Here is a 55,112-nt window from a genome sequence, read left to right as displayed (position 1 = left end):
CAGCCCCCCTCTATATACACAGCCCCCCTCTATATACACAGCCCCCCCCTCTATATACACAGCCCCCCTCTATATACACAGCCCCCCCCTCTATATACACAGCCCCCCTCTATATACAGAGCTGTTATTACCATCCTCTATATCATTGATAAATAAATTATACAGCAGCGGGCCCAGTACAGAACCTTGGGGTCACCACTAATAACCGGGGACCAATCAGAGTACGAATCATTGACCCCCACTCTCTGGGTACGATCCATGATCAGTGTTCAATCCAGTTACAACTAAAGATTCCAAACCCAAAGACCTTAACTTACCTGTCAGACGTCTGTGAGGGACAGTATCAAATGCTTTAGGGAGATCCAGAGACACTATATACACAGCCCCCCCTCTATATACACAGCCCCCCTCTATATACACAGCCCCCCTCTATATACACAGCCCCCCCTCTATATACAGAGCCCCCCTCTATATACACAGCGCCCCCTCTATATACAGAGCCCCCCTCTATATACACAGCCCCCTCTATATACACAGCCCCCCCTCTATATACAGAGCCCCCCCCTCTATATACACAGCCCCCTCTATATACAGAGCCCCCCTCTATATACACAGCCCCCTCTATATACACAGCCCCCCTCTATATACACAGCCCCCCCTCTATATACAAAGCCCCCCTCTATATACACAGCCCCCCTCTATATACACAGCCCCCCCTCTATATACACAGCCCCCCTCTATATACACAGCCCCCCTCTATATACACAGCCCCCCCTCTATATACACAGCCCCCCTCTATATACACAGCCCCCCCTCTATATACACAGCCCCCCCTCTATATACACAGCCCCCCTCTATATACACAGCCCCCCTCTATATACACAGCCCCCCTCTATATACACAGCCCCCCTCTATATACACAGCCCCCCTCTATATACACAGCCCCCCCCTCTATATACACAGCCCCCCTCTATATACAGAGCTGTTATTACCATCCTCTATATCATTGATAAATAAATTATACAGCAGCGGGCCCAGTACTGAACCTTGGGGTCACCACTAATAACCGGGGACCAATCAGAGTACGAATCATTGACCCCCACTCTCTGGGTACGATCCATGATCAGTGTTCAATCCAGTTACAACTAAAGATTCCAAACCCAAAGACCTTAACTTACCTGTCAGACGTCTATGAGGGACAGTATCAAATGCTTTAGGGAAATCCAGAAACACTATCCACAGCCCCCCCCCCTCTATATACAGAGCTCCCCTCTATATACACAGCCCCCCCTCTATATACACAGCCCCCTCCTCTATATACACAGCCCCCCCTCTATATACACAGCCCCCCCCCTCTATATACAGAGCCCCCCCCTCTATATACACAGCCCCCCCTCTATATATACACAGCCCCCCCTCTATATACACAGCCCCCCTCTATATACACAGCCCACCTCTATATACAGAGCCCCCATCTATATACACAGCCCCCCTCTATATACACAGCCCCCCTCTATATACACAGCCCACCTCTATATACACAGCCCCCCTCTATATACACAGCCCCCCTCTATATACACAGCCCCCCCTCTATATACACAGCCCCCCCTCTATATACACAGCCCCCCTCTATATACACAGCCCCCCCTCTATATACACAGCCCCCCCTCTATATACACAGCCCCCCTCTATATACACAGCCCCCCTCTATATATACAGCCCCCCTCTATATACACAGCGCCCCTCTATATACACAGCCCCCCCCTCTATATACACAGCCCCCCTCTATATACACAGCCCCCCTCTATATACACAGCCCCCCCTCTATATACACAGCCCCCCTCTATATACACAGCCCCCTTTATATACAGAGCCCCCCTCTATATACACAGCCCCCCCTCTATATACACAGCCCCCCTCTATATACACAGCCCCCCCTCTATATACACAGCCCCCCCTCTATATACACAGCCCCCCCTCTATATACACAGCCCCCCTCTATATACACAGCCCCCCCTCTATATACACAGCCCCCCCTCTATATACAGAGCCCCCCCCCCTCTATATACACAGCCCCCCCTCTATATACACAGCCCCCCTCTATATACACAGCCCCCCTCTATATACACAGCCCCCCTCTATATACACAGCCCCCCCCCCTCTATATACACAGCCCCCCTCTATATACAGAGCCCCCTCTATATACACAGCCCCCTCTATATACACAGCCCCCCTCTATATACACAGCCCCCCTCTATATACACAGCCCCCCTCTATATACACAGCCCCCCCTCTATATACACAGCCCCCCTCTATATACACAGCCCCCCCTCTATATACAGAGCTGTTATTACCATCCTCTATATCATTGATAAATAAATTAAACAGCAGCGGACCCAGTACAGAACCTTGGGGTCACCACTAATAACCGGGGACCAATCAGAGTACGAATCATTGACCCCCACTCTCTGGGTACGATCCATGATCAGTGTTCAATCCAGTTACAAACTAAAATTTCCAAACCCAAAGACCTTAACTTACCTGTCAGACGTCTATGAGGGACAGTATCAAATGCTTTAGGGAAATCCAGAAACACTATATACACAGCCCCCCTCTCTATATACACAGCCCCCCCTCTATATACACAGCCCCCCTCTATATACACAGCCCCCCTCTATATACACAGCCCCCCTCTATATATACACAGCCCCCCTCTATATACACAGCCCCCCTCTATATATACACAGCCCCCCTCTATATATACACAGCCCCCCCCTCTATATATACACAGCCCCCTCTATATATACACAGCCCCCCTCTATATACACAGCCCCCCTCTATATACACAGCCCCCCCTCTATATACACAGCCCCCCTCTATATACACAGCCCCCCTCTATATATACACAGCCCCCTCTATATACACAGCCCCCCTCTATATACACAGCCCCCCTCTATATACACAGCCCCCCTCTATATACACAGCCCCCCCTCTATATACACAGCCCCCCCCTCTATATACAGAGCCCCCCCCTCTATATACACAGCCCCCCTCTATATACACAGCCCCCCTCTATATACACAGCCCCCCTCTATATACACAGCCCCCCTCTATATACACAGCCCCCCCCTCTATATACACAGCCCCCCTCTATATACAGAGCTGTTATTACCATCCTCTATATCATTGATAAATAAATTATACAGCAGCGGGCCCAGTACTGAACCTTGGGGTCACCACTAATAACCGGGGACCAATCAGAGTACGAATCATTGACCCCCACTCTCTGGGTACGATCCATGATCAGTGTTCAATCCAGTTCAACTAAAGATTCCAAACCCAAAGACCTTAACTTACCTGTCAGACGTCTATGAGGGACAGTATCAAATGCTTTAGGGAAATCCAGAGACACTATATACACAGCCCCCCCCTCTATATACAGAGCCCCCCCTCTATATACACAGCCCCCCTCTATATACACAGCCCCCCTCTATATACACAGCCCCCCTCTATATATACACAGCCCCCTCTATATACACAGCCCCCCTCTATATACACAGCCCCCCTCTATATACACAGCCCCCCTCTATATACACAGCCCCCCCTCTATATACACAGCCCCCCCTCTATATACACAGCCCCCCTCTATATACACAGCCCCCCCCTCTATATACACAGCCCCCCCTCTATATACACAGCCCCCCTCTATATACACAGCCCCCCTCTATATACACAGCCCCCCCTCTATATACACAGCCCCCCCCTCTATATACACAGCCCCCCTCTATATACACAGCCCCCCTCTATATACACAGCCCCCCTCTATATATACACAGCCCCCTCTATATACACAGCCCCCCTCTATATACACAGCCCCCCTCTATATACACAGCCCCCCTCTATATACACAGCCCCCCCTCTATATACACAGCCCCCCCTCTATATACACAGCCCCCCTCTATATACACAGCCCCCCTCTATATACACAGCCCCCCCTCTATATACACAGCCCCCCTCTATATACACAGCCCCCCCTCTATATACACAGCCCCCCCTCTATATACACAGCCCCCCTCTATATACACAGCCCCCCTCTATATATACAGCCCCCCTCTATATACACAGCGCCCCTCTATATACACAGCCCCCCCTCTATATACACAGCCCCCCTCTATATACACAGCCCCCCTCTATATACACAGCCCCCCCTCTATATACACAGCCCCCCTCTATATACACAGCCCCCTTTATATACAGAGCCCCCCTCTATATACACAGCCCCCCCTCTATATACACAGCCCCCCTCTATATACACAGCCCCCCCTCTATATACACAGCCCCCCCTCTATATACACAGCCCCCCCTCTATATACACAGCCCCCCTCTATATACACAGCCCCCCCTCTATATACACAGCCCCCCCCTCTATATACACAGCCCCCCCCTCTATATACACAGCCCCCCCTCTATATACACAGCCCCCCTCTATATACACAGCCCCCCCTCTATATACACAGCCCCCCCCTCTATATACAGAGCCCCCCCCCTCTATATACAGAGCTGTTATTACCATCCTCTATATCATTGATAAATAAATTATACAGCAGCGGGCCCAGTACTGAACCTTGGGGTCACCACTAATAACCGGGGACCAATCAGAGTACGAATCATTGACCCCCACTCTCTGGGTACGATCCATGATCAGTGTTCAATCCAGTTACAACTAAAGATTCCAAACCCAAAGACCTTAACTTACCTGTCAGACGTCTATGAGGGACAGTATCAAATGCTTTAGGGAAATCCAGAGACACTATATACACAGCCATTCCTCTGTATACAGAGCCCCCCCTCTATATACACAGCCAACCTCTATATACACAGCCCCCCTCTATATACAGAGCCCCCCCCTCTATATACACAGCCCCCCCTCTATATACACAGCCCCCCCCTCTATATACACAGCCCCCCCTCTATATACACAGCCCCCCTCTATATACAGCCCCCCTCTATATACACAGCCCCCCTCTATATACACAGCCCCCCTCTATATACACAGCCCCCCTCTATATACACAGCCCCCCCCTCTATATACAGAGCCCCCCCCCTCTATATACACAGCCCCCCTCTATATACACAGCCCCCCTCTATATACACAGCCCCCCTCTATATACACAGCCCCCCCTCTATATACACAGCCCCCCTCTATATACACAGCCCCCCTCTATATACACAGCCCCCCTCTATATACACAGCCCCCCCTCTATATACACAGCCCCCCTCTATATACACAGCCCCCCCCTCTATATACACAGCCCCCCTCTATATACAGAGCTGTTATTACCATCCTCTATATCATTGATAAATAAATTATACAGCAGCGGGCCCAGTACAGAACCTTGGGGTCACCACTAATAACCGGGGACCAATCAGAGTACGAATCATTGACCCCCACTCTCTGGGTACGATCCATGATCAGTGTTCAATCCAGTTACAACTAAAGATTCCAAACCCAAAGACCTTAACTTACCTGTCAGACGTCTATGAGGGACAGTATCAAATGCTTTAGGGAAATCCAGAAACACTATATACACAGCCATTCCTCTGTATACACAGCCCCCCTCTATATACAGCCCCCCTCTATATACACAGCCCCCCTCTATATACACAGCCCCCCTCTATATACACAGCCCCCCTCTATATACACAGCCCCCCCTCTATATACACAGCCCCCCCTCTATATACAAAGCCCCCCTCTATATACACAGCCCCCCCTCTATATACACAGCCCCCCCTCTATATACACAGCCCCCCTCTATATACACAGCCCCCCTCTATATACACAGCCCCCCTCTATATACACAGCCCCCCTCTATATACACAGCCCCCCTCTATATACACAGCCCCCCTCTATATACACAGCCCCCCCCTCTATATACACAGCCCCCCTCTATATACAGAGCTGTTATTACCATCCTCTATATCATTGATAAATAAATTATACAGCAGCGGGCCCAGTACTGAACCTTGGGGTCACCACTAATAACCGGGGACCAATCAGAGTACGAATCATTGACCCCCACTCTCTGGGTACGATCCATGATCAGTGTTCAATCCAGTTACAACTAAAGATTCCAAACCCAAAGACCTTAACTTACCTGTCAGACGTCTATGAGGGACAGTATCAAATGCTTTAGGGAAATCCAGAGACACTATATACACAGCCATTCCTCTGTATACAGAGCCCCCCTCTATATACAGAGCCCCCTCTATATACAGAGCCCCCCTCTATATACACAGCCCCCCCTCTATATACACAGCCCCCTCCTCTATATACACAGCCCCCCCTCTATATACACAGCCCCCCTCTATATACACAGCCCCCCCTCTATATACACAGCCCCCCCTCTATATACACAGCCCCCCCCTCTATATACAGAGCTCCCCTCTATATACACAGCCCCCCCTCTATATACACAGCCCCCTCCTCTATATACACAGCCCCCCCTCTATATACACAGCCCCCCCCCTCTATATACAGAGCCCCCCCCCTCTATATACACAGCCCCCCCTCTATATATACACAGCCCCCCCTCTATATACACAGCCATTCCTCTATATACACAGCCCCCCTCTATATACACAGCCCACCTCTATATACAGAGCCCCCATCTATATACACAGCCCCCCTCTATATACACAGCCCCCCTCTATATACACAGCCCACCTCTATATACACAGCCCCCCTCTATATACACAGCCCCCCTCTATATACACAGCCCCCCCTCTATATACACAGCCCCCCCTCTATATACACAGCCCCCCTCTATATACACAGCCCCCCCTCTATATACACAGCCCCCCCTCTATATACACAGCCCCCCTCTATATACACAGCCCCCCTCTATATATACAGCCCCCCTCTATATACACAGCGCCCCTCTATATACACAGCCCCCCCCTCTATATACACAGCCCCCCTCTATATACACAGCCCCCCTCTATATACACAGCCCCCCCTCTATATACACAGCCCCCCTCTATATACACAGCCCCCTTTATATACAGAGCCCCCCTCTATATACACAGCCCCCCCTCTATATACACAGCCCCCCTCTATATACACAGCCCCCCCTCTATATACACAGCCCCCCCTCTATATACACAGCCCCCCTCTATATACACAGCCCCCCCTCTATATACACAGCCCCCCCTCTATATACAGAGCCCCCCCCCTCTATATACACAGCCCCCCCTCTATATACACAGCCCCCCTCTATATACACAGCCCCCCTCTATATACACAGCCCCCCTCTATATACACAGCCCCCCCCCTCTATATACACAGCCCCCCTCTATATACAGAGCTGTTATTACCATCCTCTATATCATTGATAAATAAATTAAACAGCAGCGGGCCCAGTACAGAACCTTGGGGTCACCACTAATAACCGGGGACCAATCAGAGTACGAATCATTGACCCCCACTCTCTGGGTACGATCCATGATCAGTGTTCAATCCAGTTACAACTAAAGATTCCAAACACAAAGACCTTAACTTACCTGTCAGACGTCTGTGAGGGACAGTATCAAATGCTTTAGGGAAATCCAGAAACACTATATACACAGCCATTCCTCTGTATACAGAGCCCCCCCTCTATATACACAGCCCCCCCTCTATATACACAGCCCCCCCTCTATATACACAGCCCCCCTCTATATATACACAGCCCCCCTCTATATACACAGCCCCCCTCTATATACACAGCCCCCCTCTATATACACAGCCCCCCTCTATATATACACAGCCCCCCTCTATATACACAGCCCCCCTCTATATATACACAGCCCCCCTCTATATATACACAGCCCCCCTCTATATATACACAGCCCCCTCTATATATACACAGCCCCCCTCTATATACACAGCCCCCCTCTATATACACAGCCCCCCCTCTATATACACAGCCCCCCTCTATATACACAGCCCCCCTCTATATATACACAGCCCCCTCTATATACACAGCCCCCCTCTATATACACAGCCCCCCTCTATATACACAGCCCCCCTCTATATACACAGCCCCCCCTCTATATACACAGCCCCCCCCTCTATATACAGAGCCCCCCCCCCTCTATATACACAGCCCCCCTCTATATACACAGCCCCCCTCTATATACACAGCCCCCCTCTATATACACAGCCCCCCTCTATATACACAGCCCCCCCCTCTATATACACAGCCCCCCTCTATATACAGAGCTGTTATTACCATCCTCTATATCATTGATAAATAAATTATACAGCAGCGGGCCCAGTACAGAACCTTGGGGTCACCACTAATAACCGGGGACCAATCAGAGTACGAATCATTGACCCCCACTCTCTGGGTACGATCCATGATCAGTGTTCAATCCAGTTACAACTAAAGATTCCAAACACAAAGACCTTAACTTACCTGTCAGACGTCTATGAGGGACAGTATCAAATGCTTTAGGGAGATCCAGAAACACTATATACACAGCCCCCCTCTCTATATACACAGCCCCCCCTCTATATACACAGCCCCCCTCTATATACACAGCCCCCCTCTATATACACAGCCCCCCTCTATATATACACAGCCCCCCTCTATATACACAGCCCCCCTCTATATATACACAGCCCCCCTCTATATATACACAGCCCCCCTCTATATATACACAGCCCCCTCTATATATACACAGCCCCCCTCTATATACACAGCCCCCCTCTATATACACAGCCCCCCCTCTATATACACAGCCCCCCTCTATATACACAGCCCCCCTCTATATATACACAGCCCCCTCTATATACACAGCCCCCCTCTATATACACAGCCCCCCTCTATATACACAGCCCCCCTCTATATACACAGCCCCCCCTCTATATACACAGCCCCCCCCTCTATATACAGAGCCCCCCCCCCTCTATATACACAGCCCCCCTCTATATACACAGCCCCCCTCTATATACACAGCCCCCCTCTATATACACAGCCCCCCTCTATATACACAGCCCCCCCCTCTATATACACAGCCCCCCTCTATATACAGAGCTGTTATTACCATCCTCTATATCATTGATAAATAAATTATACAGCAGCGGGCCCAGTACAGAACCTTGGGGTCACCACTAATAACCGGGGACCAATCAGAGTACGAATCATTGACCCCCACTCTCTGGGTACGATCCATGATCAGTGTTCAATCCAGTTACAACTAAAGATTCCAAACCCAAAGACCTTAACTTACCTGTCAGACGTCTATGAGGGACAGTATCAAATGCTTTAGGGGAATCCAGAGACACTATATACACAGCCCCCCCCTCTATATACAGAGCCCCCCCCTCTATATACACAGCCCCCCTCTATATACACAGCCCCCCTCTATATACACAGCCCCCCTCTATATATACACAGCCCCCTCTATATACACAGCCCCCCTCTATATACACAGCCCCCCTCTATATACACAGCCCCCCTCTATATACACAGCCCCCCCTCTATATACACAGCCCCCCCTCTATATACACAGCCCCCCTCTATATACACAGCCCCCCCTCTATATACACAGCCCCCCCTCTATATACACAGCCCCCCTCTATATACACAGCCCCCCCTCTATATACACAGCCCCCCCTCTATATACACAGCCCCCCTCTATATACACAGCCCCCCTCTATATATACAGCCCCCCTCTATATACACAGCGCCCCTCTATATACACAGCCCCCCCTCTATATACACAGCCCCCCTCTATATACACAGCCCCCCTCTATATACACAGCCCCCCCTCTATATACACAGCCCCCCTCTATATACACAGCCCCCTTTATATACAGAGCCCCCCTCTATATACACAGCCCCCCCTCTATATACACAGCCCCCCTCTATATACACAGCCCCCCCTCTATATACACAGCCCCCCCTCTATATACACAGCCCCCCCTCTATATACACAGCCCCCCTCTATATACACAGCCCCCCCTCTATATACACAGCCCCCCCCTCTATATACACAGCCCCCCCTCTATATACACAGCCCCCCCTCTATATACACAGCCCCCCTCTATATACACAGCCCCCCCTCTATATACACAGCCCCCCCCTCTATATACAGAGCCCCCCCCCTCTATATACAGAGCTGTTATTACCATCCTCTATATCATTGATAAATAAATTATACAGCAGCGGGCCCAGTACTGAACCTTGGGGTCACCACTAATAACCGGGGACCAATCAGAGTACGAATCATTGACCCCCACTCTCTGGGTACGATCCATGATCAGTGTTCAATCCAGTTACAACTAAAGATTCCAAACCCAAAGACCTTAACTTACCTGTCAGACGTCTATGAGGGACAGTATCAAATGCTTTAGGGAGATCCAGAAACACTATATCCACAGCCATTCCTCTATATACAAAGCCCCCCCTCTATATACACAGCCCCCCTCTATATACACAGCCCCCCCTCTATATACACAGCCCCCCTCTATATACACAGCCCCCCTCTATATACACAGCCCCCCTCTATATACACAGCCCCCCTCTATATACACAGCCCCCCTCTATATACACAGCCCCCCTCTATATACACAGCCCCCCTCTATATACACAGCCCCCCTCTATATACACAGCCCCCCCTCTATATATACACAGCCCCCCTCTATATACACAGCCCCCCTCTATATACACAGCCCCCCTCTATATACACAGCCCCCCTCCTCTATATACACAGCCCCCCCTCTATATACACAGCCCCCCCTCTATATACAGAGCTGTTATTACCATCCTCTATATCATTGATAAATAAATTAAACAGCAGCGGGCCCAGTACTGAACCTTGGGGTCACCACTAATAACCGGGGACCAATCAGAGTACGAATCATTGACCCCCACTCTCTGGGTACGATCCATGATCAGTGTTCAATCCAGTTACAACTAAAGATTCCAAACCCAAAGACCTTAACTTACCTGTCAGACGTCTATGAGGGACAGTATCAAATGCTTTAGGGAAATCCAGAAACACTATATACACAGCCCCCCCTCTATATACAGAGCCCCCCCCTCTATATACAGAGCCCCCTCTATATACACAGCCCCCCCTCTATATACACAGCCCCCCCTCTATATACACAGCTCCCCTCTATATACACAGCCCCCTCTATATACACAGCCCCCCTCTATATATACAGCCCCCTCTATATACACAGCCCCCCCCCTCTATATACACAGCCACCCTCTATATACACAGCCCCCCCTCTATATACACAGCCCCCCCTCTATATACACAGCTCCCCTCTATATACACAGCCCCCTCTATATACACAGCCATTCCTCTATATATACACAGCCCCCCTCTATATACACAGCCCCCCCTCTATATACACAGCCCCCCCTCTATATACACAGCTCCCCTCTATATACACAGCCCCCTCTATATACACAGCCATTCCTCTATATATACACAGCCCCCCTCTATATACACAGCCCCCCCTCTATATACACAGCCCCCCCCCTCTATATACAGAGCCCCCCCCCCTCTATATACACAGCCCCCCTCTATATACACAGCCCCCCTCTATATACACAGCCCCCCTCTATATACACAGCCCCCCTCTATATACACAGCCCCCCCTCTATATATACACAGCCCCCCTCTATATACAGAGCTGTTATTACCATCCTCTATATCATTGATAAATAAATTATACAGCAGCGGGCCCAGTACTGAACCTTGGGGTCACCACTAATAACCGGGGACCAATCAGAGTACGAATCATTGACCCCCACTCTCTGGGTACGATCCATGATCAGTGTTCAATCCAGTTACAACTAAAGATTCCAAACCCAAAGACCTTAACTTACCTGTCAGACGTCTGTGAGGGACAGTATCAAATGCTTTAGGGAAATCCAGAAACACTATATCCACAGCCATTCCTCTGTATACAGAGCCCCCCTCTATATACACAGCCCCCCTCTATATACACAGCCCCCCTCTATATACAGAGCCCCCCCCTCTATATACACTGCCCCTCCTCTATATACACAGCCCCCCCTCTATATACACAGCCCCCCCCCTCTATATACACAGCCCCCCTCTATATACACAGCCCCCCTCTATATATACACAGCCCCCTCTATATACACAGCCCCCCTCTATATACACAGCCCCCCTCTATATACACAGCCCCCCTCTATATACACAGCCCCCCCCTCTATATACAGCCCCCCTCTATATACACAGCCCCCCTCTATATACACAGCCCCCCCTCTATATACAGCCCCCCTCTATATACACAGCCCCCCCTCTATATACACAGCCCCCCCTCTATATACACAGCCCCCCTCTATATACACAGCCCCCCCCCTCTATATACAGAGCCCCCCCCCTCTATATACACAGCCACCCTCTATATACACAGCCCCCCCTCTATATACACAGCCCCCCCTCTATATACACAGCCCCCCTCTATATACACAGCCCCCCTCTATATACACAGCCCCCCTCTATATACACAGCCCCCCCTCTATATACACAGCCCCCTCTATATACACAGCCCCCCCTCTATATACACAGCCCCCCTCTATATACACAGCCCCCCCCCTCTATATACACAGCTCCCCTCTATATACACAGCTCCCCTCTATATACACAGCCCCCCTCTATATACACAGCCCCCCTCTATATACACAGCCCCCCTCTATATACACAGCCCCCCTCTATATACACAGCCCCCCTCTATATACACAGCCCTCCCTCTATATACACAGCCCCCCTCTATATACACAGCCCCCCTCTATATACACAGCTCCCCTCTATATACACAGCCCCCCTCTATATACACAGCCCTCCTCTATATACACAGCCCCCCCCTCTATATACACAGCCCCCCTCTATATACACAGCCCCCCTCTATATATACACAGCCCCCCCTCTATATACACAGCCCCCTCTATATACACAGCCCCCCTCTATATACACAGCCCCCCCCTCTATATACACAGCCCCCCCTCTATATACACAGCCCCCCCTCTATATACACAGCCCCCCCTTCTGTATACACAGCCCCCCTCTATATACACAGCCCTCCCTCTATATACACAGCCCCCCTCTATATACACAGCCCCCCTCTATATACACAGCCCCCCTCTATATACACAGCCCCCCTCTATATACACAGCCCCCTCTATATACACAGCCCCCCTCTATATATACACAGCCTCCCTCTATATACACAGCCCCCTCTATATACACAGCCCCCCTCTATATATACACAGCCCCCTCTATATACACAGCCCCCCTCTATATATACACAGCCCCCTCTATATACAGAGCCCCCCCTCTATATACACAGCCCCCCTCTATATACACAGCCCCCCCTCTATATACACAGCCCTCCCTCTATATACACAGCCCCCCTCTATATACACAGCCCCCCTCTATATACAGAGCTCCCCTCTATATACACAGCCCCCCCCCTCTATATACACAGCCCTCCCTCTATATACACAGCCCCCCCTCTATATACACAGCCCCCCCTCTATATACACAGCCCCCCCTCTATATACACAGCCCCCCCTCTATATACACAGCCCCTCCTCTATATACACAGCCCCCCCCCCTCTATATACACAGCCATTCCTCTGTCAAGGCTTCTACTCACCTCTTCATAAAAGCAGATTAGATTGGTTTGACAACTTCTATCCTTAGTAAACCCCTGCTGGCTCTCACTTATAATACAATTATCCCCTATGTATTCCTGTATGTAATCCCTTATAAGTCCTTCAAACAATTTACCCACAATGCACGTTAGACTTACCGGTCTATAGTTTCCTTGGGAAGACCTAGAGCACCACATTCGCCTTGCGCCAGTCCCTTGGCACAATACCAGACACCAGAGAATCTCTAAATATCATGAACAGGGGTACAGATATTACTGAACTTACCTCTCTAAGAACTCTTGGGTGTAGTCCATCCGGACCTGGGGATTTGCTTACATTTATATCACTTAACTTACCTTGTACCATCTCTACATTAAGCCAGTTCAGTACATTATATGATGTGTTACCAGCACTGACCTGTACATGATGTGTTACCAGCACTGACCTGTACATGATGTGTTACCAGCACTGACCTGTACATGATGTGTTACCAGCACTGACCTGTACATGATGTGTTACCAGCACTGACCTGTACATGATGTGTTACCAGCACTGACCTGTACATGATCTGTTACCAGCACTGACCTGTACATGATGTGTTACCAGCACTGACCTGTACATAATGTGTTACCAGCACTGACCTGTACATGATGTGTTACCAGCACTGACCTGTACATGATGTGTTACCAGCGCTGACCTGTACATGATGTGTTACCAGCGCTGACCTGTACATGCTGTGTTACCAGCGCTGACCTGTACATGATGTGTTACCAGCGCTAACCTGTACATGATGTGTTACCAGCACTGACCTGTACATGATGTGTTACCAGCACTGACCTGTACATGATGTGTTACCAGCACTGACCTGGCCAATGTCAGCTCCTTTTTCCATAGTGTATACAGAACTAAAGAACCCATTCATTAGCTCCGCCTTCTCTTTATCGCCCGTGACAACCTCCCCATTATCATTATTAAGGGGTCCTACATGCTCTGTCCTTGGTTTTTTTGTATTCATATATGTAAAAAAATATTTAGGATTAGTTTTGCTTTCTTTGGCCACCTGTCTCTCGTTTTGAATTTTTGCTGTTTTTATTACATTTTTACAGATTTTATTAAGCTCTTTGTACTGTATAAATGTTATCGCTGACCCATCAGATTTGTATTTTTTGAAGGCTATTTTTTTGTTGTTTATTGCTCTTTTAACCTCATGTGTCAGCCATGTAGGATTTAGTTTTAATGGTTTATATTTGTTTCCCTTTGGTATATATTTAGCTGTATAGTTATTTAGAGTTGATATAAAGATGTCCCATTTACCTTCTGTATCAGTATTTGAGAACCCCTCCCCCAGTCTATGTCCTGTAGTGCAGATCTCAGCCCAGGGAAATTTGCCTTTTTAAAGTTATATGTTTTTGCCTTCCCCGCCTGTCTTTGTTTTCTACATTTTAAGTGAAAAGTAACTATATTGTGGTCGCTATTCCCAAGGTTTTCCCGCACAGTTACATTACCAACCAGCTCTGCGTTGTTGGAAATGATCAGATCCCACAAGGCATCACTTCTTGTTGGGTCCTCCACAAACTGGCCCATAAAATTATCCTGCAATAAATTTAGGAATTGTCGCCCCTTTGTAGTTTTAGCCAACCCCGGACCCCAATCTATATCTGGATAGTTATAATCTCCCATTATTACCACTGTACCTGCCCGGGCGGCCTCTCTATTTGTTTATACAGCCGACCTTCTATCTCTTCAGTGATATTAGGGGGTCTGTAGATTACACCAAATATTATTTTTTCAGTATTTCCCTCCTTTTGTAATTCTACCCACAGTGATTCCACCTCCTCAGAATCATCACACACTATGGCATCGTTCACACTGACTTTCATACCACTTCTTACATACAGACAGACTCCACCACCTTTTCTGTTCATTCTATCCTTGCGAAACAATGTAAACCCCTGCAGATTGACAGCCCAGTCATGTGAGGAGTCCAGCCATGTCTCAGTGACCCCAACTATATCACCAGCCATGTCTCAGTGACCCCAACTATATCACCAGCCTTGTCTCAGTGACCCCAACTATATCACCAGCCATGTCTCAGTGACCCCAACTATATCACCAGCCATGTCTCAGTGACCCCAACTATATCCCCAGCCATGTCTCAGTGACCCCAACTATATCACCAGCCATGTCTCAGTGACCCCAACTATATCACCAGCCATGTCACAGTGACCCCAACTATATCACCAGCCATGTCTCAGTGACCCCAACTATATCACCAGCCATGTCTCAGTGACCCCAACTATATCACCAGCCATGTCTCAGTGACCCCAACTATATCACCAGCCATGTCTCAGTGACCCCAACTATATCACCAGCCATGTCTCAGTGACCCCAACTATATCACCAGCCATGTCTCAGTGACCCAACTATATCACCAGCCATGTCTCAGTGACCCCAACTATATCACCAGCCATGTCTCAGTGACCCCAACTATATCACCAGCCATGTCTCAGTGACCCCAACTATATCACCAGCCATGTCTCAGTGACCCCAACTATATCACCAGCCATGTCTCAGTGACCCCAACTATATCCCCAGCCATGTCTCAGTGACCCCAACTATATCAATATGTTCCTCCAGTATCAAGGCCTCAAGCTCCCCCATTTTATTTGCTAGGCTTCTGGCATTTGTGAACATACACTTTACATTTCCATCCTTTATGTTATTGGGGTTAATGGGATTCAAGGGTGTAAGTTTTATTTTCCTATGAAGCCTATTCCTATTAACTATTCTAACCCCTCCCTCCGCTCCACCCCCAGGTACATTTATAATTCCCCCCTCTCTATCTACACTATCTTCCCCCTCTTTGCTGTAGGTTCCCTCCCCCCAAGTCCCTAGTTTAAACACTCCTCCACCCTTCTAGCCATCTTCTCCCCAAGCAAAGCTGCACCCTCCCCATTGAGGTGCAGCCCGTCCCTACGGTAGAGCCGGTAACCGACAGCGAAGTCAGCCCAGTTCTCCATGAACCCAAACCCGTCCTTCCTACACCAGCTTCTGAGCCACTTGTTTACCTCCCTGATCTCCCGCTGCCTCTCTGGTGCGGCTCGTGTTACAGGGAATATTTCAGAAAAGACTACCTTGGAGGTCCTTGCCTTAAGCTTGCGGCCTAAGTCCCTGAAATCATTTTTAAGGACACTCCACCTACCTCTTACTTTGTCATTGGTGCCAATATGTACCATGACTGCTGGGTCCTCTCCAGCCCCACCCAACAACCAGTCAACCCGATCCGCGATGTGCCGAACTCGTGCGCCAGACAGACAACACACTGTTCGGCGATCCCGGTCTTTGTGACAGATTGCCCTGTCTGTCCCCCTAATAATTGAGTCCCCCACCACTAGTACCTGTCTGGCCTGCCCTGTACTCCTCCCTCCCTCCTTACTGGAGCAGACACCCCCCTGGTGGTCAGAGGCGGTATCCTGCTGCAGTTCTGCTAGCTCTGTAATGGCATCCCCCTCATCTGCCAAGCGGGCAAACTTGTTGGGGTGTCCAGATCAGGACTAGCCTCCCTGACACTTTTTCCCCTACCCCTCTTTCTAACTGTAACCCAGCTAACTGCCTGACTGTCCTGCAACTCCGTCCCACTGTCCTCCCCCACCTCTACTCCCGAGAGTGCCTGCTCAGTGAGCACGAGACTCCTCTCCATGTTGTTAATGCTTCTCATTGTTGCCAGTCGCCCCTCTAGATGCAGGATCTGGACTTCCAAACGGACAACTAGCGCACATCTCGCACAACAATCTGCACCTCACACTGCTGGTCAAGGACTGTATACATTGTGCAGGATGTACATTGGACTGCACTTTCCAACATGGAGGCCATCTAGTAATGGGGATTTCACAAATGTATAGGAAAAAACAGACAGTCAAAATGACACTTAAAATTTTTTGTAGACCTTGTGGGTTCAGAAATTAACACTCACAGCGATCTCAACCTCCTGCTTTCAAACTCCAGTTTTTGAAACTCCTCTTTCACGCCCCCTCTTACACAGCAACACTCAGAAGAGCCATTATCCCCCCTCCATATTAATCCCCTTGTGCCATTATCCCCCCTCCATATTAATCCCCTTGTGCCATTATTCCCTCTCCATATTAATCCCCTTGTGCCATTACCCCCCCCCTCCATATTAATCCCCTTGTGCTATTATCCCCCCCTCCATATTTATCCTCTTGCGCCATTATCCCCCCCATATTAATCCCCTTGTGCCATTACCCCGCCTCCATATTAATCCCCTTGTGCCATTATTCCCCCCTCCATATTAATCCCCTTGTGCCATTATCCCCCCTCCTCCATATTAATTCCCTTCTGCCATTATTCCCCCTCCATATCAATCCCCTTGTGCCATTATCATCCCCCTCCATATTAATACCCTTGTGCCATTATCATCCCCCTCCATATTAATCCCCTTGTGCCATTATCATCCCCTTCTTGTTAATCCCCTTGTGCCATTACCCCCCCCCCCTCCATATTTATCCTCTTGTGCCATTACCCCCCCCTCTAATTATGTTTACCAGGCCTGTGTCTTTCCCGTTCGGCAGGAGTCGGAGGGCCGCACTGATGGGTGACGTCCTTCTGCGCAGTGCCAGCACCTCCTCGCAACATCAGGGACGTCACACGTCAGGCCCGGCAGCCACTGCAGCTCCGGCCGCGGTACAATTTACCGCGTCTAATCCCCGCTCTGCGCTGACAAATACTGGCCAATGCATAGCTGGTATTTGTAAGCAAATTGGTATACCCCCGCATAACCCTTGGCGTACCCCCGCATAACCCTTGGCGTACCCCCGCCATAACCCTTGGCGTACCCCCGCCATAACCCTTGGCGTACCCCCGCCATAACCCTTGGCGTACCCCCGCCATAACCCTTGGCGTACCCCCGCCATAACCCTTGGCGTACCCCCGCCATAACCCTTGGCGTACCCCCGCCATAACCCTTGGCGTAGCCCCCGCCATAACCCTTGGCGTACCCCCGCCATAACCCTTGGCGTACCCCCGCCATAACCCTTGGCGTACCCCCGCCATAACCCTTGGCGTACCCCCCGCATAACCCTTGGCGTACCCCCGCCATAACCCTTGGCGTAGCCCCCGCCATAACCCTTGGCGTACCCCCGCCATAACCCTTAGCGTACCCCCGCATAGCCCTTGGCGTACCCCCGCCATAACCCTTGGCGTACCCCCCGCATAACCCTTGGCGTACCCCCCGCATAACCCTTGGCGTACCCACCGCATAACCCTTGGCATATCCCCCGCATAGCCCTTGGCGTACCCCTAGGGGTTGATCCTCAGCAGATCGGTCTGTGTGGTGACTCCTCCTCTTTCTACAGACACTGGACACAGAACACGCGTGTCGGGAGCAGGAGGAGGATGAGGAGCTTGGCCTCCTGTATGACAGTCTGGACGAGTACAACAACAGCGAGAGCGGATTCGACATCGAGGACAATGACAGCGTCATCAGCACCCCAAAACCAACACTACGGTGAGGAGCCAACCCTGGGGGGTGTGGGGTCCCATCAGGGGTCCCTAGACTGTCTACAACCTATCCAAAACTCCCCCATATGCCCATAACATACCCGTAAACCTGATATATCCTAATACTCCCCCATATGTATACTCATAACCCTGATATATCCTAATACTCCCCCATATGTATACCCATAACCCTGATATATCCTAATACTCCCCATATGTATACTCATAACCCTGATATATCCTAATACTCCTCATATGTATACTCATAACCCTGATATATCCTAATACTCCTCATATGTATACTCATAACCCTGATATATCCTAATACTCCTCATATGTATACTCATAACCCTGATATATCCTAATACTCCTCATATGTATACTCATAACCCTGATATATCCTAATACTCCCCCATATGTATACCCATAACCCTGATATATCCTAATACTCCCCATATGTATACCCAAAACCCTGAGATATCCTAATACTCCTCATATGTATACCCATAACCCTGATATATCCTAATACTCCTCATATGTATACTCATAACCCTGATATATCCTGATACTCCTCATATGTATACTCATAACCCTGATATATCCTAATACTCCTCATATGTATACTCATAACCCTGATATATCCTAATACTCCTCATATGTATACCCATAACCCTGATATATCCTAATACTCCCCATATGTATACCCAAAACCCTGAGATATCCTAATACTCCCCATATGTATACCCATAACCCTGATATATCCTAATACTCCTCATATGTATACCCATAACCCTGATATATCCTAATACTCCTCATATGTATACTCATAACCCTGATATATCCTGATACTCCTCATATGTATACCCATAACCCTGATATATCCTAATACTCCCCCATATGTATACTCATAACCCTGATATATCCTAATACTCCCCCATATGTATACTCATAACCCTGATATATCCTAATACTCCTCATATGTATACTCATAACCCTGATATATCCTAATACTCCTCATATGTATACCCATAACCCTGATATATCCTAATACTCTCCATATGTATACTCATAACCCTGATATATCCTAATACTCCCCATATGTATACCCATAACCCTGATATATCCTAATACTCCCCCATATGTATACTCATAACCCTGATATATCCTAATACTCCTCATATGTATACCCAAAACCCTGAGATATCCTAATACTCCCCATATGTATACCCATAACCCTGATATATCCTAATACTCCTCATATGTATACCCATAACCCTGATATATCCTAATACTCCTCATATGTATACTCATAACCCTGATATATCCTGATACTCCTCATATGTATACTCATAACCCTGATATATCCTAATACTCCCCATATGTATACCCATAACCCTGATATATCCTAATACTCCTCATATGTATACCCATAACCCTGATATATCCTAATACTCCTCATATGTATACTCATAACCCTGATATATCCTGATACTCCTCATATGTATACCCATAACCCTGATATATCCTAATACTCTCCATATGTATACTCATAACCCTGATATATCCTAATACTCCCCCATATGTATACCCATAACCCTGATATATCCTAATACTCCCCCATATGTATACCCATAACCCTGATATATCCTAATACTCCTCATATGTATACCCATAACCCTGATATATCCTAATACTCCCCCATATGTATACCCATAACCCTGATATATCCTAATACTCCCCATATGTATACCCAAAACCCTGAGATATCCTAATACTCCTCATATGTATACTCATAACCCTGATATATCCTAATACTCCCCATATGTATACTCGTAACCCTGATATATCCTAATACTCCTCATATGTATACTCATAACCCTGATATATCCTAATACTCCTCATATGTATACTCATAACCCTGATATATCCTGATACTCCTCATATGTATACCCATAACCCTGATATATCCTAATACTATCCATATGTATACTCATAACCCTGATATATCCTGATACTCCTCATATGTATACCCATAACCCTGATATATCCTAATACTCTCCATATGTATACTCATAACCCTGATATATCCTAATACTCCCCATATGTATACCCATAACCCTGATATATCCTAATACTCCTCATATGTATACTCATAACCCTGATATATCCTAATACTCCTCATATGTATACTCATAACCCTGATATATCCTAATACTCCCCCATATGTATACTCATAACCCTGATATATCCTAATACTCCCCATATGTATACCCATAACCCTGATATATCCTAATACTCCTCATATGTATACCCATAACCCTGATATATCCTAATACTCCCTCATATGTATACTCATAACCCTGATATATCCTAATACTCCCCCATATGTATACTCATAACCCTGATATATCCTAATACTCCCCCATATGTATACCCATAACCCTGATATATCCTAATACTCCCCATATGTATACCCATAACCCTGATATATCCTAATACTCCTCATATGTATACTCATAACCCTGATATATCCTAATACTCCCCATATGTATACCCATAACCCTGATATATCCTAATACTCCCCATATGTATACTCATAACCCTGATATATCCTAATACTCCTCATATGTATACTCATAACCCTGATATATCCTAATACTCCCCATATGTATACTCATAACCCTGATATATCCTAATACTCCTCATATGTATACTCATAACCCTGATATATCCTAATACTCCTCATATGTATACCCATAACCCTGATATATCCTAATACTCTCCATATGTATACCCATAACCCTGATATATCCTAATACTCCCCCATATGTATACCCATAACCCTGATATATCCTAATACTCCTCATATGTATACCCATAACCCTGATATATCCTAATACTCCCCCATATGTATACTCATAACCCTGATATATCCTAATACTCCTCATATGTATACCCATAACCCTGATATATCCTAATACTCCCCATATGTATACTCATAACCCTGATATATCCTAATACTCCCCATATGTATACCCATAACCCTGATATATCCTAATACTCCCCATATGTATACTCATAACCCTGATATATCCTAATACTCCTCATATGTATACTCATAACCCTGATATATCCTAATACTCCCCATATGTATACTCATAACCCTGATATATCCTAATACTCCTCATATGTATACTCATAACCCTGATATATCCTAATACTCCCCATATGTATACTCATAACCCTGATATATCCTAATACTCCTCATATGTATACCCATAACCCTGATATATCCTAATACTCTCCATATGTATACCCATAACCCTGATATATCCTAATACTCCCCCATATGTATACCCATAACCCTGATATATCCTAATACTCCTCATATGTATACCCATAACCCTGATATATCCTAATACTCCCCCATATGTATACTCATAACCCTGATATATCCTAATACTCCTCATATGTATACCCATAACCCTGATATATCCTAATACTCCCCATATGTATACTCATAACCCTGATATATCCTAATACTCCCCATATGTATACCCATAACCCTGATATATCCTAATACTCCTCATATGTATACCCATAACCCTGATATATCCTAATACTCCCCATATGTATACTCATAACCCTGATATATCCTAATACTCCCCATATGTATACTCATAACCCTGATATATCCTAATACTCCTCATATGTATACCCATAACCCTGATATATCCTAATACTCCCCATATGTATACTCATAACCCTGATATATCCTAATACTCCCCATATGTATACCCATAACCCTGATATATCCTAATACTCCCCCATATGTATACTCATAACCCTGATATATCCTAATACTCCTCATATGTATACTCATAACCCTGATATATCCTAATACTCCTCATATGTATACCCATAACCCTGATATATCCTAATACTCCTCATATGTATACTCATAACCCTGATATATCCTAATACTCCTCATATGTATACTCATAACCCTGATATATCCTAATACTCCTCATATGTATACTCATAACCCTGATATATCCTAATACTCCTCATATGTATACCCATAACCCTGATATATCCTAATACTCCCCCATATGTATACCCATAACCCTGATATATCCTAATACTCCCCATATGTATACCCATAACCCTGATATATCCTAATACTCCCCCATATGTATACCCATAACCCTGATATATCCTAATACTCCCCATATGTATACCCATAACCCTGATATATCCTAATACTCCTCATATGTATACCCATAACCCTGATATATCCTAATACTTCCCCATATGTATACCCATAACCCTGATATATCCTAATACTCCCCATATGTATACCCATAACCCTGATATATCCTAATACTTCCCCATATGTATACCCATAACCCTGATATATCCTAATACTCCCCCATATGTATACTCATAACCCTGATATATCCTAATACTCCTCATATGTATACTCATAACCCTGATATATCCTAATACTCCCCATATGTATACCCATAACCCTGATATATCCTAATACTCCCCCATATGTATACTCATAACCCTGATATATCCTAATACTCCTCATATGTATACCCATAACCCTGATATATCCTAATACTCCCCATATGTATACTCATAACCCTGATATATCCTAATACTCCTCATATGTATACCCATAACCCTGATATATCCTAATACTCCTCATATGTATACTCATAACCCTGATATATCCTAATACTCCTCATATGTATACTCATAACCCTGATATATCCTAATACTCCTCATATGTATACTCATAACCCTGATATATCCTAATACTCCCCATATGTATACTCATAACCCTGATATATCCTAATACTCCTCATATGTATACTCATAACCCTGATATATCCTAATACTCCCCCATATGTATACCCATAACCCTGATATATCCTAATACTCCCCATATGTATACCCATAACCCTGATATATCCTAATACTCCTCATATGTATACTCATAACCCTGATATATCCTAATACTCCTCATATGTATACTCATAACCCTGATATATCCTAATACTCCTCATATGTATACTCATAACCCTGATATATCCTAATACTCCCCATATGTATACTCATAACCCTGATATATCCTAATACTCCTCATATGTATACTCATAACCCTGATATATCCTAATACTCCTCATATGTATACTCATAACCCTGATATATCCTAATACTCCTCATATGTATACTCATAACCCTGATATATCCTAATACTCCTCATATGTATACTCATAACCCTGATATATCCTAATACTCTCCATATGTATACTCATAACCCTGATATATCCTAATACTCCTCATATGTATACCCATAACCCTGATATATCCTAATACTCCCCCATATGTATACCCATAACCCTGATATATCCTAATACTCCCCATATGTATACCCATAACCCTGATATATCCTAATACTCCCCCATATGTATACCCATAACCCTGATATATCCTAATACTCCCCCATATGTATACCCATAACCCTGATATATCCTAATACTCCCCATATGTATACTCATAACCCTGATATATCCTAATACTCCTCATATGTATACTCATAACCCTGATATATCCTAATACTCCTCATATGTATACCCATAACCCTGATATATCCTAATACTCCCCATATGTATACCCATAACCCTGATATATCCTAATACTCCTCATATGTATACTCATAACCCTGATATATCCTAATACTCCTCATATGTATACCCATAACCCTGATATATCCTAATACTCCCCATATGTATACTAATAACCCTGATATATCCTAATACTCCCCATATGTATACCCATAACCCTGATATATCCTAATACTCCTCATATGTATACTCATAACCCTGATATATCCTAATACTCCCCCATATGTATACTCATAACCCTGATATATCCTAATACTCCTCATATGTATACTCATAACCCTGATATATCCTAATACTCCTCATATGTATACTCATAACCCTGATATATCCTAATACTCCTCATATGTATACCCGTAACCCTGATATATCCTATCCTCAGTGTATATATTTATATCCTGATCCTTATATATCTTCTGTATCCTCCTCACTGTATATATATATCCTGATCCTTATATATCTTCTGTATCCTCCTCACTGTATATATATGTCCTGATCCTTATATATCTTCTGTATCCTCCTCACTGTATATATATATCCTGATCCTTCTATATCTTCTGTATCCTCCTCACTGTGTATATATATATATATATATATATATATATATCCTAATCCTTATATATCTTCTGTATCCTCCTCACTGTATATATATATATATATATATATATATATATCCTGATCCTTATATATCTTCTGTATCCTCCTCACTGTATATATATATATATATATATATATATATATATCCTGATCCTCCTATATCTTCTGTATCCTCCTCACTGTATATATATATCCTGATCCTTATATATCTTCTGTATCCTCCTCACTGTATATATATATATATATATATATATATCCTGATCCTTATATATCTTCTGTATCCTCCTCACTGTATATATATATATATATATATATATATATATATATATCCTGATCCTTATATATCTTTTGTATCCTCCTCACTGTATATATATATCCTGATCCTTATATATCTTCTGTATCCTCCTCACTGTATATATATATCCTGATCTTTGTATATCTTCTGTATCCTCCTCAGTGTATATATATCCTGATCCTTATATATCTTCTGTATCCTCCTCACTGTATATATATATCCTGATCTTTGTATATCTTCTGTATCCTCCTCAGTGTATATATATCCTGATCCTTATATATCTTCTGTATCCTCCTCACTGTATATATATATATCCTGATCCTTATATATCTTTTGTATCCTCCTCACTGTATATATATATATCCTGATCCTTATATATCTTTTGTATCCTCCTCACTGTATATATATATATCCTGATCCTTATATATCTTCTGTATCCTCCTCACTGTATATTTATATCCTGATCCTTATATATCTTCTGTATCCTCCTCACTGTATATATATATATATCCTGATCCTTATATATCTTCTGTATCCTCCTCACTGTATATATATATATCCTGATCCTTATATATCTTCTGTATCCTCCTCACTGTATATTTATATCCTGATCCTTATATATCTTCTGTATCCTCCTCACTGTATATATATATATCCTGATCCTTATATATCTTCTGTATCCTCCTCACTGTATATATATATATCCTGCTCCTCCTATATCCTCGGTTTCTTTCTCTTCCCTCTCAGGAGGTATTTTGAAGGGGTCTCTAATTCGGGGTCTCAGACGGAGATCGGCAGCATCAATAGTCAGAAAGGAGGAGTGAAGACGGCGGGAGCGGTGAGTCTTCACTCTATCATCAGATAATGCTTCCCGTGCCCGGAGATAGAAGCTTCTAGGGGAACTACAGGTCCCAGCAGTACAGTCACCGATCACTGACCCTGTAACATTTCCTTAGACTATTACAGCAGGATCCCCTGAACTTCCCTCCCAAAATAAGGACTTGGGGGTCCGAGAACCCTGTGTGCCCATCTGTAGAGCTCACTCTAGTGCCACATTCTTATCACCATCTCACCCTCACCTTAGTATTAACCCCCAACATCACCAATAGTGACCCCCAACATCACCAATAGTGACCCCCAACATCACCAATAGTGACCCCCATCTCCACCAAGAGTGACCCCCATCTTCACCAAGAGTGACCCCCAACATCACCAATAGTGACCCCCAACATCACCAATAGTGACCCCCAACATCACCAAGAGTGACCCCCAACCTCACCAAGAGTGACCCCCAACCTCACCAATAGTGACCCCCATCTCCACCAAGAGTGACCCCCAACCTCACCAAGAGTGACCCCCAACCTCACCAATAGTGACCCCCATCTCCACCAAGAGTGACCCCCATCTCCACCAAGAGTGACCCCCAACATCACCAATAGTGACCCCCAACATCACCAATAGTGACCCCCAACATCACCAATAGTGACCCCCAACCTCACCAAGAGTGACCCCCAACCTCACCAAGAGTGACCCCCATCTCCACCAAGAGTGACCCCCAACATCACCAATAGTGACCCCCAACATCACCAAGAGTGACCCCCAACCTCACCAAGAGTGACCCCCAACCTCACCAAGAGTGACCCCCATCTCCACCAAGAGTGACCCCCAACCTCACCAATAGTGACCCCCAACATCACCAAGAGTGACCCCCATCTCCACCAAGAGTGACCCCCATGTCCACCAAGAGTGACCCCCAACATCACCAATAGTGACCCCCAACATCACCAATAGTGACCCCCAACCTCACCAAGAGTGACCCCCAACCTCACCAAGAGTGACCCCCATCTCCACCAAGAGTGACCCCCAACCTCACCAATAGTGACCCCCAACATCACCAAGAGTGACCCCCAACCTCACCAAGAGTGACCCCCATCTCCACCAAGAGTGACCCCCATCTCCACCAAGAGTGACCCCCAACATCACCAAGAGTGACCCCCAACATCACCAAGAGTGACCCCCAACCTCACCAATAGTGACCCCCAACCTCACCAATAGTGACCCCCAACCTCACCAAGAGTGACCCCCAACCTCACCAAGAGTGACCCCCAACCTCACCAAGAGTGACCCCCAACCTCACCAAGAGTGACCCCCAACCCCACCAAGAGTGACCCCCAACCCCACCAAGAGTGACCCCCAACATCACCAAGAGTGACCCCCAACATCACCAATAGTGACCCCCAACCTCACCAAGAGTGACCCCCAACCTCACCAAGAGTGACCCCCAACCTCACCAAGAGTGACCCCCCAACCTCACCAATAGTGACCCCCCAACCTCACCAATAGTGACCCCCCAACCTCACCAATAGTGACCCCCCAACCTCACCAATAGTGACCCCCCAACCTCACCAATAGTGACCCCCAACCTGACCCCCAACCTCACCAATAGTGACCCCAACCTCACCAATAGTGACCCCAAAATCACCAATAGTGACCCCCAACATCACCAATAGTGACCCCGACATCACCAATAGTGACCCCAACATCACCAATAGTGACCCCCCAACCTCACCAATAGTGACCCCCAAACTCACCAATAGTGACCCCCAGCATCACCAAGAGTGACCCCCATCTCCACCAAGAGTGATCCCCATCTCCACCAATAGTGACCCCCAACATCACCAGTAGTGACCCCAACATCACCAATAGTGACCCCAACATCACCAATAGTGACCCCAACATCACCAATAGTGACCCCAACCTCACCAATAGTGACCTCAAAATCACCAATAGTGACCCCAACATCACCAATAGTGACCCCAACATCACCAATAGTGACCCCCCAACCTCACCAATAGTGACCCCCAACCTCACCAATAGTGACCCCCAGCATCACCAAGAGTGACCCCCATCTCCACCAAGAGTGATCCCCATCTCCACCAAGAGTGACCCCCAACATCACCAGTAGTGACCCCAACATCACCAATAGTGACCCCAACATCACCAATAGTGACCCCAACATCACCAATAGTGACCCCCAACATTACCAATAGTGACCCCCAACATCACCAATAGTGACCCCCAACATCACCAATAGTATAAGAGATCAGTGTGTGCAGTGTTATAGTCCCCTATGGAATAACAATGATCAGTATAAGAGATCAGTGTGTGCAGTGTTATAGTCTCCTATGGGATAATAATGATCAGTATAAGAGATCAGTGTGTGCAGTGTTATAGTCTCCAATGGGATAACAATGATCAGTATAAGAGATCAGTGTGTGCAGTGTTATAGTCTCCTATGGGATAATAATGATCAGTATAAGAGATCAGTGTGTGCAGTGTTATAGTCTCCTATGGGATAACAATGATCAGTATAAGAGATCAGTGTGTGCAGTGTTATAGGTCCCTATGGGATAATAATGATCAGTATAAGAGATCAGTGTGTGCAGTGTTATAGTCTCCTATGGGATAACAATGATCAGTATAAGAGATCAGTGTGTGCAGTGTTATAGTCTCCTATGGGATAATAATGATCAGTATAAGAGATCAGTGTGTGCAGTGTTATAGCCCCCTATGGGATAATAATGATCAGTATAAGAGATCAGTGTGTGCAGTGTTATAGGTCCCTATGGGATAATAATGATCAGTATAAGAGATCAGTGTGTGCAGTGTTATAGTCTCCTATGGGATAACAATGATCAGTATAAGAGATCAGTGTGTGCAGTGTTATAGTCTCCTATGGGATAACAATGATCAGTACAAGAGATCAGTGTGTGCAGTGTTATAGCCCCCTATGGGATAATAATGATCAGTATAAGAGATCAGTGTGTGCAGTGTTATAGGTTCCTATGGGATAATAATGATCAGTATAAGAGATCAGTGTGTGCAGTGTTATAGTCTCCTATGGGATAATAATGATCAGTATAAGAGATCAGTGTGTGCAGTGTTATAGGTCCCTATGGGATAATAATGATCAGTATAAGAGATCAGTGTGTGCAGTGTTATAGGTCCCTATGGGATAATAATGATCAGTATAAGAGATCAGTGTGTGCAGTGTTATACGTCCCTATGGGATAATAATGATCAGTATAAGAGATCAGTGTGTGCAGTGTTATATTCTCCTATGGGATAATAATGATCAGTATAAGAGATCAGTGTGTGCAGTGTTATAGTCTCCTATGGGATAATAATGATCAGTATAAGAGATCAGTGTGTGCAGTGTTATAGTCTCCTATGGGATAATAATGATCAGTATAAGAGATCAGTGTGTGCAGTGTTATAGTCTCCTATGGGATAATAATGATCAGTGTAAGAGATCAGTGTGTACAGTGTTATAGGTCCCTATGGGATAATAATGATCAGTATAAGAGATCAGTGTGTGCAGTGTTATAGTCTCCTATGGGATAATAATGATCAGTATAAGAGATCAGTGTGTGCAGTGTTATAGGTCCCTATGGGATAATAATGATCAGTATAAGATCAGTGTGTGCAGTGTTATAGTCTCCTATGGGATAATAATGATCAGTATAAGAGATCAGTGTGTGCAGTGTTATAGTCTCCTATGGGATAATAATGATCAGTACAATAGATCAGTGTGTGCAGTGTTATAGTCTCCTATGGGATAATAATGATCAGTATAAGAGATCAGTGTGTGCAGTGTTATAGTCTCCTATGGGATAATAATGATCAGTATAAGAGATCAGTGTGTGCAGTGTTATAGGTCCCTATGGGATAATAATGATCAGTATAAGAGATCAGTGTGTGCAGTGTTATATTCTCCTATGGGATAATAATGATCAGTATAAGAGATCAGTGTGTGCAGTGTTATAGGTCCCTATGGGATAATAATGATCAGTATAAGAGATCAGTGTGTGCTGTGTTATATTCTCCTATGGGATAATAATGATCAGTATAAGAGATCAGTGTGTGCAGTGTTATAGGTCCCTATGGGATAACAATGATCAGTATAAGAGATCAGTGTGTGCAGTGTTATAGCCCCCTATGGGATAATAATGATCAGTATAAGAGATCAGTGTGTGCAGTGTTATAGGTCCCTATGGGATAATAATGATCAGTATAAGAGATCAGTGTGTGCAGTGTTATAGTCTCCTATGGGATAATAATGATCAGTATAAGAGATCAGTGTGTGCAGTGTTATAGTCTCCTATGGGATAACAATGATCAGTATAAGAGATCAGTGTGTGCAGTGTTATAGTCTCCTATGGGATAACAATGATCAGTACAAGAGATCAGTGTGTGCAGTGTTATAGCCCCCTATGGGATAATAATGATCAGTATAAGAGATCAGTGTGTGCAGTGTTATAGGTCCCTATGGGATAATAATGATCAGTATAAGAGATCAGTGTGTGCAGTGTTATACGTCCCTATGGGATAATAATGATCAGTATAAGAGATCAGTGTGTGCAGTGTTATATTCTCCTATGGGATAATAATGATCAGTATAAGAGATCAGTGTGTGCAGTGTTATAGTCTCCTATGGGATAATAATGATCAGTATAAGAGATCAGTGTGTGCAGTGTTATAGTCTCCTATGGGATAATAATGATCAGTATAAGAGATCAGTGTGTGCAGTGTTATAGTCTCCTATGGGATAATAATGATCAGTATAAGAGATCAGTGTGTGCAGTGTTATAGTCTCCTATGGGATAATAATGATCAGTGTAAGAGATCAGTGTGTGCAGTGTTATAGTCTCCTATGGGATAATAATGATCAGTATAAGAGATCAGTGTGTGCAGTGTTATAGTCTCCTATGGGATAATAATGATCAGTGTAAGAGATCAGTGTGTACAGTGTTATAGGTCCCTATGGGATAATAATGATCAGTATAAGAGATCAGTGTGTGCAGTGTTATAGTCTCCTATGGGATAATAATGATCAGTATAAGAGATCAGTGTGTGCAGTGTTATAGGTCCCTATGGGATAATAATGATCAGTATAAGATCAGTGTGTGCAGTGTTATAGTCTCCTATGGGATAATAATGATCAGTATAAGAGATCAGTGTGTGCAGTGTTATAGTCTCCTATGGGATAATAATGATCAGTACAATAGATCAGTGTGTGCAGTGTTATAGTCTCCTATGGGATAATAATGATCAGTATAAGAGATCAGTGTGTGCAGTGTTATAGTCTCCTATGGGATAATAATGATCAGTATAAGAGATCAGTGTGTGCAGTGTTATAGGTCCCTATGGGATAATAATGATCAGTATAAGAGATCAGTGTGTGCAGTGTTATATTCTCCTATGGGATAATAATGATCAGTATAAGAGATCAGTGTGTGCAGTGTTATAGGTCCCTATGGGATAATAATGATCAGTATAAGAGATCAGTGTGTGCTGTGTTATATTCTCCTATGGGATAATAATGATCAGTATAAGAGATCAGTGTGTGCAGTGTTATAGGTCCCTATGGGATAACAATGATCAGTATAAGAGATCAGTGTGTGCAGTGTTATAGTCTCCTATGGGATAACAATGATCAGTATAAGAGATCAGTGTGTGCAGTGTTATAGTCTCCTATGGGATAATAATGATCAGTATAAGAGATCAGTGTGTGCAGTGTTATAGTCTCCTATGGGATAACAATGATCAGTATAAGAGATCAGTGTGTGCAGTGTTATAGTCTCCTATGGGATAATAATGATCAGTATAAGAGATCAGTGTGTGCAGTGTTATAGTCTCCTATGGGATAATAATGATCAGTATAAGAGATCAGTGTGTGCAGTGTTATAGTCTCCTATGGGATAATAATGATCAGTATAAGAGATCAGTGTGTGCAGTGTTATAGGTCCCTATGGGATAATAATGATCAGTATAAGAGATCAGTGTGTGCAGTGTTATAGTCTCCTATGGGATAATAATGATCAGTATAAGAGATCAGTGTGTGCAGTGTTATAGGTCCCTATGGGATAATAATGATCAGTATAAGAGACCAGTGTGTGCAGTGTTATAGTCTCCTATGGGATAATAATGATCAGTATAAGAGATCAGTGTGTGCAGTGTTATAGTCTCCTATGGGATAATAATGATCAGTATAAGAGATCAGTGTGTGCAGTGTTATAGGTCCCTATGGGATAATAATGATCAGTATAAGAGATCAGTGTGTGCAGTGTTATAGGTCCCGATGGGATAATAATGATCAGTATAAGAGATCAGTGTGTGCAGTGTTATAGTCTCCTATGGGATAATAATGATCAGTATAAGAGATCAGTGTGTGCAGTGTTATAGTCTCCTATGGGATAATAATGATCAGTATAAGAGATCAGTGTGTGCAGTGTTATAGGTCCCTATGGGATAATAATGATCAGTGTAAGAGATCAGTGTGTGCAGTGTTATAGGTCCCTATGGGATAACAATGATCAGTATAAGAGATCAGTGTGTGCAGTGTTATAGTCTCCTATGGGATAATAATGATCAGTATAAGAGATCAGTGTGTGCAGTGTTATAGTCTCCTACTGGATAATAATGATCAGTATAAGAGATCAGTGTGTGCAGTGTTATAGTCTCCTATGGGATAATAATGATCAGTATAAGAGATCAGTGTGTGCAGTGTTATAGTCTCCTATGGGATAACAATGATCAGTGTGTGCAGTGTTATAGTCTCCTATGGGATAATAATGATCAGTATAAGAGATCAGTGTGTGCAGTGTTATAGTCTCCTATGGGATAACAATGATCAGTATAAGAGATCAGTGTGTGCAGTGTTATAGTCTCCTATGGGATAACAATGATCAGTGTGTGCAGTGGTATAGTCTCCTATATATAACACTGCAAAAAAAAGTGAATAAATATCATTTAACCCCTTCCCTATTAAAAGTTTGAATCACCTCCATAAAAAAAAAAGTGTAAATAAAAATGAACATATATGGTATCGCCGCGTGCAGAAATGTCCGAATTATAAAAAAAATACATCGTTAATTAAACCGCTCGGTCAATGGCGTGCGCGCAAAAAAATTCCAAAGTCCAAAATAGTGCATTTTTGGTCACTTTTTATATCATTTAAAAAGGAATAAAAAGCGATCAATAAGTCCGATCAATGCTTAAATGTTACCGTTAAAAACTTCAGATCACGGCGCAAAAAATGAGCCCTCATACCGCCCCATACACGGAAAAATAAAAAAGTTATAGGGGTCAGAAGATGACAATTTTAAACGTATTAATTTTCCTGCATGTAGTTAGGATTTTTTCCAGAAGTGCGACAAAATCACCTATATAAGTAGGGGATCATTATAATCGTATGGACCTACAGAATAATAAGGGGTCATTTTTACCGAAAAATGTACTACGTAGAAACGGAAGCCCCCAAAAGTTACAAAATGACGTTTTTTTTTCAATTTTGTCGCACAATAATTTTTTTTCTTTTTCACCGTAGATTTTTGGCCAAAATGACTGACGTCATTACAAAGTAGAATTGGTGGCGCAAAAAATAAGCGTCATATGGATTTTTAGGTGCAAAATTGAAAGAGTTATGATTTTTTAAAGGCAAGGAGCAAAAAAACGAAAGTGCAAAAACAGAAAAACCCCCGGTCCTTAACCCCTTAAGGACATAGGGCGTATCCATACGCCCCCATTTCCAAGTCCTTAAGGACCGAGGGCGTATGGATACGCCCTGAGCATTTCTGGCCCCCGCCGCTAGCCGGAGGGAAGCCGGAGCCGGATGCCTGCTGAAATCGTTCAGCAGGCATCGGGGCATGTCGCCCAGGGGGGTCATGATGACCCCCCATGTCGGCGATGGCCGCAGATCGCTGGACAATTCAGTCCAGCGATCTGCGGCGGATTCCGGGTCAATCGAGTCTCCAGTGACCCGGTGACCCGGAATTATTGGCTGATCGGGGCCGTCAGAGACGGCCCCGAACAGCCAGAGCCTGCAGGGATGAGGTGGCACTGGTGCCACCTCACGATCGCCCTGATTCGTCGGCTGGTTTCCCGGCCGACCAATCAGGGCGCCTGCTGCGGGTGTCACTCCCGCAACCCGCTCCGCCCCTCTTCCGGAGGACGTGAGCGGGTGCGGGCAGAAGACCCCGGGTGCTGGGGACCCCGATCCCCGGCGTCCCTGTTGGGATCGGGGCCCCAGGAGCGACGGCGGCGGCGAGGGACTGACCTGTGCGGCGGCATCGTGGAGCAGCAGCAGGAGGTGAGTGACAGCCTCCTGCTGTTGCTTAGCAACAGCTCCCAGCATGCAAAAAGGGCATGCTGGGAGCTGTAGTTTTGCAACAGCTGGAGGCACATTCTTTCTATGGAAAAGTGTACCTTCAGCTGTTGTATAACTACAACTCCCAGCTTGCACAATCAGCTAAAGTGCATGCTGAGAGTTGTAGTGGTGCATCTGGTGGTTGCATAACTACAACTCCCAGCATGCCCGTTGGCTGTTGGTGACTGCTGAGAGTTGTAGTTTTGCAACAGCTGAAGGCCTCCAGCTGTTGCATAACTACAATCCCCAGCATCCCCAGCCAATGTAGTATGCCTCCAGCTGTTGCATAACTACAAGACCCAGCATGCCCTTCCGCTGTCCGTACATGCTGGGGGTTGTAGCTTATGCAACAGCTGAAGGCACACTGAGTTAAGTAGTAAACCAGTGTGTCTCCAGCTGTTGCATAACTACAATCCCCAGCATCCCCAGCCAATGTAGTATGCCTCCGGCTGTTGCATAACTACAAGACCCAACATGCCCTTCCGCTGTCCGTACATGCTGGGGGTTGTAGCTTTTTCAACAGCTGAAGGCACACTGGTTGCAAAACACTGAGTTTGTTACCAAACTCGGTGTTTCACAACCTGTGTGTCTCCAGCTGTTGCAAAACTACAACTCCCAGCATGCACTGATAGACCGTACATGCTGGGAGTTGTAGTTTTGCAACAGCTGGATGCGCCCCCCCCCCCCAATGTGAACGTACAGGGTACACTCACATGGGCGGAGGTTTACAGCAAGTATCCGGCTGCAAGTTTGAGCTGCGGCAAATTTTCTGCCGCTGCTCAAACTGCCAGCGAGAAACTACTGTGAACCCCCCGCCCGTGCGACTGTACCCTAAAAACACTACACTACACTAACACACAATAAAAAGTAAAAAACACTACATATACACATACCCCTACACAGCCCCCCTCCCCTCCCCAATAAAAATGAAAAACGTCTGGTACGCCACTGTTTCCAGAACGGAGCCTCCAGCTGTTGCAAAACAACTACTCCCAGTATTGCCGGACAGCCACTGACTGTCTAGACATGCTGGGAGTTTTACAACAGCTGGAGGCACCCTGTTTGGGAATCACTGGCGTAGAATACCCCTATGTCCACCCCTATGCAAATCCCTAATTTTGGCCTCAAATGCGCATGGCGCTCTCACTTTGGACCCCTGTCGTACTTCAAGGCAACAGTTTAGGGCCACATATGGGGTATCGCCGTACTCGGGAGAAATTGTGCTTAAAATTTTGGGGGTTATTTTCTGCTTTTACCCTTTTTAAAAATGTAAAATGTTTGGGAAAACAAGCATTTTAGGTAAAAAAAAATTTTTTTTTTACATATACAAAAGTCATGAAACACCTGTGGGGTATTAAGGTTCACATTACCCCTTGTTACGTTCCCTGAGGGGTCTAGTTTCCAAAATGGTATGCCATGTGAGGGTTTTTTTTTGGCTGTTCAGGCACCATAGGGGCTTCCTAAAGGTGACATGCCCCCCAAAATCCCCTTATCGCTCTTTCCCTTCTGAGCCCTCTACTGCGCCCGCCGAACACTTTACATAGACATATCAGGTATGTGCTTACTCGAGAGAAATTGGGCTACAAAAATAAGTATAAATTTTCTCCTTTTACCCCTTGTAAAAAATAAAAAATTGGGTCTACAAGAACATGCGAGTGTAAAAAATGAAGATTGTGAATTTTCTCCTTCACTTTGCTGCTATTCCTGTGAAACACCTAAAGGGTTAAAATGCTGACTGAATGTCCTTTTGATTACTTTGGGGGGTGCAGTTTTTATAATGGGGTCTTTTATGGTGTATTTCTAATATGAAGACCCTTCAAATCCACTTCAAACCTGAACTGGTCCATGAAAAATAGCGATTTAGAAAATTTTGAGAAAAATTGGAAAATTGCTGCTGAACTTTGAAGCTTCTGATGTCTCCAAAAGTAAAAACTCATAAATTTTATGATGCAAACATAAAGTGGACATATTGTATATGTGAACCCAAAAAAATTATTTTGAATATCCATTTTCCTTACAAGCAGAGAGCTTCAAATTTAGAAAAATGCAAAATTTTCATTTTTTTCATCAAATTTTGGGATTTTTCACCAAGAAATGATGCAAGTTACCACAAAAATTTACCACTAAGTTAAAGTAGAATATGTCATGAAAAAACAATCTCAGAATCAGAATGATAACTAAAAGCATCAGAGTTATTAATGTTTAAAGTGACAGTGGTCAGATGTGCAAAAAATGGCCGGGTCCTTATGGGGTTAATACACTGGCAGGTATATAATGTGTGATATAAAACAGAAATACAGGTAGTATACGGTACGCTATTTTCTTGTATTTAGGCCCTTTGCAATGATAAGGCCACTGTAAAGTGTATTTGTACTCAGGAAAACCTTTTGTTTCTCTAATCCCCCGGCAGGTGTATAACGTGTGGTATAACACTAAATGTAGCACAGAGACAGAGGAACAGGGGAAAATGGTAAAAAGGCACTAAAGGCCACACTAATATGACTTATCAATCAATAAGATAAGATGGTGGATAAAGATAAGATAAGATGGTGGATAAAGATAAGATGGCGGATAAAGATAAGATGGTGGATAAAGATAAGATGGTGGATAAAGATAAAGATGGTGGATAAAGATGGTGGATAAAGATAAAGATAAGATGGTGGATAAAGATAAGATGGTGGATAAAGATAAGATGGTGGATAAAGATAAGATGGCGGATAAAGATAAGATGGTGGATAAAGATAAGATGGTGGATAAAGATAAAGATGGTGGATAAAGATGGTGGATAAAGATAAAGATGGTGGATAAAGATAAGATGGTGGATAAAGATAAGATGGCGGATAAAGATAAGATGGTGGATAAAGATAAGATGGCGGATAAAGATAAAGATGGTGGATAAAGATAAGATGGCGGATAAAGATAAGATGGTGGATAAAGATAAGATGGCGGATAAAGATAAGATGGTGGATAAAGATAAGATGGTGGATAAAGATAAAGATGGTGGATAAAGATGGTGGATAAAGATAAAGATGGTGGATAAAGATAAAGATGGTGGATAAAGATAAGATGGTGGATAAAGATAAGATGGTGGATAAAGATAAGATGGTGGATAAAGATAAAGATAAGATGGTGGATAAAGATAAGATGGTGGATAAAGATAAAGATAAGATGGTGGATAAAGATAAAGATAAGATGGTGGATAAAGATAAGATGGTGGATAAAGATAAGATGGTGGATAAAGATAAAGATAAGATGGTGGATAAAGATAAAGATAAGATGGTGGATAAAGATAAGATGGTGGATAAAGATAAAGATAAGATGGTGGATAAAGATAAGATGGTGGATAAAGATAAAGATAAGATGGTGGATAAAGATAAGATGGTGGATAAAGATAAAGATAAGATGGTGGATAAAGATAAGATGGTGGATAAAGATAAGATGGTGGATAAAGATAAGATGGTGGATAAAGATAAAGATAAGATGGTGGATAAAGATAAGATGGTGGATAAAGATAAAGATAAGATGGTGGATAAAGATAAAGATAAGATGGTGGATAAAGATAAAGATAAGATGGTGGATAAAGATAAGATGGTGGATAAAGATAAAGATAAGATGGTGGATAAAGATAAGATGGTGGATAAAGATAAAGATAAGATGGTGGATAAAGATAAAGATAAGATGGTGGATAAAGATAAGATGGTGGATAAAGATAAAGATAAGATGGTGGATAAAGATAAGATGGTGGATAAAGATAAAGATAAGATGGTGGATAAAGATAAGATGGTGGATAAAGATAAGATGGTGGATAAAGATAAAGATAAGATGGTGGATAAAGATAAGATGGTGGATAAAGATAAGATGGTGGATAAAGATAAGATGGTGGATAAAGATAAAGATAAGATGGTGGATAAAGATAAGATGGTGGATAAAGATAAAGATAAGATGGTGGATAAAGATAAGATAAGATGGTGGATAAAGATAAAGATAAGATGGTGGATAAAGATAAAGATAAGATGGTGGATAAAGATAAGATGGTGGATAAAGATAAAGATAAGATGGTGGATAAAGATAAGATGGTGGATAAAGATAAAGATAAGATGGTGGATAAAGATAAAGATAAGATGGTGGATAAAGATAAAGATGAGATGGTGGATAAAGATAAGATGGTGGATAAAGATAAAGATAAGATGGTGGATAAAGATAAAGATAAGATGGTGGATAAAGATAAGATGGTGGATAAAGATAAAGATAAGATGGTGGATAAAGATAAGATGGTGGATAAAGATAAAGATAAGATGGTGGATAAAGATAAAGATGGTGGATAAAGACAGTGGCGTTGCTAGGGTTGGTGTCACCCGGTGCGGTAGAAAATGGTGTCATCCCATACCTACCCCCCCCCCCCCCCCCACATAAAAGTTTTTAGCCTGTTGTGACGGATGCCACTGGTGTAGCGCATTGTGAAAAATTCCAGTATAATAATTAAATATACCAATTGCCACAGAATGGAAAAGCGCTAAAAAGGTTTTCACCATTTAAAACTACAACTCCCAGAATTACTTAAATGGGTACTCCACTGGAAATTATTTTCTTTAGAATCAACTGGTGCCAGGAAGTTAAAATCTGAATCCTTCAAGTAAGTAATTTACAAACCTGTTTAACTTTCTGGCACCAGTTGATTTAAAAGAAAATGTTTTGCAGCAGAGTACCCCTTTAAGCAGTGGTGAGGTTATGCTGGGAGTTAAGTTTCACTCATCTAACTGCAGAACTTACAAGTGACTATAGCTCTGATAGGACATAATGAGGAGAATACACAATGATATCAGTGACTACAGGTGACGTCTTCTCTATAGTGAGGAGAATACACAATGATATCAGTGACTACAGGTGACGTCTTCTCTATAGTGAGGAGAATACACAATGATATCAGTGATTACAGGTGACGTCTTCTCTATAGTGAAGAGAATACACAATGATATCAGTGACTACAGGTGACGTCTTCTCTATAGTGAGGAGAATACACAATGATATCAGTGATTACAGGTTACGTCTTCTCTATAGTGAGGAGAATACACAATGATATCAGTGATTACAGGTTACGTCTTCTCTATAGTGAGGAGAATACACAATGATATCAGTGACTACAGGTGACGTCTTCTCTATAGTGAGGAGAATACACAATGATATCAGTGACTACAGGTGACGTCTTCTCTATAGTGAGGAGAATACACAATGATATCAGTGACTACAGGTGACGTCTTCTCTATAGTGAGGAGAATACACAATGATATCAGTGACTACAGTTGATGTCTTCTCTATAGTGAGGAGAATGCACAATGATATCAGTGACTACAGGTGACGTCTTCTCTATAGTGAGGAGAATACACAATGATGTCAGTGATTACAGGTGACGTCTTCTCTATAGTGAGGAGAATACACAATGATATCAGTGACTACAGGTGACGTCTTCTCTATAGTGAGGAGAATACACAATGATATCAGTGATTACAGGTGACGTCTTCTCTATAGTGAGGAGAATACACAATGATATCAGTGACTACAGGTGACGTCTTCTCTATAGTGAGGAGAATACACAATGATATCAGTGATTACAGGTGACGTCTTCTCTATAGTGAGGAGAATACACAATGATATCAGTGACTACAGGTGACGTCTTCTCTATAGTGAGGAGAATACACAATGATATCAGTGACTACAGGTGATGTCTTCTCTATAGTGAGGAGAATACACAATGATATCAGTGAGTACAGGTGACGTCTTCTCTATAGTGAGGAGAATACACAATGATATCAGTGACTACAGGTGACATCTTCTCTATAGTGAGGAGAATACACAATGATATCAGTGAGTACAGGTGACGTCTTCTCTATAGTGAGGAGAATGTACAATGATATCAGTGACTACAGGTGATGTCTTCTCTATAGTGAGGAGAATACACAATGATATCAGTGACTACAGGTGACATCTTCTCTATAGTGAGGAGAATACACAATGATATCAGTGAGTACAGGTGACGTCTTCTCTATAGTGAGGAGAATGTACAATGATATCAGTGACTACAGGTGATGTCTTCTCTATAGTGAGGAGAATACACAATGATATCAGTGATTACAGGTGACGTCTTCTCTATAGTGAGGAGAATACACAATGATATCAGTGATTACAGGTGACGTCTTCTCTATAGTGAGGAGAATACACAATGATATCAGTGATTACAGGTGACGTCTTCTCTATAGTGAGGAGAATGTACAATGATATCAGTGATTACAGGTGACGTCTTCTCTAGTGAGGAGAATACACAATGATATCAGTGATTACAGGTGACGTCTTCTCTATAGTGAGGAGAATACACAATGATATCAGTGACTACAGGTGACGTCTTCTCTATAGTGAGGAGAATACACAATGATATCAGTGACTACAGGTGATGTCTTCTCTATAGTGAGGAGAATACACAATGATATCAGTGACTACAGGTGATGTCTTCTCTATAGTGAGGAGAATACACAATGATATCAGTGATTACAGGTGACGTCTTCTCTATAGTGAGGAGAATACACAATGATATCAGTGATTACAGGTGACGTCTTCTCTATAGTGAGGAGAATACACAATGATATCAGTGATTACAGGTGACGTCTTCTCTATAGTGAGGAGAATGTACAATGATATCAGTGATTACAGGTGACGTCTTCTCTAGTGAGGAGAATACACAATGATATCAGTGATTACAGGTGACGTCTTCTCTATAGTGAGGAGAATACACAATGATATCAGTGATTACAGGTGACGTCTTCTCTATAGTGAGGAGAATACACAATGATATCAGTGACTACAGGTTACGTCTTCTCTATAGTGAGGAGAATGTACAATGATATCAGTGATTACAGGTGACGTCTTCTCTATAGTGAGGAGAATACACAATGATATCAGTGACTACAGGTGACGTCTTCTCTATAGTGAGGAGAATACACAATGATATCAGTGACTACAGGTTACGTCTTCTCTATAGTGAGGAGAATGTACAATGATATCAGTGACTACAGGTTACGTCTTCTCTATAGTGAGGAGAATACACAATGATATCAGTGATTACAGGTGACGTCTTCTCTATAGTGAGGAGAATACACAATGATATCAGTGACTACAGGTGACGTCTTCTCTATAGTCTTCCCTTATCTAATTCAGATGGTATATACCACCGGGTCCAGCTAAATGTTCTCTCTGTAGAATGTGACGCCCAGACGTCTCCTCACTATGTCAGCGCATTCTCATCCTCTATATGAAAATAATTATTATTATTATAAACCTGCCAGACACTGTATCCTCTAAATATAATAAACTAGTATACACTAGGGCTGCACGATATATCGCAAAAACAATCGAATCGCAATTTTTGCCATATATCGATATGGCCCCCGGGAAAATTTGCGATTATCTGCCCGGGCAGATCCCGTGTGCGGCTGCAGTGCGGGCCGGCCAGGGCAGATAAAAACAAATTTAAATATTAAAAATCTGTTTCCCAACCGGGGTGCCTCCAGCTGTTATGAAACTACAACTCCCAGCATGCCCGGACAGACAAAAGCTGTCCGGGCATGCTGGGAGTTGTAGTTTCACAACAGCTGGAGGCACCCTGGTAGAGAAACACTGATCTAAGTAAAGGGCGCAGGGATAAAAAATAATTAAAACATTATGCTCACCTCTTCCCGGTCCCTGCATCTGTACACCTCCGCGCGGTCCCGGTGTCTCTATACAAGCTGTAGGACCTTTACCTTTAGCCAATCACTGGCCGCAGCGGTGTCACATGTCAAGCCAGTGATTGGCTAAAAGGTAAAAGTCCTCAAAGGTCTGCAAACACACACAAACCTAGGGGAATATGTGACAAGGGGTGGAGGGGGCAGAATGTGACAAGAGGGGGAATATGTAACAAGGGGGGGGGGGGATATGTAACAAGGGGGGGGAATATGTAACAAGGGGGGGGGGAATATGTAACAAGGGGGGGGAATATGTAACAAGGGGGGGGGGGAATATGTAACAAGGGGGGGGAATATGTAACAAGGGGGGGGGGGAATATGTAACAAGGGGGGGGGGATATGTAACAAGGGGGGGGGAATATGTAACAAGGGGGGGGGGGAATATGTAACAAGGGGGGGAGGGGGAATATGTGACAAGGGGGGGGGATATGTAACAAGGGGGGGGAATATGTAACAAGGGGGGGGGGAATATGTAACAAGGGGGGGGGAATATGTAACAAGGGGGGGGGAATATGTAACAAGGGGGGGGGGATATGTAACAAGGGGGGGGATATGTAACAAGGGGGGGAGGGGAATATGTGACAAGGGGGGGGGATATGTAACAAGGGGGGGAATATGTAACAAGGGGGGGGGGGGGAATATGTAACAAGGGGGGGGAATATGTAACAAGGGGGGGGAATATGTAACAAGGGGGGGGGGATATGTAACAAGGGGGGGGATATGTAACAAGGGGGGGAGGGGAATATGTGACAAGGGGGGGGATATGTAACAAGGGGGGGGAATATGTAACAAGGGGGGGGGGAATATGTAACAAGGGGGGGGGGAATATGTAACAAGGGGGGGGGGAATATGTAACAAGGGGGGGGGGATATGTAACAAGGGGGGGGATATGTAACAAGGGGGGGAGGGGAATATGTGACAAGGGGGGGGGATATGTAACAAGGGGGGGGGATATGTAACAAGGGGGGGAGGGGGAATATGTAACAAGGGGGGGGGAATATGTAACAAGGGGGGGAGGGGGAATATGTGACAAGGGGGGGAGGGGAATATGTGACAAGGGGGGGGAGGGGGAATATGTGACAAGGGGGAGGGGAATATGTGACAAGGGGAGGGGAATATGTGACAAGGGGGAGGGGAATATGTGACAAGGGGGGGAGGGGGAATATGTGACAAGGGGGGGAGGGGGAATATGTAACAAGGGGGAACAGAATGTGACAAGAGGGGGGGAGATGTGAGATGTGAAATGGGCGGTGGGCATAAAATGGGTGAATAGTTGTAAAATTGAGGAGATTGGACATGAAATAAGGGGATTTCACTATATATTTATTACATTGCGTCACATATCGAAATCGCAATCGCACATTTTTCTCATGTCGTGCAGCCCTAGTATACACTACACTCTATGAATATAAACCTCACACACCGTGCCCCCAGCAGTAGCACCCCCATCATCCACCAGCTGATGCTATTACCACAGAACAGGGGGGTAGGGGGAATGGGCGGGCAGGGGGTGCCCTGGCAACACCCCCCAGCAGTAGCACCCCATCATCCACCAACACCCCCCCATTCCCCCTTATGGTAATAGAATCAGCTTCTGGATTATGGGGGTGCTACTGCTGGGGGAGGGTGCTGGTGGATGATGGGGGTGTTACTGCTGGGGGGGTGCTGGTTGATGATAGGAGTGCTACTGCTGGGGGAGGGGGGCGGGTGCTGGTGCATGATGGTGGTGCTACTAATGGGGGGGGGGGGGTGCTGGTGGATGATGGGGTGCAGCCTCATCATCCACCAGCAACACCTCCCCCCAGAAATAGCACCCCCATCATCCACCATGACCAGCAACACCTCCCCCCAGAAATAGCACCCCCATCATACACCAGCACCCCCCCCTGCTGGATGATGGTGGTGCTACTGCTGGGGGGTGCTGGTGTCAACTGTCAGCTGTCAACGCTGAGGACCGGGGGGGGGCTGTGGTTTGGGGTGCTGTCAGTGCTGCGGACCGGGTGAGGGGGTGGGTGCTAGCTGTCAGCGCCAACTGAGGATCGGGGGGGAGGGTTGGGGGGTGCTGTCAGCGATAACTGAGGACCGGGGGGGGGGGGTGCTGTCAGCGGTAACTGAGGACCGGGGGGGGGGGGTGCTGTCAGCGGTAACTGGGCAGTGTGGTGTCACCCCCCGCACCCAGGTCACAACGCCACTGGATAAAGATAAGATGGTGGATAAAGATAAAGATAAGATGGTGGATAAAGATAAGATGGTGGATAAAGATAAAGATGGTGGATAAAGATAAAGATAAGATGGTGGATAAAGATAAGATGGTGGATAAAGATAAAGATGGTGGATAAAGATAAAGATAAGATGGTGGATAAAGATAAAGATAAGATGGTGGATAAAGATAAGATGGTGGATAAAGATAAAGATGGTGGATAAAGATAAAGATAAGATGGTGGATAAAGATAAAGATGGTGGATAAAGATAAAGATAAGATGGTGGATAAAGATAAAGATAAGATGGTGGATAAAGATAAAGATAAGATGGTGGATAAAGATAAGATGGTGGATAAAGATAAAGATAAGATGGTGGATAAAGATAAGATGGTGGATAAAGATAAAGATAAGATGGTGGATAAAGATAAAGATGGTGGATAAAGATAAAGATGGTGGATAAAGATAGATAAGATGGTGGATAAAGATAGATAAGATGGTGGATAAAGATAAGATGGTGGATAAAGATAAAGATAAGATGGTGGATAAAGATAAAGATGGTGGATAAAGATAAGATGGTGGATAAAGATAAAGATAAGATGGTGGATAAAGATAAGATGGTGGATAAAGATAAAGATGGTGGATAAAGATAAGATGGTGGATAAAGATAAGATGGTGGATAAAGATAAGATGGTGGATAAAGATAAGATGGTGGATAAAGATACGATGGTGGATAAAGATACGATGGTGGATAAAGATACGATGGTGGATAAAGATAAGATGGTGGATAAAGATAAGATGGTGGATAAAGATAAGATGGTGGATAAAGATAAGATGGTGGATAAAGATAAGATGGTGGATAAAGATAAGATGGTGGATAAAGATAAGATGGTGGATAAAGATAAGATGGTGGATAAAGATACGATGGTGGATAAAGATACGATGGTGGATAAAGATACGATGGTGGATAAAGATAAGATGGTGGATAAAGATACGATGGTGGATAAAGATACGATGGTGGATAAAGATACGATGGTGGATAAAGATAAGATGGTGGATAAAGATACGATGGTGGATAAAGATAAGATGGTGGATAAAGATAAAGATAAGATGGTGGATAAAGATAAGATGGTGGATAAAGATAAAGATAAGATGGTGGATAAAGATAAAGATAAGATGGTGGATAAAGATAAAGATAAGATGGTGGATAAAGATAAGATGGTGGATAAAGATAAGATGGCGGATAAAGATAAGATGGTGGATAAAGATAAGATGGCGGATAAAGATAAGATGGTGGATAAAGATAAGATGGTGGATAAAGATAAAGATAAGATGGTGGATAAAGATAAGATGGTGGATAAAGATAAAGATAAGATGGCGGATAAAGATAAGATGGTGGATAAAGATAAAGATAAGAGGATGGATAAAGATAAGATGGTGGATAAAGATAAAGATGAGATGGTGAATAAAGATAAGATGGTGGATAAAGATAAAGATAAGATGGTGGATAAAGATAAAGATGAGATGGTGGATAAAGATAAGATGGTGGATAAAGATAAGATGGTGGATAAAGATAAGATGGTGGATAAAGATAAAGATAAGATGGTGGATAAAGATAAGATGGTGGATAAAGATAAGATGGTGGATAAAGATAAAGATAAGATGGTGGATAAAGATAAAGATAAGATGGTGGATAAAGATAAAGATAAGATGGTGGATAAAGATAAGATGGTGGATAAAGATAAAGATAAGATGGTGGATAAAGATAAGATGGTGGATAAAGATAAAGATACAATGGTGGATAAAGATAAAGATAAGATGGTGGATAAAGATAAGATGGTGGATAAAGATAAGATGGTGGATAAAGATAAAGATAAGATGGTGGATAAAGATGAGATGGTGGATAAAGATAAAGATAAGATGGTTGATAAAGATAAGATGGTGGATAAAGATAAGATGGTGGATAAAGATAAAGATAAGATGGTTGATAAAGATAAGATGGTGGATAAAGATAAGATGGTGGATAAAGATAAGATGGCGGATAAAGATAAGATGGTGGATAAAGATAAAGATAAGATGGTTGATAAAGTTGAGGCAGCTTGGAGATCTGTATGAGGCAGCTGACAGCTATCTGCCCCTCTCTGCTGCAATGCTCAATAACGTGAATAGGAGGTTTAGCAATCAATGATCCTTATTAGAGTAACAGCTCAGCACTCTGCACTCCTGCCTTTCCCTAATGCTGATGTGACTAGCAGTTGCAGTGTAACGCTGTGGTATGAGCTATTCACACACACACAGTCCTGTCCTCTCCATCTGACTGCATAGATGAAATGAAGAGAGGCAAGATGGCCGCCGATTATATAGGGGCTGTGACATCACAGGGGTCAGTGAACACTGATAGGCTGCATCTTACATGTGGTTCAGGGTCAGCCCGCCTACCTTCATTCCCGCCCTCCCATAATCCCCTGCCCCATGTACTCACACGTGGATCCGCCATCTTAGCTCTACAATAGCCTGGAACGCTGTAAAATGGAGTCTAATGAAGCGATTCGCGGCAATATTCGTAGCGAATCAAATTTTTCATGGAATTCGTAACGAATTCGGGTTCGTCAAGTTAGATTCGCTCATCTCTACCCCAACCTCACCAATAGTGACCCCCATCCTCACCAATAGTGACCCCCATCCTCACCAATAGTGACCCCCAACCTCACCAATAGTGACCCCCAACCTCACCAATAGTGACCCCCAGCATCACCAATAGTGACCCCCAACCTCACCAATAGGGACCCCCAGCATCACCAATAGTGACCCCCAACCTCACCAATAGTGACCCCCAGCATCACCAATAGTGACCCCCATCTCCACCAAGAGTGACCCCCATCTCCACCAAGAGTGACCCCCAATCTCCACCAATAGTGACCCCCAATCTCACCAATAGTGACCCCCAACCTCACCAATAGTGACCCCCATCCTCACCAATAGTGACCCCCAACCTCACCAATAGTGACCCCAACCTCACCAATAGTGACCCCCAGCATCACCAATAGTGACCCCCAACCTCACCAATAGTGACCCCATCCTCACCAATAGTGACCCCCATCCTCACCAATAGTGACCCCCAACCTCACCAATAGTGACCCCCAACCTCACCAATAGTGACCCCCAGCATCACCAATAGTGACCCCCAACCTCACCAATAGGGACCCCCAGCATCACCAATAGTGACCCCCAACCTCACCAATAGTGACCCCCAGCATCACCAATAGTGACCCCCATCTCCACCAAGAGTGACCCCCATCTCCACCAAGAGTGACCCCCAATCTCCACCAATAGTGACCCCCAATCTCACCAATAGTGACCCCCAACCTCACCAATAGTGACCCCCATCCTCACCAATAGTGACCCCAACCTCACCAATAGTGACCCCCAACCTCACCAATAGTGACCCCCAGCATCACCAATAGTGACCCCCCAACCTCACCAATAGTGACCCCCAACCTCACCAATAGTGACCCCCAGCATCACCAATAGTGACCCCCATCTCCACCAAGAGTGACCCCCAATCTCACCAATAGTGACCCCCAATCTCACCAATAGTGACCCCCAACCTCACCAATAGTGACCCCCAACCTCACCAATAGTGACCCCCAACCTCACCAACAGTGACCCCCATCCTCACCAATAGTGACCCCCAACCTCACCAATAGTGACCCCCAACCTCACCAATAGTGACCCCCAGCATCACCAATAGTGACCCCCAACCTCACCAATAGTGACCCCCAACCTCACCAATAGTGACCCCCAGCATCACCAATAGTGACCCCCCAGCATCACCAATAGTGACCCCCAATCTCACCAATAGTGACCCCCAATCTCACCAATAGTGACCCCCAACCTCACCAATAGTGACCCCCAACCTCACCAATAGTGACCCCCAGCATCACCAATAGTGACCCCCCAGCATCACCAAGAGTGACCCCCCAATCTCACCAATAGTGACCCCCAATCTCACCAATAGTGACCCCCAACCTCACCAATAGTGACCCCCAACCTCACCAATAGTGACCCCCATCTCCACAATAGTGACCCCCAACCTCACCAATAGTGACCCCCAACCTCACCAATAGTGACCCCCAACCTCACCAACAGTGACCCCCAACCTCACCAACAGTGACCCCCCAACCTCACCAACAGTGACCCCCAACCTCACCAACAGTGACCCCCAACCTCACCAATAGTGACCCCCAACCTCACCAATAGTGACCCCCAGCATCACCAATAGTGACCCCCAACCTCACCAATAGTGACCCCCAGCATCACCAATAGTGACCCCCATCTCCACCAAGAGTGACCCCCATCTCCACCAAGAGTGACCCCCAATCTCCACCAATAGTGACCCCCAATCTCACCAATAGTGACCCCCAACCTCACCAATAGTGACCCCCAACCTCACCAATAGTGACCCCCAACCTCACCAATAGTGACCCCCAGCATCACCAATAGTGACCCCCAACCTCACCAATAGTGACCCCCAACCTCACCAATAGTGACCCCCAGCATCACCAATAGTGACCCCCATCTCCACCAAGAGTGACCCCCAATCTCACCAATAGTGACCCCCAATCTCACCAATAGTGAACCCCAACCTCACCAATAGTGACCCCCAACCTCACCAATAGTGACCCCCAACCTCACCAACAGTGACCCCCATCCTCACCAATAGTGACCCCCAACCTCACCAATAGTGACCCCCAACCTCACCAATAGTGACCCCCAGCATCACCAATAGTGACCCCCAACCTCATCAATAGTGACCCCCAACCTCACCAATAGTGACCCCCAGCATCACCAATAGTGACCCCCATCTCCACCAAGAGTGACCCCCAATCTCACCAATAGTGACCCCCAATCTCACCAATAGTGACCCCCAACCTCACCAATAGTGACCCCCAACCTCACCAATAGTGACCCCCATCTCCACCAATAGTGACCCCCAACCTCACCAATAGTGACCCCCAACCTCACCAATAGTGACCCCCAACCTCACCAACAGTGACCCCCAACCTCACCAACAGTGACCCCCAACCTCACCAACAGTGACCCCCAACCTCACCAACAGTGACCCCCAACCTCACCAACAGTGACCCCCAACCTCACCAACAGTGACCCCCAACCTCACCAATAGTGACCCCCAACCTCACCAACAGTGACCCCCAACCTCACCAACAGTGACCCCCAACCTCACCAACAGTGACCCCCAACCTCACCAATAGTGACCCCCAACCTCACCAACAGTGACCCCCAACCTCACCAATAGTGACCCCCAACCTCACCAACAGTGACCCCCAACCTCACCAATAGTGACCCCCAACCTCACCAGTGGTAAGCTCAAACTTCGATATGCTGTTTCATACGCTAGTCACAGACAAAATGATAAAATGTCAGCCCTAATTGTGCAGTCATGTGATCTAGCGCCCCCTACTCTGTGCACTCACTTATACTTTGTCTTTCAGTTGGAGAAGATTTCCCAAAGTGCCCGGATGGAGGACGGCAACTTCCATTTGCCAGATGTAAGTGGCAAATCATATTAAAACACATATATGTGATGTCATACAGGGGGCGGGGCTGTGATCACCTGTCATTATATTACTATTATATTATATCAGTGATGTCATACAGGGGGTGGGGCTGTGATCACATGTCATTATATTACCATTATGTTATATCAGTGATGTCATACAGGGGGTGGGGCTGTGATCACATGTCATTATATTACTCTCATATTATATCAGTGATGTCATACAGGGGGTGGGGCTGTGATCACATGTCATTATTTTACTATTATATTATATCAGTGCTGTCATACAGGGGGTGGGGCTGTGATCACATGTCATTATATTACTATTATATTATATCAGTGATGTCATACAGGGGGTGGGGCTGTGATCACATGTCATTATATTACTCTCATATTATATCAGTGCTGTCATACAGGGGGTGGGGCTGTGATCACATGTCATTATATTACTATTATATTATATCAGTGATGTCATACAGGGGGCGGGGCTGTGATCACATGTCATTATATTACTCTCATATTATATCAGTGATGTCATACAGGGGGTGGGGCTGTGATCACATGTCATTATTTTACTATTATATTATATCAGTGCTGTCATACAGGGGGTGGGGCTGTGATCACATGTCATTATATTACTATTATATTATATCAGTGATGTCATACAGGGGGTGGGGCTGTGATCACATGTCATTATATTACTCTCATATTATATCAGTGATGTCATACAGGGGGCGGGGCTGTGATCACATGTCATTATATTACTATTATATTATATCAGTGATGACATACAGGGGGCGGGGCTGTGATCATCTGTCATTATATTACTATTATATTATATCAGTGATGTCATACAGGGGGTGGGGCTGTGATCATCTGTCATTATATTACTATTATATTATATCAGTGATGACATACAGGGGGCGGGGCTGTGATCACCTGTCATTATATTACTATTATATTATATTAGTGATGTCATACAGGGGGTGGGGCTGTGATCACATGTCATTATATTACCATTATGTTATATCAGTGATGTCATACAGGGGGCGGGGCTGTGATCATCTGTCATTATATTACTATTATATTATATCAGTGATGTTATACAGGGGGCGGGGCTGTGATCACATGTCATTATATTTCTATTATATTATATAAGTGATGTCATACAGGGGGCGGGGCTGTGATCATCTGTCATTATATTACTATTATATTATATCAGTGATGTTATACAGGGGGCGGGACTGTGATCACATGTCATTATATTACTATTATATTATATCAGTGATGTCATACAGGGGGTGGGGCTGTGATCACATGTCATTATATTACTATTATATTATATCAGTGATGTCATACAGGGGGCGGGGTTGTGATCACATGTCATTATATTACTATTATATTATATTACTATTATATCAGTGATGTCATACAGGGGGCAGGGCTGTGATCACATGTCATATTGCTATTATATCAGTGATGTCATACAGGGGGCGGAGCTGTGATCAGTGTCATATTACATCAGTGATGTCATACAGGGGGCGGGGCTCTTAGTATAGGGTGTATATCTCCTGGACATTTGGTCACCCTGTAGCCGTGTGTGACAGGACTCAAGTGACTCGGGGCCCGTTTCAAGCTCGGCTGCTGATCTCGGCTCCTGGGAGCCCATTGAGCGGATACCACAGCTGGGGATGATCTCCAGGGCGGAGTCACAGATCATCATGTCTCCCAGGTAATGAGTAATAATAGTAATAATAATAATCATGTGAGAGTAACAGTACGAAAACTTGCCATAGTACAGGATAATCACGTCTAGGGTAGATGAATACATTATAGATGGTGTCTGTATAATAGGGGAGATGAATACATTATAGATGGTGTCTGTATAATAGGGGAGATGAATACATTATAGATGGTGTCTGTATAATAGGGTAGATGAATACATTATAGATGGTGTCTGTATAATAGGGTAGATGAATACATTATAGATGGTGTCTGTATAATAGGGGAGATGAATACATTATAGATGGTGTCTGTATAATAGGGTAGATGAATACATTATAGATGGTGCCTGTATAATAGGGTAGATGAATACATTATAGATGGTGCCTGTATAATAGGGTAGATGAATACATTATAGATGGTGTCGGTATAATAGGGTAGATGAATACATTATAGATGGTGTCTGTATAATAGGGGAGATGAATACATTATAGATGGTGTCTGTATAATAGGGGAGATGAATACATTATAGATGGTGTCGGTATAATAGGGTAGATGAATACATTATAGATGGTGTCTGTATAATAGGGTAGATGAATACATTATAGAGGGTGTCTGTATAATAGGGTAGATGAATACATTATAGATGGTGTCTGTATAATAGGGGAGATGAATACATTATAGATGGTGTCTGTATAATAGGGTAGATGAATACATTATAGATGGTGTCGGTATAATAGGGTAGATGAATACATTATAGATGGTGTCTGTATAATAGGGGAGATGAATACATTATAGATGGTGTCTGTATAATAGGGTAGATGAATACATTATAGATGGTGTCTGTATAATAGGGTAGATGAATACATTATAGATGGTGTCTGTATAATAGGGTAGATGAATACATTATAGATGGTGTCTGTATAATAGGGTAGATGAATACATTATAGATGGTGTCTGTATAATAGGGTAGATGAATACATTATAGATGGTGTCTGTATAATAGGGGAGATGAATACATTATAGATGGTGCCTGTATAATAGGGTAGATGAATACATTATAGATGGTGTCTGTATAATAGGGTTGATGAATACATTATAGATGGTGTCTGTATAATAGGGTAGATGAATACATTATAGATGGTGTCTGTATAATAGGGTAGATGAATACATTATAGATGGTGTCTGTATAATAGGGTTGATGAATACATTATAGATGGTGTCTGTATAATAGGGTAGATGAATACATTATAGATGGTGTCTGTATAATAGGGTAGATGAATACATTATAGATGGTGTCTGTATAATAGGGTAGATGAATACATTATAGATGGTGTCTGTATAATAGGGGAGATGAATACATTATAGATGGTGTCTGTATAATAGGGTAGATGAATACATTATAGATGGTGTCGGTATAATAGGGTAGATGAATACATTATAGATGGTGTCTGTATAATAGGGGAGATGTATACATTATAGATGGTGTCTGTATAATAGGGTAAATGTATACATTATAGATGGTGTCTGTATAATAGGGTAGATGAATACATTATAGATGGTGTCTGTATAATAGGGGAGATGAATACATTATAGATGGTGTCTGTATAATAGGGTAGATGAATACATTATAGATGGTGTCTGTATAATAGGGTAGATGAATACATTATAGATGGTGTCTGTATAATAGGGTAGATGAATACATTATAGATGGTGTCTGTATAATAGGGTAGATGAATACATTATAGATGGTGTCGGTATAATAGGGTAGATGAATACATTATAGATGGTGTCTGTATAATAGGGGAGATGAATACATTATAGATGGTGTCTGTATAATAGGGTAGATGAATACATTATAGATGGTGCCTGTATAATAGGGGAGATGAATACATTATAGATGGTGTCTGTATAATAGGGGAGATGAATACATTATAGATGGTGTCTGTATAATAGGGTAGATGAATACATTATAGATGGTGTCTGTATAATAGGGGAGATGAATACATTATAGATGGTGTCTGTATAATAGGGGTGATGAATACATTATAGATGGTGTCTGTATAATAGGGGAGATGAATACATTATAGATGGTGTCTGTATAATAGGGTAGATGAATACATTATAGATGGTGTCTGTATAATAGGGGAGATGAATACATTATAGATGGTGTCTGTATAATAGGGTAGATGAATACATTATAGATGGTGTCTGTATAATAGGGGAGATGAATACATTATAGATGGTGTCTGTATAATAGGGGAGATGAATACATTATAGATGGTGTCTGTATAATAGGGGAGATGAATACATTATAGATGGTGTCTGTATAATAGGGTAGATGAATACATTATAGATGGTGTCTGTATAATAGGGGAGATGAATACATTATAGATGGTGTCTGTATAATAGGGGAGATGAATACATTATAGATGGTGTCTGTATAATAGGGTAGATGAATACATTATAGATGGTGTCTGTATAATAGGGTAGATGAATACATTATAGATGGTGCCTGTATAATAGGGTAGATGAATACATTATAGATGGTGTCTGTATAATAGGGTAGATGAATACATTATAGATGGTGTCTGTATAATAGGGGAGATGAATACATTATAGATGGTGTCTGTATAATAGGGTAGATGAATACATTATAGATGGTGTCTGTATAATAGGGTAGATGAATACATTATAGATGGTGCCTGTATAATAGGGGAGATGAATACATTATAGATGGTGTCTGTATAATAGGGTAGATGAATACATTATAGATGGTGTCTGTATAATAGGGTAGATGAATACATTATAGATGGTGTCTGTATAATAGGGGAGATGAATACA

The 55,112-nt window shown here is 44.0% G+C and overlaps 1 protein-coding gene across 1 annotated transcript; it reads left to right on the top strand.

Moving 5' to 3' along the window:
• Positions 1-18,274: 18,274 nt before the first annotated feature.
• LOC130318783 (phosphofurin acidic cluster sorting protein 2-like) lies at positions 18,275-52,278 on the top strand (the record flags this gene model as incomplete). Its single annotated transcript, XM_056552903.1, has 5 exons — positions 18,275-18,386; positions 19,058-19,209; positions 26,538-26,628; positions 50,482-50,538; positions 52,154-52,278. Coding segments are annotated over 5 exons (537 nt in total), but the record flags the coding sequence as incomplete, so codon positions are not given.
• Positions 52,279-55,112: the final 2,834 nt, after the last annotated feature.

Source organism: Hyla sarda, unplaced genomic scaffold (genome assembly GCF_029499605.1).
Source record: "Hyla sarda isolate aHylSar1 unplaced genomic scaffold, aHylSar1.hap1 scaffold_2073, whole genome shotgun sequence".
NCBI classification, from domain to species: Eukaryota; Metazoa; Chordata; class Amphibia; order Anura; family Hylidae; genus Hyla; species Hyla sarda.
The sequence above is the reverse complement of the archived record's forward strand: the minus strand, read 5'-3'. Positions and strand labels throughout refer to the sequence as shown.